The 72,089-nt window shown below is 36.0% G+C and overlaps 1 protein-coding gene across 1 annotated transcript; it reads right to left on the reverse strand.

The window, feature by feature from the left end:
* Positions 1 to 7,272: 7,272 nt before the first annotated feature.
* On the reverse strand, positions 7,273 to 31,271 carry CYLC2 (cylicin 2). The gene is made up of 6 exons (XM_023545324.2): positions 31,195 to 31,271; positions 15,063 to 15,103; positions 14,018 to 14,053; positions 13,705 to 13,830; positions 12,558 to 12,562; positions 7,273 to 9,564 (listed from the first exon to the last, which is right to left on the reverse strand). The coding sequence occupies exons 1-6, from the start codon at positions 31,269 to 31,271 to the stop codon at positions 8,515 to 8,517; spliced, it is 1,335 nt and encodes a 444-aa protein (XP_023401092.2). The 3' UTR covers positions 7,273 to 8,514.
* Positions 31,272 to 72,089: the final 40,818 nt, after the last annotated feature.

Below are 72,089 nucleotides of genomic sequence, written 5' to 3' on the forward strand. Positions count from 1 at the left end.
GCCTTCAGTTAGGAATCAGAGCTCAAAAGCTACATCTGTATCTTTTTCCTGGATATTGGAGGAGATAAAATCCTTAATCACTCTTATGTAATGGGGAATAATATGGTTCTACCTACTTATGGCAGTCTAAAAATAAATAGGCAAGGTATGAAGTTAGGCAACATAACTTCAAAGTTGATCTTATCATTTGGGAAGGAATATAGTTACACAAGAGCAACTTTGCCAAATGATACTGGGCCATAGTCTTGTTAGCTAAATAGCAGTTGCAGAATTAGAATACTACAGCTAATATATTAGACTCTGTGAGGTTTATTTCTCTTCAAATGTTAGGGGAATAATTCTTGTTTCCGGGCATACAAGGAAACAATTTGAGAGAATCTTAACAAGGCATTGAAGTTCAGGAGGAAACCCAATTTTATGTTCTTCCACTAAAGTTCTCTAGTCAAATAAATGTTTTTCATTTTAATTTGACCAAGAAATTTACTTCTGTTATGAATACATAGAATTGTATTTACATAATGAGTCTAATTTGGAATTCACTAACAGCAAACAGAGCAGTGGCGGTAACAATATTAACTAGGAAAAATGAAACTATTAAAATAAATATAAGTTACTGTATCAGATGATAAACTCTGGTGATATGTACATAATGCTGTAAACAAGAAATGACATCATAGGTTGTCTTGGTAACTGTTCAAATAAACCTGTAAACTTATAAACCTGTAAGCTCATATGAGGCATTTTTCATGATCCAGGTATCTTATCATAAGTTTGTAGACTTATTTGGATGTTCTCAGTCAGTGACTCTGAATAAGTAGCCATTCAAGTCTTCCAATGGCCAATTTAATGGAATGTGGAGTCATAGTCGTGGATAAATAGTAAATGAATAATTTATCCCTACTTACTTAAGCTTTAATAACTGTTTGTAATGATGTTTTAGAGACTGCTCTTTGTTGTCCCCTTAATATCCACTTTCCCTTTAATAATAGAACCCTTGTGTTTCCATAGGCCACATGGACAAACAATGAAATACTCCTTTTTCCATTTTACTTTGGACCTAAGTGTGTAAAGTATACTAAAATGTGTTGTTTGTGGTAAACAAAAGTGTTTTCTGTTGGCTCCATTTGACTGTTCTTGCTATACTCCACTTAAAGCAAAGATATCCCCACCTCCAATGGCACCAAATATATACACCAGATAAGGAAAACTGTAAGTCCTGGTGTCTTGTTAATGTTAGTCTAGGCCCTTAAAAAATACTGGTACTGGGCTTTTTTTCATCAGGCCTAGTGAGATGACTTCAATATTCACAAATGTTCTTATTCAGCAAATTCAAGCAATTGGAGCATTTTAAAAACATCATGTCAGCAGATTGCAGGCAGAATTTAAAAATATGTATATATATATATACACATATCACAAACCACAACAATACCTTGTTCAAATATCTGAAAACATTTAGAAATTTGTGTTAGCAAAAGTGATGCAGAGAAATAACTCTCTCCTTAGTGGGGAAGAATTCTGTAACAGAATCATTTGCTCTTTCAATTTCATCTTTTTCTGTTGCATTCTGTTTGAATACTCTGAAAGATGTGGTAGAGGCACACATTCTTCTCAATCACTCTTTTTCTATTTCTGGTCTTCTATATCACCTGGACCCTGGTAGCGTAGTGGTTAAGTGTTACAGCTGCTAATCAAAGGGTCGGCAGTTCAAAACCACCAGGTGCTCCTTGGAAACTCTATGGGGCAGTTCTACTCTGTCCTATAGGGTTGCTATGAGTTGGAACCGACTCGATGGCAATGGGTTTGGTTTTTGGTTATATCACCTACTGGTTTTCCATAGAAAACCTTTAAATACCTCTGGTAAACTACTCATGGTAAACTACTCATTCTTATTATTCTGTAGGCCCACCAGCTCCAATTTTACATCATCTAGTTCAATATCTCTTTCTAGAGATGAAGGGATATTTACCTGACTTTATGGTAAAGGGGCACTTTTTGTTCTCTCTCCTACCTCCCCCTAAAAAAAAAAAGGCAAGTCAAATATTTTCAATAAAGGGTTCTCTACAATTCAACAGTATGACAAGTGGTCCCAAAAATTGGAGAACTTACTTAAAAAGAGAGAGAGAGAGATTTATGAACTGTTAGTGAGCACAAGAAATGATGCTCAAAATCATTTGTACTCAGGTTAAAAAAGGCTCTAGAGCTCTTATTTAATTTACTTTAATTAGGCATGTTAATTTGCATGCTTTAATCAGTAACTTGTTGTTTGAAATGACTTCCAGTTTTATAAATCCATTTTATACTTTTCTTGCTAAAGAACAGCAAAAGGGTTAATTTTCTTTGTGGGAGAGCTGGGTTACTTGGCTTGCCTTTATTTATTTATTTACTTTTATTTATTCTTAGTATAGGTTAAGTTTCACTCCTTAATCATCTCTCTGTTGAGCATAGTGCTGCGCTATCTCTGGATCTACAGTAAAGATAAAATTTAACCATGTCTACACGATGTCAAAAATATTTAGGAAGAAAATTAAAGATATAGTCAATGAACTTGTATTTGGGAAAGGATGCCAATTAAATGTTTTGGTATATATATATATATATATATATATATTATTATTTTTTTTTACACATCTGATTTTTTTTTTTTAATTAATTGAATGTATTGGCTATTTTTTTTTTTTTTTAGGTCATTATGTGAATTAAGTAACAAGTTGCCAGCATCATTGCTTGGAGGTTAGGAACAGAATTTTTATGAAACCAAATAAAACCAGTGTGTTAGATAGGCAGATATCATAAAAAAAAAAAAATCATAGCTATTATAATAATAGCTATGACAGCTATTGGTTTTAAATATTTACTGTGTGCTTAATGAAGTACTTTATATACATGATCTCATTTAATTTTAAAAACAACAGTAAGAGTTAGAAACTATTATTGTCCTCATTTTAAATGTAACAGGTCTGAGACTCACTTGTCCAAAGGCACATAGGTAATAGGTAGAGCAAGGATTAAAACCAGGCAGAGTAATGGTAAAGCTTTGGGCTTTAATCATTATTTTATATCTCTCTTCATTTTTTTCATTTTTAAAATAGTTTATTAAAAAAATTCTTGGAACAGATATTAGCAACTATCTTATTTCTTTTAAATAAAACCTTTATTATGAAAATGTGTGGAGAATGATTTTCTATTGATATTTTCTTAATGGAGTCTAGGCAGAGAAACATTGACTATTTGCTTTAAACTCCGTTTAGTATCATCACTTTGTGGGGAAGATTTTCTTATACAAGACTGGAAATTCAGAAACCATAAAATAAAAGAGAGACTCATTTAGCTCAATAGAAAAGAAGAAATATGTGAATAGGTAATTCGCAGAAGAACAAATTAAAACGATCAACCAAACCAAACCCCGCTGTCCTCGAGTCTATTCGGACTCATAGCGATCCTATAGAACAGAGTACAACTGCCCCATAGGGTTTCCAAGGAGTGGCTGGTGGATTCGAACTGCCTACCTTTTGGTTAGAAATAGCTCACCGTAACTTTTAACCACGGTATCACCAGGCGCAGACGTAGCAAATTAGGTTCCTATGAGTTATTGTTTCATGTTTATAAGACTGGCAAAATATAAAAAGAGTGAAAGAAACTGTTGCCTGAGGTGTAGAGAAAAGGATATTCTAATGTATTGCTAGAAGAAATGTTGAATTCTTACTCCTTAGAAAGTGATCTAGCAATCTCTATTACAATTAAAAATGCAACTAAAAAAAAGGCAATTTAAAATTTAAAATACCATTGGTAGAGCAATTGTAGGTTAGGATTCTATCTCACAGAATTAAAAGCACATAGGAAATATACTGAAGGTTTTATGTATTTATAGTGGCAAAAACTTAGAAGAAAAATTAATGCTCATCGATAGGGAAATGACTAAAATTATTAGGACATTTCCATAACATGTGAAATATAGTAATTCAACAAAAATAATGAATTAGATTTATATCTATTGGCTCGGAGGAATTGTCACAATATTTAAAGTGATAATTAAAATGCAGAGAATTATATCCTACTTTTGAATGTTGTCAATGACAACTCTCCCTTAAATTTATAAATAGTTGTCATGAGTGTGGAGAAACACAAGTAATAATACACATATGTTGTAAAATGGGTTATTTGCAGTGGAATGGGATAGGGAATTACACTGGGGGAGGAGAAAGAAGCAAAAGTAAAAAGACAAAAAACTATTTAAAATTATTTGATAGGCTATGTTTTATGCTTAAAACTTTGTATAGACATGGTATGCATGAAAAAAATAAGAAAAATAAAAATTTACTTAGGGCTGTAGCTGCAGACTTTAGAGATCTCTGTAATAGACTGTCAAACGAAAAAGTAACTTATGAAATACTGTGTAAGAACACCAGACTCTTAACTTTGGTAATTTCAGGAAGTGAGAGTGGGAAAAAAAATGAAAATGGGCCTCTTCCTTGTGCATTTCTGTATTTTTCACATGCTATAACATGCACAGTTACTTTCATAATTTGAAAAAGTAAAATGAAGCACTGATTTAAAGAAAACAAAACAATATAACATATAGAACTTTGTTTTCTCACTTTAATAAAGAACATGATTAAATTTTTGTTTCACGATTGAGAATTTTGCAATGTTCAGTGGTCATCACATATTCAGGGAAAAGCAAAAGAAACAAAAAAAAAAGATTGAAGGTGGGAGAAAAAAAAAATCTGCCAGTGGATATAGAAACAACCTTAGATTCACATACATAGTTTGTAAATTTCCCATGTTATCACACTAAAATGACAGAACATTCTAGTCTTCTTTTCAAATGACTGCTATCAAAATTTCCTTCTTTAGAACTTTCCATTTTCTGGAAAGACTCTGCTAATCATTTAGTTTGACTTTGCCAGGACTAGCATGTTTAGGTTTGGGAGTTTTGGAAAGTCTATCAGAAGTAAACCATTATTTCCACTAGAGACCCCTAACTGTGTTGATTCACTTGACATATTTAATGAGTGTGTCATTTGTCTGAGACAGTTCTATGCACTGAAGATATAGCAATAAAGAAGTTACATAATTTCACTTCCCTTGTATTCTTGTGGAGGAGACAGGCAATAATAGATAAAAAATATTGGTTAGATAGGTGGATAGATGGATAAACAGGTAGATAGATAAGAGACAGATGCACATACATGGAACAATAAAGGAAGTTAGGGGATAGAGGAGCTGTGTCATAGGGAAGTGAGTAACAAGAGGAAAGGTATGTAGTGAAAACTTGTCTGGAAAGGTAAAATTTAAACTGAAGCAGAACGAATAACTTGAAGGAGTCAGAGATGTGAAGTTCTAATAATGTTCAAGGCAAAAGGTACATGTATGAAGGTTTGATAATGGAATGTTATCTCAGTATGGTTAAATATAAAACATATTGCAGTGTGACAAGAACATTGTAGACAAGGATGAAGTGGTATACGTGAGGGCAGAGGAGTTGTCAGCAGCCAGATCATTTAAGGCTTTATAAACCACAGTAAGAGAAAGGCTGATGCTAAATGTGGTAGTGATACACTAGAAGGTTTTGATCAATGGAGGAACATGATGGCTGCTGTGTAGAGAATGGAATGTGGGGTGGTAGTGGTGAGAGATGAAGTAGGGAGAACATTTAGGAGGCTTTTGTAGTTTTCCAAGTGAAATACAATGCTTGATCACACTTCGAGTGTGGAAGCAGTAGACATGGAGTGAAGTTGATCAATTCAAATATTTTGGAGGCAGACAAGGCAGGATTTACTAATAAATAGGGTAAAGGGTAAATAAAGAGAAATAATCATAGATGACCCACCAGATTAGGATTGAGCCACAGGTTAGATGTCATCACCATTTACTAAGCTGGGAAGACTTGAGGAGAAACCAGTTTAGGTGGCAAGGTCTCAAGAGTTCTCTTTGGGGGCACATTAACTTTGAGATGCCTGAAAGACATTCAAGTACATATGAATTTGGAATTCAGTGGAGATCAGTACCAGATTTAAAATGTAGTGTAAAAAAAAGCATACAAATAGTATATTAAGCCACGGGAACAGATGAGATATCTTATAGAAATAATATAGACCGAAAAAAGAATAGGGACTACTAGGATGAAGAAATACTGCGATTAGATTTGGCTGCATGTAGGTTTTTGGTGGTTTTGGTGCCTTTCCGTAGAATGACAGAGACAGGAGCTCTTTTGTACTTTCAGTATTTATTATCAAGAGTTGATAAAAGACCTTTAACATGGTATTTAGCAAAACCAGCACATATATTGAAAGCTGCTTTTTCCAACTATATTAATCTTTGACTTCAGCTTCCAACTTATCCTTCTGAAATGTAACACTCGTACACAAGAGCTATGTTTGGAAAGGTTGTGTTAATAAAAATAAGTTCTTTTGTTATTTGCGTTAATTAAATAATACTTATTGGAATATTCTCCAATTAATATTCTTTCTGTGTAAACCCTTCCACACTGAAGGCTCCCTGTTTAATCAACCATTTTGAGGTTTCAAGAGGGGGGCAGACACCATGTAGAAAAAGAATCATTTAAAGCTTTGAGTCTAAAACCTGACTTTTTTAATCCCGCGGAAGAAATAATTTTAAGGGTCTTTTAAAAAAAGAGAATAAAAGTATTTTAAGAGATTCCCTAAATACTTACAGTGATACTGACATTTCCAGAGAAGTATGAAAAACTGAACATAGATTTTTACTATAAGCCAAAAAGGAAGAAAGAAAGTAAGTAGGTACTTGGCGGGAAGAAGTGACATGATTTGAATCTTTTTGGTGTTATAGCTGAACCAGATCACCAACATGGGGACCATCGGGGGGAACATGTGTTATAATTGCCTTTGATCCTAAGTAGTATATAACGTGGGAAAAAGGGCCAATGCTTAAAGAGCAGGCAAGACATTACATTCTTGTGGGGGAGACAGGCAATAATAAACAATGTAATAAACAATGTCAGATAGGTGGATAGGTGAATAGATGGTTAGGTGGGTAGACAGAGAAAGACGCACATGCTACAAGGAAAGATAAAACAAGTTAGGGGATAGAAGTAGCTAGGCAATGGTATTTGCCTCACTGTTCACAGGGAGCTAAGCCATATTGGGAAGGGTAAAGGAGCGAGAAATCACTTAGCAAGCTCTACAACACCACTGAGTTTACCTGAAAGAGAATGCTTTTCAATCAGAAGACAATGAATTGCCACTAATTGGCAAGGGCAAGGAATTACTTTGCTTTGCTTTATACTGTTTTTTGTTTTTACTCATATTAACAGGGCTTGTGGCTGGCAAGAGAGTTTAATATAATTATAAAAAATAAAAAGTTAATTATATTCACATCTAAATAATATTATTTAGATTTCCTTACTCTGTCACTCTCTGTTACATTCTGTTAAGTTAAATTCCTGTAAGCATTTTGCAATTTAGCAGGGAGCCCTTCATATGTTTCATTTAAATTGCTTTTCTTGATAATTTGGATAATTTTTATTTTCATCTTTCCCCAAATAGAGAAGTTAGTCACTATTTTCTGAATTAAAAAAAAAAAAAAAAAACTTTTGATAACTAATTGTTAAAATTTTCTTAAATCAAAAGCCAGTCTCCCCCCTCTCACACTAAATAATTCTATTTCCCTTAAATTTTCCTCATGGGCACTTTTTAAAGTTTCAGTTATTTAGAGATCTCACCAAGTTGTTTAAGTATTTTTTACCATAAGAAATCCCAAACTTGATAAAGCTTAATTAAAAACCTATTCAGTAAGTTACAAAAATACTATAGGGAAGATCATTATCAACTCAAACACTTAACTTGGTTCAATTATTTCTTTATCCACATTTGGCTTAGAATAAAACAAACTCACTTACCAGATGTTTCTAGCTTGGCTTGGAGGTGGAACATTCAACATCCATCAACAGGGCTGCAGTTGTTTGAACTTGGAAGTTGGTGGGTTAGGCTTACAAGGAGGCAATGTTATTTGCTTATTCTTTTCTTCTCTCTCTCTCATTGAGTAATGCTACCTTTAGTTTGTATTTACTCAAAAGTAGAAATTTGAAAAATTATTTGACTTCCTTTCATGACTCTTTTATTTAAATCTGTGGAGGGAGCTTTGGAAATTTTGAATCTGTGGATTTAATATTTGCCTCTTTGGATTTTTTTGAAACCTTTTTTTTTTTGTATCAACAGATTCATTGCCTTTGCCTTCTACATCCGTAATTGAACCTTCTTCTTTACATCTGTCTTTGCATCTTTCATCGAATCCTTCGTATCCTCAAATTTAGCGTATTAAACAGAGCCTCAATCTTCAATTTTTCTTAAGATCTTTCTTATATTTTTATCAATCTTTTGAGTGCTTCTTTGTATTCTTTTACTGTTTTTAAATATTGTTTGATTAATTCTTTGATTCCTCTTTTTCACTCATAGATTCAGCTTCACACTACTAAAATTGTTTCATCAACTATGCCTTTGAACTATTATTTCCATTTGAATTATTATCCAAGGCCTACTTGCCCTTCTTTGCACCCTTAGCATCACTCTTCTTTGCATCCTTCTTTGAACCCTTCTTTGAATCTGCAGATTCTGTGTCAGTATCTTTCTTGGCATCTTTCTTAGCATCTTTCTTGGCATCTTTTACTGAAGCTTTCTTGGAGTCAACCTTCGATTCACTGTCTGTGGCACTGGGTTTCTTTTCAGCTTTCTTATCTTTTTTACTATCTTTCTTATTTGAATCCTTCTTTGCGTCTTTCTTGTCACTGTCCTTTGATTGGTCATCTTTCTCATCAGTCTTTTTTGCGTCTTTTTTATCCTTTTTACTGCCCTTATCCTTCTTTGCATCTCCTTTTCCAGTTTCAGGTGTTGTAGCTGGATCCGTGCCCTTTGAATCTTTTTTGTCTTTCTGGGGATCTTTCTTTACACCTTCCTTTTCAGTTGGAGCTGGTGTAGGTGACTCTTTGCCCTTCTTTGAATCTTTCTTATCTTTTTTGGCATCTTTCTTTGCATCTCCTTTTTCACTTTCAGTGTCTGTACTTGAACCCTTGCCCTTCTTTGAATCTTTCTTGCCTTTTTTGGCATCTTTCTTTGCATCTCCTTTTTCACTTTCAGTGTCTGTACTTGAACCCTTGCCCTTCTTTGAAACTTTCTTATCTTTTTTTACACCTCCTTTCTCACTTTCAGTATCTGTATCTGTCCCTTTACCCTTCTTTGAAGCCTTTTTACTTTTTCTGGTATCTGTTCTTGTAATACCTTTTTCATCTCCAGATCCTTTCTTTAAATCTTTTTTACCCTTTTTTGACCCCTTTAAATCTGTGGATTCTGCTTCTGAGTCTGATTTGTCCTTTTTGTCTGCTTTCTTGTCTTCTTTACCTTTCTTACCTATTTCTGGAGGTAAATGTTTCTCTGCATCTGCTTCTTTCGAAGACTTCTTGGGGGTAGAAGTTGGTTTGGATACGGGCCGCCTCCTGGCAGCTAAATAAACAGATGGTCTCTCGGAAATACTCATTAAAGAACGGTGCATCCATAATGGTCGCCTTTTTCCTTCCTTTGGCTTTTCTTCCTCATGTTTCTGAAATATTGTTTAAAATAATGATGAACAACCTGTGTGTGATTTATACACTCTTTATTGTCACATACCAAATACAATGAGATAATTTAGATTTTGATAAACAGTAGTTAAATTGTAGATTTTACAGTTTATTCTGCTTTTTTCAATTTTCTTATTTTGACTTACAGTCATACCTCAATATGGGCACAGTTTCAGTTTAGGGGATCTTCATAATTCTCTCAAGATTTTACATTAGAATTAGTGTGGACCTATAATGAATCGTGACATATCAAAGCTTCTTTTCAAAATCAGGAGATATTTTTGTTTTGTTTTGAGATGCTGTATTCTTGAGAACTCTTGAAATATCTTTCCCACCACTCTCCAGCCCTAGGTTAGCTCAGAAACTTATTGTTCTCTAATATTTAACATCCCAAAATCTATCCTGAAGTATAAAGCTGTCAGTGACAGGATAATATCCATACACCTACAAGGAAGACCAGTTAATAGGACAAAATTATTTGAATTTATGCACCAACCACCAACACCTAAGATGATGAAATTGAAGATTTTTACCAACTTCTGCAGTCTGTAATTGATCAAACATGCAATCAAGTTGCATTGATAATTACTGGTGATTGGGATACAAAAGTTGGAAACAAAGAAGGAGCAGTAGTTGGAAAATATGGCCTTGGTGATAGAAATGACACCAGAAATTGCATGACAGTATTTTGCAAGACCAACGACTTCTTCATTGTGAATACCTTTTTACAACAACATAAATGGTGACTATACACTTGGACCTCATAGGCTGAAAAAAGCAGGAATCAAATCAAGTACATCTGTGGAAAGAGACAATGGAGAACTCCACATCATCAGTCAGAACAAGGCCAGAGGCCGACTATGGGACAGATCATCAATTGCTCATATGCAAGTTCAAGTTGAAGCTTAAGAAAATTAAAACAAGTCCATGAGCACCAAACTACAACCTTGAGTATATCCCATCTGAATTTGGAGACCATCTAAAGAATACATTGGACACAATGAACACTAGTGGCCAAAGACCAGGTGAGTTGTGGAATGACGTCAAAGACATCATATAAGAAAAAAAGTAAAAGGTCATTAAAAAAGTAAGGAGAGACCAAAATGGATGTCAGAAGAGACTCTGAAACTTGCTCTTGAATCTACAGTAGCTAAAGTGAATGGAAGAAATGATGAAGTAAAAGAGCTGAACCAAAGTTTTCAAGGGTGTTCAAAAAGACAAAGTATTATAATGAAATGTGCAAAGACCTGGAGATAGAAAACCAAAAGGGAAGAACTCACTCAGCATTTCTCAAGTTGAAAGAACTGAAGAAAAAAATCAAACCTCGAGTTTCTGTATTAAAGGATCTATAGGTAAAATGTTGAATGATGCCAGGAGCATCAAAAGAAGTTGGAAGGAATATACAGAATCACTGTACCAGAAAGAATTGGTTGACTTTCAACCATTTCAGGAGGCAGTATATGATCAAGAACCACTGGTAGCAAAGGAAGAAGTCCAAGAGTACTGAAGGCACTGGTGAAAAACAAGGCTCCAGGAATTGATGGAATACCAATTGAGATATTTCAACAAATGGATGTAGCACTGGAGGTGTTCACTCATCTATATCACGAAATTTGGAAGAAAACTATCTGACCAACCAACTAGAAGAGATCCATATTTGTGACCATTCCAGAGAAAGGTGATCCAAGAGGAAGTAGAAATTATCTAACAATATCTTTAATATCACACACAAAATTTTGCTGAAGATCGTTCAAAAGTGGTTGCAGCAGTGCATTGACAGGGAACTGCAAGAAGTTCAATCAGACTCAGAAGAGGACATGGAATGAGGGGAATCATTGTTGATGTCAGACGGACTTTGGCTGAAAACAGAGGATACCAGGAAGATATTTACCTGTTTTTTATTGACTATGCAGAAGGATTCAACTGTGTGGATCATAACAAATTATGGATAACATTGGGAAGAATAGGAATTCCAGAACACTTAATTGTATTTGTGAAGAACCTCCACATAGACCAAGAGGCAGCCATTTGAACAGAACAAGGGGATACTACATGATTTAAGGTCAGGAAAGATGTGTGCCAGGGTTGTATTCTTTCACCGGACTTATTCAATGTGTATGCTGAGCAAATAATCTGAGAAGCTGGACTATATGTAGAAGAACATGACATCAGGATTGGAGGAAGAGGCATTAACAACCTGTGTTATGCAGTTGACACAACCTTGCTTGCTCAAAGTGAAGAGTACTCTGAACACTTACTGATGAAGATCAAAGGCTACAGCCTTCAGTATGGATTATACCTCAACGTAAGGTAAACAAAAATCTTGACAATTGGATATATAAACAACATCATGATAAAGGGAAAAAATGTTGAGTGTGTCAAGGATTTCATTTTACTTGGATCCACCATCAACACCCATGGGAGCAACTGTCAGGCAATTAAATGACATACTGCATTGGGCAAATCTGCTGCAAAAGACCTCATTAAAGTGTTAAAAAACAAAGATGTCCTCTTGAGGACTAAGGTGCTCCTGACCCAAGCCATGCTATTTTCAATTGCCTCATATGCATGTGAAAGCTGGACAATGAATAAGGAAGACTAAAGGAGAATTGATACCTTTGAATTATGGTTTTGCTGAAGAATATTGGATATGCCGTGGACTGCTAGAAGAATGAACAAATCTGTCTTGGAGGAAGTACAGCCAAAATACTTCTTAGAAACAAAGATGGAGAGACTTCATCTTATGTATTTTGGACATGTTTTCTGGAGAGACCAGTCCCTGGAGAAGGACAGCATGCTTGGTAAAGTGTAGGGTCAGCAAAAAAGAGGAAGACACTTAATGAAATGGATTGACACAGTGGCTACAACAATGGGCTCAAGTATAACAATTGTGAGGATGTCATAGGACCTGCCAGTGTTTTGTTCTGTTGTACGTAGGGTTGCTGTCTATCTGAACTGACTTGACATCAACTAACAACAGCGACAACACAATATTAACAAGTTTCAGGCTTTAGGTATATCTTGGTTTCTATTTTCACTTTCATGATCTCTGAAAGTTAGAAAGCTACACATGTTTAGAGGTAAAAGCCTGAAATTCCACATTCTTGGCAAAATACAAATTGAGTATTATCAGATAAAGAAAAAAAAATTATCAGATAAGTGAAAATCAATAATATTTAGTGACATTAATTTTTGCAGAATGGTGCTTTTTGTTCTCAACTTCTAACCAAATGAATGCCAAAACTTAATGGCAAAAATAAATAATTTTGATAAGAATGTTAACATTCAATGAACATATAAATTGAACAAAGAAAGAAAGGAAAAGATACAAGAAACCTGGAAACTACCGATAGGATAAATGTTCCTATAATAAACAAGAGTTTATGATACATTTATCAGGAGATACTTTTCTTTGAATATTTTCCTCTCCCATGGGTGACTCCAGATTGCTGTTATTCTTGTTCATTGATAGGATTCACACCATGGTGGAGAAGTAATGGAAAATACTTATTTTCCAGTACTCAAATCCCGAACTCTGTATTATAGGATATAAGAAAGCATCAACTTCATGTATAATGTATAATAATATGTAGCAAGGTATACTGTAACTCCATGATTCTAATGAGGGGACTTCTCCAACTGGGGACTATTTCCTGATTGCTTATGCTAACTGTAGCATTTGTTTGTCCAGCTCTCTGTGCTTGTTCCTTAAATAAGTTCTGTAATATGGGGGATACTGAACAATTAGTTAAAGGGAAATTTTTGTACAGTAAAAACTACATAAAATATATCTACTTTCTCCCAAATAGTAGAATTTGAATTATCTTTAACTGTGCTGCCCAACGTGGTATTCAATAGCCACATGTGACTATTTAAACTTAATTAAAATTAAATAATACATAAAGTCCAGTTTCTCAACTGCACCGGCCTCATTTCAAGTGTTCAAAAGCCACATTGGACTGCAAAGATATAAGCTATTTCTGTCATTGCAGAAAGTCCTCATGTATATATGTATGTGTGTATATGCGTGTGCGTGTGCCTGTGGCTCTGTGTATGTGTGTGAATGATTTTTCAAGTTTATTACTAGTAAAATTATATGATGTTTTTAATACTTACACTATCTGCATTTGCTTGCAGTTTGGAAGGCATTGATCTCCTTTTCCTTCCTGGCCGGGGTGGTTTTGGAAATACCAGGGCAAAGTGTTGCTGATTCCATGATTTTTTGCTTAATTCACTGACTGAAATAAGAAAGAACAAAACAAACTCTTTGAAGTAAATGGTTAAAATTTCATCAGAACTTAAATTTTAGTAAGTAAAATATATATATAAATGAATAAAAAATGATTCACATTATGGTTTAATTTATTTGCTGTGCTATCTGTGTGAGAAAATAAAACACGATGTTTCTATTTTGGCCAGTTTTACGAATAACTGTATAGTCACTGAGCAAACTGACATAGCCTGTAATAGAAAAGGAAAGAAACAAATTTTTACTGATTCTGTTTAAATTTTTCCATCTCTTCCAGCTTAGATTTTTTTTTTTTTTTTTTGCTTTATGCTCTTTTGATTAGAATGTAATTACATTGAGAGCACAAAATATGTTAACTACTTTGTAGCCATCAAAATACTTGGCACATTGCCAGGCATAAAATATTAATAAATATGTGTTTGAATCTAAGTGCTAATATTTAAGATCCTCTTAGCTATTAGTTTTTTTTCCCGGATGCAAATGTTACACATCCAAGAACTGCGTTGTCATGGGTGACATATTTAATGAAGAAAATCGACAAATAAAGAGTATCCACAGAACGGTGAGTAGGAGGATGAAGCTTCCTGAAATTATAACAGAAATGATTGAAAACATTTAGGCTACCAATAAGACCAATGAGAGAAATGACTGTATATAAATATTTGGCATATTATTGTTTCCAAGAAGAAAGGGCTTGTCCTGTGAATCTCTAAAGGACAGAATCAGGATCAATGGCAAGAATTTAGAAGAGGACAACAGACTTTAAGTTCGAATATGAGGAAAACACCTAATATTTAAGCCATTAAACATCAAATTGACTTGCCTTGTGGAGTAGTGAAACTTTTGGCCAAGTATAAACTAGGTACAATCTATCAGGAATATAGTAGAAGAGATTCCTGAAGTAGATGGAAAGTTGTTTCTCCAATTTTACATTGCTTTTCAGTTGTAAAATGATCTGATTTTGTGATTTCTAGCACGTCAATGTGCTCAGCTTCATGCTGATGAATATATATGCTTAATCTTCCTTGGATTTAAAAATTAAAATACGTAAAGTGTTACCTTGAGCCCATGAGAAAGGTGCCTTGGGAAATAAAAAGTTGATTTTTAATAATATCCCTGGCAGATTTTGTTTTATTGCTTTGAATGAAAGGTAATAATCATCCCTAAAATTAATCACATATTTTTAAAATAAATATTGAATATTTAAGTCACAAGTCTTACCTGGAATGTAATTGTCATATGTTCCAAAGTTTATTTTTTGGCTATAAAAAAGCAAAAGGGAGTGGTTTTAATGATTTTATACAAAATGAATGTATTTAATGATTATTTTTTTATTAATATTTGCCACCAATAACTTCAGAAATATTGCCATTATTATGTAAGAATGCTTCATCCCTAAAAGAGTAGAGATAAGAAAATGTGTGTTTTTAACACAGACTTGAACAAAACTAAACCGTGGTGGGCGAAAATATAAACATACACACAAACACACACACATACATCAACTTTCCCCATCTGGAATATATAATACATTTTTAAAAATTGTAAAATCATGATTGACTAATTTTCTTCATTGCATGCTCAAAATTCTCCTGCAGTTTAAATTGAACAAAGACATAATTGTTGAAAACATCATGCAAAACCCTATCCTCAAATATTTTAAGAACTTAGCCAAACGCAGATCATTACATGGCATATATGTGCATATGTGAGTGTGTGTGTGTATGTAAGTAAGTCAGCATGCACCATAAGTAATGACATAGAATTTGAGTTTTATATTCTTTATGGAAACCCGGGTGGAGCAGTGGTTAAGTGCTACGGCTGCTAACCAAGAGGTTGGCCGTTCAGATCTGCCAGGCGTTCCTTAGATACTCTGTCGGGCAGTTCTACTCTGTCCTATAGGGTTGCTATGAGTCCGAATAAACTCAACAGCAGTAGGTTTGGTTTTGGTTTTATAGAAAAATTCAAGAAATAAATTTTTATTGCAAAGTGTTTTCTAATTTAGAAGTTTATATTTGTGTTAGTACTATCTGAACATGTTTATCCCTACAAAGGAGACTGTTATAATCTAACTTTTATTTATCTGTAATGGAGACAAATAGTAAGATCTGGTAGAGTAAGATTACACTACACTGCACGTTACGTTATCAACAAAGAGCTATAGGTGATCATAAGTGAGTTGCGCATACTTACGTACTGACACAATGTGTTACTTATTTCGATAGACCAGAATCATTAAGTATGAAAAGCAAGCAAACAAACAAAGCCAAATAAAAGTATCTTGACATCTTGATTATAACTCTATTTCCCATCACAAAATCTGGCATTGTTTTCATTCTAAAATCCTGGATTAACTAACTGACAAAAACTTGGAATATGTTATCTGATCTAGTGTTTTCTTAACTGAGGATGTGCACCAAAACTACTTGCCCCACTATATTTGAGTTCCTAGGTTTGGATCCAGTCAACGCATATTCATACACTGCTAAAGAAATTTTGATGCTTGTCCATGGTTATGCAGTGCTTTGTGCTAAATTCTGAAAGAGGAAATATTTTGGGTACATGAAAAACATTAATAAACCAGATTTTCCAAATGGTAGTTACAGACCTGATCAATCAATTCCTGATATAACCTTTAGGCTATATTCTCTGGTCACAACACAGTAAATTAGAAATCAATAAGAAAATTGCCTAGAAAATACTCAAATATTTGAAAAATATTTTAATAGACTTTATTTTGAGGCCAGTTTTTGGTTTATAGAGAAGTTGCGCAGGAAGGGAAAAGAATTATCACATATCCCCTCTATTCCCTACATTCATGTGGTAATGTTTTCTAAACAAAATGAACGATAAGAATAGCATACAAAAATTGTAAAACATGGCTAACAGTGCAGAGAGGACAATTTATTGCATTAAGCACTTATATTAGAAAAGAAAAAGTTTAAAATCAGTTTTCAAAGTTTCCACCTTAAAAATTAAAACCCATGGCCACTGAGTTACTTCCAACTCATAGCAACCCTATAGGACAGAGCAGAACTGCCCCATAAGGTTTCCAAGGAGCTGCTGGTAGGTTCGAATTGCAGAGTTTTGGGGGTTAGCAGCCGAACACTTAAACACATAGGGAACTATTAATAAACTAGAAGTAAAAGAAAGAAAATGTAATGCCATGAGCCAAAAATTAGTAAAATATAAAACAAAAAAATTAGAGGTAAATTAAAAAATCTGAAAGTTGATTCTTCATAAAGAAGAAAAAGAACAAGAGGATATCTATGTTGGTGTTTTTCGGTGCCATTGAGATGGTTCCACTCGTAGCGACCACATGTGCAACAAAACGAAACATTGCCCGGACCTGTGCCATCCTCACAATCTTTGTTATAATTGAGCCCATTATTAAGGGCACTGTGTCAGTCCATCTCATTGAGGGTCTTCCTCTTTTTTGCTGACCTTCTACTTTGCCAAACGTGATGTCCTATTCCAGGGATTGGTCCCTCCTAACATGTCCAAATTAAGTGAGACAGAGTTTTGCCATCTTCACTTTTATGGAGCATTCTGAAAGTACTTCTTCCAAGACAGATTGGTTTCTTCTTCTGGGAGTCCATGGTATATTCAATATTCTTTGCCAACACCATAATGCAAATGCATCAATTCTTCAGTCTTCCTTATTCACTGTTCAGCTTTAACATGCATATGAGACGATTGAAAACACCATGGCTTGGGTCAAGCGCACCTTAGTCCTTAAAGTGATATCTTTGCTTTTTAACGTTTTAAAGAGATCTTTTGCAGCAGATTTGCTTAATGCAATGTGTCATTTGATTTCTTGACTGCTGCTTCCATGAGACTTGATTGTGGATCCAAGTAAAATGAAATCCCTGACAGCTTCAGTCTTTTCTGTGTTTATCATGACGTTGCTTACTGGTCCAGTTGTGAGGATTCTTGTTTTCTTTATGTTGAGGTATAATCCATACTGAAGTCTTTGGTGTCTGATCTTCATCAGTAAGTGCTTCAAGTCTTCTTCAGTCTGAGCAAGCAAGGTTGTGTCATCTGCATAACACAGGTTGTTAATACGTCTTCCTCCAAACCTGATGGTATTTTTTTTTAATACAGTCAAGCTTCTCAGATTATTTGCTCAGCATACAGATTGAATAAGTATGGTGAAAGGATACACCCATGAAGCACATTTTTCTTGACCTCAAACCATGCAGTTTCCCCTTGTTCCATTCGAAAAACTGCCTTATAGTTTAAGTACAGGCTCCTCATGAACACAATTAAGTGTTCTGGAATTCCCATTCTTCTCAATGTTATTCATAGTTTATTATCATCTGCACAGTCGAGTGCCTTTGCATAGTCGATAAAACACAGGTAAACATCTTTCTGGTATTCTCTGCTCTCAGCTATGATCCATCTGACAGTAGCAATGATAGCCCTTGTTCCAGGTCCTCTTCTGAATCCAGCTTAAACTTCTGGCAGTTCCCTATCTGTGTATTGCTGCAACCGCTTTTGAATGACCTTCAGCAAAACCTTACTTTTGTGTAATATTAATGATGTTGTTCGATAATTTCCACACTCTATTGGATGACCATTCTGTGAAATGGATACAAATGTAGATCCTTTCCAATCTGTTGGCCATGAAGCTGTCTTCCAAGTTTCTTGGCATAGACCAATGTGTACTTCCTGTGTTGCATCTGTTTGTTGAAACATCTCAATTGGTATCTGATCATTTCTGGAGCCTTGTTTTTCATCAGTGCTTTCAGTGCAGCTTGGACCTCCCCTTTCAGCACCATCAGATCTTGATCATATGCTATCTTCTGAAATGGTTTAACATTGACCAGTTTTTTTTGGTACAGTGACCCTGTATATTCCTTCCATCTTCTTTTGGTGCTTCCTGTGTCACTTAATATTTTCCATGTAGAATTCTTCAATATTGCAACTTAAGGCTTGCACTTTTTTTTTTCAGTTTTTCAGCTTGAGAAATGCTGAGCATGTTCTTCCCTTTTGATTTTCTATCTCCAGGTCTTTGCACATTTCATTATAATACTTAATTTTGTCTTCTTGCACCTTTTGAAATCTTCTATTTAGCTCTTTTACTTTATCATTTCTTCCATTTGCTTTAACTACTCCAGGTTCAAGAACAACTTTCAGAGTCTCTTCTGACATCCATTTTGTTTTGCTTTGTTTTTTCTTTACTGTCTTTTAATGACCTCTTGCTTTCTTCATGTATGATGTCCTTGATGTCATTTCACAGCTCCTCTGGTCTTCGGTCATAAGCGTTCAATGCATCAAATTTATTCTTGAGATAGTCTCCAAATACAGGTGGGATATATTCAAAGTCATACTTTAATGTTCATGAACTTGTTCTAATTTTCTTCAGCTGCAACTTGAACTTGCATATGAGCAATTAGTGGTCTTTTCCACAATCAGCCTCTAGCCTTTTTCTGACTGATGATATTGAGCTTTTCTGTTGTCTCTTTCCACAGATGTAGTCAAATTGATTTCTGTGTATTCCATCTGGTGAAGTCCAAGTGTATAGTCACTGTTTATGTTGGTGAAAAAAAGTATTTGCAATCATTGGTCTTGCAAAATTCTATTATGCAATCTCCAGTGTAGTTTCTATCACTAAGGTCATATTTTCCAACTTCCAACCCTTCTTTGTTTCCAACTTTCACATTCCTATTGCCTGTAATTATCAATGCATTTTGATTGCATGTATGATCAATTTCAGACTGCAGAAGTTCTTAAATATCTTCAATTTCTTCATCTTTGGCCTTAGTGGCTTTTGCATAAATTTGGATAATAGTCATATTAACTGATCTTCCTTGTATGTGCATGGTTATTATCTTATTACCGACAGTGTTATACTTCAGGATTGATCTTGAAATGTTCTTCTTGACTATGAACACTATGTCATTCCTCTTAATTTGTCATTCCCAGCATAGTAGACCATATGATTGCCTGATTCAAAATGGCCAGTACTCATCCATTTCAGCTCACTAATGACAGGATATCAATCTTTATGCATTCCATTTCATTTTTGACAACTTATAATATTCACAGATTCATACTTTGTACATTCCACATTCTAATTGTTAATGTATGTTTGTAGCTGTTTCTTCTCGTTTTGAGTCATGCCACATCAGCGAATGAAGGTCTCAAAACCTTGACTCCATCTACGTCATTAAGGTCAGCTCTACTTTGAGGAAGCAGCTCTTCCTAGTTGTATTTGGAGTGCCTGAAGGGCTCATCTTCTAGCACTATACTGGACAATATTCCACTGCTATTCATCAGGTTTTCATTGACCGCTTTTTTCAGAAGTAGACCACCAGGTCCTTATTCCTAGTCTGTCTTAGTCTGGAAGCTCCACTGAAACCTGTCCACCAAGAGTGATCCTGCTAGTATTTGAAGTCCTGGTGGCAAAGCTTCCAACAGCCCAGCAACACACAAGCCACCCAGTGTGACAACCTCCCAGGCAAGTGGTGGAGGAAAATAATACAAGAACAAAAAGTCAAAATAAATAAACAGAGACCATACAAAAACAGCAACAAGAAATCCAAAAGATAAACAAGAAAATTTAGGTAATGGATAACTCGATAGAAGTTTTTAGGAAGTTTGAAATAATGGAAAACAAATCAGTGACATTGAAGACAAGTCCATGGGTGCCATTATTTGAGAAAAAATCAGGGTAAAGAATGAAGAAAAATGTGGGACACAAGAGCAAAAATTTGTGTATGATTGGAGTTTCAGAACAGAGGGAGAAAATGGAAAACACAAGGAACATTTTTGAAGATTTGCTGTCAGAAAACTTTCCAAATATCATGAAAGACAAAAAAAAAAAAAAAAAGACCATCCAAGAAGTTCCATGAACCCCATATAGCATAGACCCCAAAAGAATTAACCAAGACATATTGTAATCGCTCTTTCCAAAACCAAAGACAAAGAAAGAACCCTGAAAGTGCCTTGAGAAAAACAATAAGTCGCTTACAAAGGGGAAACAATAAGACTAACTTTTGATTACATGGCATAAACTATGCAGGCAAGATAGCAGTGGGATAACATGTATAAAACCTTGAAAGAAAAAAAAAAAAACTGCCAACTGAGAATAATATATACTACAAAACTCTCCCTCACATATGATGGCAAAATTAAGATATTTTTGATACATAGAAATTAAGGGAATTTGTAAAAACCAAACCAAATTTACAAGAAATGCTGAAGGGAGTTGTTTGGTTAGGCAGCCAACAAAATCACACAACAGAGTGTAGGACACAGGACAGCATCAGTCAGAAGTCAACCTAGTAAAGGAGTCTCAATAATAAAATGAAGCTAGAAGACTTAAAAGAGCAAAACAGAAACATCAATCTGTAAATGATGTCAGCATCAAAACAATAAAAGAGGGAATAAATGGTGTTGGTTTAGAGCTTTCAGATGGAGAAGAAGTCAAGGAGATATCAAGTAATAAAAGACTGGTTAAAACTTAGGGAGATAAGGGTAAATTTCAATGTAACAACAAAGAAAGTGAAAAAACCTACTCATCAGAGTAAAGAAGAGAAATATAAATTTTCAGTAAACATTAAGTTGGTAATAACAAAATAAAAAGAAATTCCACAAACTAAAGGAGCTCAGTACAGGAAAGTAAGAGAAACAAGTAAAATGTCAGCACCACAAGGGGGGAAAAAAAGCACAAGAGTATGACAGCAATAAACTTGTATCAATCAATGATCACATTGACTGTAAATGGCTTAAATGGACCTGTAAAGAGACAGAATGATGGAATGGATAAAAAAAAGCAGGACCGATCAATATGCTGTCTGTAAGAGACATATTTTAGGCATAAAGACAAATATATTAAAAGTCAAAGGATGGAAAAATATATATAAGCAGTCACCAAAAAAGGGCAGTAGTGGGAATACTAATCTTGGATACAATAGACTTTAAACCAAAATCAACCATATAAGACAAGGAAGGACATTATAAAATGATTAAAAGGACAATCCATCAAGAAGACATAATCTTAAAAAATATCTATGCACCAAACAACAGGGCTCCAAAATAAATAAAACAAACTCTAATAGCACTGAAAAGAGAAATTGACAGTTCCACAATAATAGGAGGAGACTTTAACAAGCCACTCTCAGCAACGGACAGAACATTTAGAAAAAAACTCCACAAAGATAAAGATCTAAAGGACAAATCAACTGTCTCAACCTCATAGACATATATATCACACTCCATCCAACAGCAGCAACCCATACATTGTTTTCCAACGCACGTGGAACATTCTCCAGGATAGACCACATTTTAGGCCACAAGGAAAGCATCGATAAAATCCCAAACATCAAAATAATATAAAGCATTCTCTCTGATCACAATGCAGTACATTAGAATCAGTAACAGAAATGGTAAGGGAAAAAAAATCTAATATATGGAAAGTGAGTAACACCTTGCTTAAAAACAACTGAGTTATAGAAGAAATCAAAGAGGGAGTAAAAAAATATTCCTAGAATTAAATGCAAAAACACATCATACCAAAGCCTTTGGAACACCACGAAGGCAGTGCTCAGGGGTCATTTTATAGCAATATCAAAAAATAGCACACATCAAAAAAGAACAGAGCAAAACCAAAACATTACCCTACAACTTGAACAAATAGAAAGAGAACAACAAAAGAAACCCATAGGCACCAGACAAAGGAAATAATAAAGATTAGAGCAGAAATAAATGAAATAGAGAACAGAAAAATAATACAAAGAATCAGTAAGACCAAATGCTTTTTTTTTTAGAAAAGAGCAAGAAAATTGACAAACCACTGGCCAAACTGATTAAAAAAAAAAAAAAGAAGAGAGGAAGAAAATAACTTAAATAAGAAATGACATGGGAGACATTACAAAAGATCCAGCTGAAATAAAAAGGATCATAACACAATTCTATGAAAAATTGAACTCCAACAAATTAAAAAACCTAGAGGAAATGGACAAATTTCTAGAAACACATTACCTACCTAAACTACCACAAGCTGAGATAGAAAATCTGAACAGATCCATAACATGAGAAGAGATTGAAGAGGTGATAAAAAAGAAAATACTTCCAACAAAAAAGAAGCCCTAGCCGAGACTACTTCAATGAACAATTCTACCAATCAGAGACGAACTCATACTAGCACTACTCAACCTTTTTCAGAGTCTAGAAAAGAAAGAATATGCCAAAAAGAAGAGATTCTTTTTTTAAAAAATTAATTTTTCTTGTGCTTCAAGTGAAAGTTTACAAATCAGGTCAGTCCCTCATATAAAAATTTACATACACCTTGCTAAACACTCCTAATTGTTCTCCCCCTAATGAGATAGCACAGCCCTTCCCTCTACTCTCTCTCCTAGTGTCCACTTGGGCAGTTTCTGGCCCCCTCTACCCTCTCAACTCCCCTCCAGACAGGAGATGCCAACATAGTCTCATGTGGTTACTTGATCCAAGAAGCTCATTCTTCACCAGTATCATTTTCATCACATATTCCAGTCCAATCCCTGTCTGAAGAGTTGGCTTTGGGAATGGTTCCAGTCTTGGCCTAACTGAAGGTCTGGGGACCATGGTCTCTGGGGTCCTTCTAGTCCCAGTCTGACTATTAAGTCTGGTCTTTTTACAAGAATTTGGGGCCTGCATCCCACTGCTTCCCTGCTACATCAGGGGTTTTCTGTTGTGTTCCCTGTCAGAGCAGTCATCGGTTGTGGCCGGGCACCATCTAGTTCTTCTGGTCTCAGGCTGATGTAGTCTCTGGTTTATGCGGTCCTTTCTGTCTATTAGGCTCATAATTACCTTGTGTCTTTGGAGTTCTTCATTAAGAAGAGATTCTTTAAAGAGATGGAAAAACTAATCACCAATTTATATGGAACAGAACATGGCCCCAGATAAACAAAGCATTATTGAAGAGAAAGAACATAGTAGGAAGCATCACACTACCTGATCTCAGAACCTGTTATATAGCCACCATAGTTGAAACAGCAAAAATTCTCAACAAAATTCTAGCCAATACTATTCAGCATCATACCAAAAAAATAATACACCACAACCAAGGATTGTTCAACATTAGAAAAGCAATCAACAACTAAATCCACAATTAAAAAAAAAAACAAACTTTTTTTTTAAATAGAAAAGAAAAAAATTGCAAGATCATCTCAGTTGATGCAAAAAAAGGTATTTGATAAAGTCCAATATCCATTCCTGATAAAAATTCATAATAAAATAGGAATAGGAGGGAAATTCCTCAACATAATAAAGGGCATCTATACAAAACCAACATTTTCAATGGTGAGAGGCTGAAAAGCATTCCCCCTGAGAATGGAAACAAGACAAATGCCCTTTATCACCATTCCTATATGACATTGTACTGGGTGTTTTAGCTAGAGCAATAAAGCAACAAAAGGGTATAAAGTGCATCCAAATTGGAAAGTAAGAAGTAAAACTACCCCTATTTGCATATGATATGACCCTATACATAGCAAACCCCAGAGATTCCCTAAGAAAACTACTGGAATTAATAGAAAGATTCAGCAGAGTAGCAGGATACAAGATCAACATACAAAAATCATTTGGATTCCTATACACCAAGAAAGAGAACTTTGAAAAGGAAATCAGGAAAACAATACCATTTGTAATAGCCCCCAAAAGATAAATTACTTAGGAGTAAATCTAACCAGGGATGTAAAAGGACTACACAAAGAAAATAAAACACTCTTGCAAGAAACCAAAAGAGACCTACATAAATGGAACAACATACGTGGTCATGGATAGGAAAACTCAACACTGAGAAAATGTCAATCCTACCCAAAGGTAGCTAGAGATATAATGCAATCCCAATCCGAATACCAACAACATTCTTTAAAAAAAAAAAAAAAGAGATGGAAAAACTAACCATCAACTTTATATGGAAAGGAAAGTAGCCCGGATAAGCAAAGCATTACTGAAGAGAAGGAACATAGTAGGAAGTCTCATACTACCCGGTCTCAGAACCTATTGTATAGCCACCATAGTCAAAACAGCCTGGTACTGGTACAATGACAGACACATAGACCAATGCGACAGAATCAAGATGTAAATCCATCCACCTATGAGTAGGTAATCTTTGACAAAAGACCAAAGTCCATAAAATATTGTGGAAAAGAGAGTCTTTTTAACAAATGGTGCTGGCAAATCTGATTGTCCATCTGCAAGAAAAAATGAAGCAGGAGCCATACCTCCCACCGTACACAAAAACTAACTCAAAATGGATAAAAGACCTAAATATAAAACCTAAAACCATAAAAATCATGAAAGAAAAAATAGGGATAGCACTAGGGGCCCTAATACATGGCACAAAGAGAATACAAACCATAGCTAACAATGCACAAACACAAGAAGATAAAATAGATAATGGGAGCTCCTAAAAATTAAACACTCATGCACATCAGAAGACTTCACCAAAAGTGTAAAAAGAGAAACTACAGACTGGTAAAATATTTCCAGCTGTGACATATCCAACAAGGGCCTAATCTCTAAAATCTATAGAATACTTCAACACCTCAACAACAAAAAGACAAATAATCCAAATAAAAAATGGGCAAACGATATGAACAGACACTTCACCAAAGAAGACATTAAGGCAGATAACAGGCACATGAGGAAATACTCAAGATCATCAGCCATTTGAAAAATGCAAATCAAAACTACCATATTATTTCACACTGACATTACTGGCAGTAAAAAAAAAAAAAAGCAGATAATGACAATTGTTAGAGAGGTTGTGGGGGGATTGGAACTCTTACGCACTGCTGGTAAGAATGTAAAATTGTACGACCACTATGGAAAATGATATGAAGCCTCCTTATAAAGCTAGAAATATCATACAACCCAGCAGTACCACTCTTAGGAATATATCCTAGAGAAATAACAGCCATCACACGAATAGACATATAAGCACACATGTTCATTGCTGAATTTTTCACAACAGCAAAAAGATGGAAACAACCTAAGTGCCCATCAACAGATGAGTGGATAAATTATGGTACCTACACACAGTGGAATACTATGCAATGATAAAGAAAAGTGATGAATCCTCGAAACTTCTCACAACATGGATGATACTGGAGGGCGTTATGCTGAGTGGAATAAGGCACTCGCAAAAGGACAAATATTGTATGAGACCACTATTATAAAAACCCAAGAAAAGGTTTACACACATAAAAAACAACCTTTGTGGAGACACTGGGAGGAGAAATCACTGACTACATAGTAGACAATTGTCAACTTTGGTAAAGGGAAAGACAATACACAATATAGAGGAATTCTGCACAAAAGTAAAGTCTCAGAAGCTTCCTAGACACATCCAAACAGCTTGAGGGACAGAATTACTGGGGTTAAGGGCTGGGGACCATGGTCTAAGGGAATATCTAGATCAATTGGCATAACATAGTTCGTAAAGAAAATGTTCTACATCCTACTTTGGTGAGTAGCCTCTGGAGTCTTAAAAGCTTAAGAGTGACCACCTAAGATATATCTATTGGTCCTATCACATTCAGCGCAAAGCAGAATGAAGAAAACTAAAGACAAGGAAAATATTTGTCTGAAGGACTAATGGACAACATGAACCACAGACTCCACCAGCCTGAGCCCAGAAGAACTAGGTGGTGCCCTACTATCACCACCGACTGCTATGACAGGGATCACAAAAGAGTCCCAGACAGAGCAGGAGAAAAATGTAGAACAAAATTGAAATTCACAAAAAAAGACCAGACGTATTGGTCTGACAATGACTGGAGGAATTCCTGAGATTATGGCCCCCCGGACACACTGCTAACTCAGAAGTGAAGCCATTCCCGCAGTCTACCTTTTTCAGCCAAAGATTAGACAGGCCTATAAAACAAAAAATAACACATGTGACAAACATGCTTCTTAGTGTGATAAAGTATATAAGACGAAACAAGCAACATCTGCCCAAAAGCAAAGATGAGAAGGCAAGAAGGGACAGGAAAACTGGACTAATGGATATGGAGAACCCAGGGTGAAAAGGGAAAGGGGGAGAGTGTTGACACAATGCAGAGATTGCAACTAACGTCACAAAACAATATGTGTTTAAAATTTTTTAATGAAAGATTAATTTGCACTGTAAACTTTCACTGAAAACACAATAAATTAAAAAAATACAGACTAAAATTATCTGCTCATCAAAATGTACCATTAAGAATATTAATAGGCAAGTAACAGAGTAGACTAAATACATATATTGTATGTCTCACAAACATATCTCTCTGTAAGAACAATGACTTATTCATTGGAAATGCCTCTTTTTCAACAACATAAATCGCAACTATACACATGAACTTCAGCAGATGGGATATACAGGAATCAAATCGACCACATCTGTGGAAAGAGATGTGGAGAAGCTCAATATCATCAGTTAAAAAAAGGCTAGGGGCCAACTATGGAACTGACCGTCAGTTGCTCACATGCAAGTTGAAGTTGAAGCTGAAGAAAATTAAATAAGTCCACGATACCCAAAGTACGACCTTAAGTATATCCCACCTAAATTTAGAGACCATTTCAAGAGTGAATTTGATGTACTGAACGCTAATGACTGAAGACAAGAAGAGTTGTGGGATGACATCAAGGACATCACACATGAAGACAGCAAAAGATCATTAAAAAGACAGAAGAAAAAAAAAAAGACCAAAATGGATGTCAGAAGAGACTCTGAAACCTGCTCTTCAACGTAGAGGGACTAAGGTGAAAGGAAGAAATGACGAAGTAAAAGAGCTGAACAGATTTCAAGAGTGGCTCAAGAAGACAATGTAAAATATTAGAATGAAATGTGCAAAGACCTGGAGTTAAAAATCAAAAGGGAAGAACACTCTAGGCATTCGTCAGTCTGAAAGAACTGAAGAAAAATGTCAAGCCTTGAGTTGCAATTCTGAAGGATTCTATGGGCAAAATATTGAATGATTCAGGAACAGACAAAAGAAGATGGAAGGAATACACAGAGTCACTGTAAAAAAATGGAATTGGTTGATGTTCAACCATTTCGGGAGGTAGCATATGATCAAGAACCTATGGTACTGAAGGAAGAAGTCCCAGCTGCACTGAAGGAATTGGTGAAAAACTAGGCTTCAGGAATTGCCAGAATACCAAATAAGATGTTTCATCAAACAGATGCAACCTGGAATTGCTCAATGGTCTATGCCAAGAAATTTGGAAGACAGCTCCTGGCTGACAGGAAGATATCCATATACATGCCTATTCCAAAGGAAGTTGATACAACAGAATGTGGAAATAATATCGTTAATATCACATGCAGATAAAACTATGCTGAAGATAATTCAAAAAATGGTTGCAGGAGTACACTGACAGAAAAAAAATGCCAGAAATTCAAACTGGATTCAGAAGAGGACATGGAATGAGTGATATCATTGCTGGTGTCATATGGACGTTAGCTGAAAACAGAATACTAGAAAGATGTTTATCTGTGTTTTGTTGACTGTGCAAAGGTTTTGACTGTGTGGATCATAACAAATTATGGATAACATTACAACAAATGGAAATTCCAGAACACATAATTGTGCTCATGTGGAACCTGTAAATTGATTAATAAGCAGTTGTTTGATCAGAACAAAGAAATACTGCATGGTTTAAAATCAAGAAAGGTGTGTGTCTGTATGCCGAGCAAATAAGCTGAAAAACTGGACTATTTGAAGAAGAATGTGATACGCAGATGACACAACCTTGCTTGCTGAAAGTGAAAGGACTCGAAGCACTTATTGATGAAGATCAAAGACTACAGCCTTCAATATGGCTTATATCTCAACATAAAGAAAACAAAAATCCTCACAAATAGACCAATAAGCAACATCATGATAAGTAGAGAAAATACTGAAATTGTCAAGGATTTCTTTTGACTTGGATCCATAATTAATGCCCATGGAAGAAGCAGTCAAGAAATCAAACTATATATTGCATTGGGCTATCTGCTGTAAAAGAGTTCTTTAAAGTGTTAAAAAGCAAAGATGTCACCTCGAGGAATAAGGCGCTCCTGACTCAGGCCATGGTATTTTCAATTGGTTCATATGCCTGTGAAAGGTGGACAATGAATAAGGAAGACTGAAGAGGAAATGATTTATTTGAATTCCAGTGTTTGCAAAGAATATTGAATATACCATGGACTACCAGAAGAATGAGCAAATCTATCTTGGAAGAAGTACAGCCAGAATACTCCTTAGAAGCAAGGATGGTGAGACTTCATCTCACATACTTTGGACATGTTATCAGGAGGGAACAGTCCCTGGAGAAGGACATCGTGCTTGGCAAAGTAGAGGGTCAGGAGAAAAGGGGAAAACCCTCAACAAAATGGATTAACACAGTGGCTGCAAAAATGGGCTGAAACATAGCAACGATTGGGAGGATAGTGCAGGACTGGGCAGTGTTGCTTTCTGCGGTGCACGTGGTCACTGTTAGTCGGAACTGACTTGAAGTCAACTAACAACAACAACATATTTCATAACTTGTATCTATAATGTTAAAAATAAAAGCTCCCAAACTTAAAAGCTAAATTGCAAGTGACCTATTGTATTGAAAAATAGGGCAGAAGCTTGACAGATACTTCATGAAGGAAGATATAAAAATGTTAAAGAAAATAATTTGAAAATAACCAAAGCATCATTGTCATCAGAGAAATGTTCATTAAAGTTACAAATTGATACCACTTTATATCCACTAGAACAGTTAAAATTAAAGATTAATAACACCAAAAGCCAGCAAGACTATAGAGCAATTGATTTGTTCAGCATCAGTGGTGGGTATTTAAATGACACAATCATTTTGGAATGCAGTTTGGTGTTTTTTAAATAAAGTTGAACAAATACATGCTCAATGTATTATTCAGCATTTTTACTAGTAGATGTTTACCCAAAAGAAATTCATGGAAAACTTGTAGAAAATGTATAAAGCAACTTTATTCATAAACCCAAAACTAAAAGCAACATAAACTTCTGTCAACAGGAGAATAGATAAACTAAGTATGCTATATTTACATGGTAGACTACTAATTAGAAATTTAAAGGAATGAATTACTAATACATATGAATAGCAACATGGATGAATCTCAAAAACATTATACAGAGAGAAAAAAAATCAAGATACTTAAGAGCATATACTGTAGGATTCATTCCATGAATCTCAAGAATAGGCAAGATATGGTAACTGAACTGTCATGGAAGGTCAGAGTAGATTGTCTAGAAATTGGTAAAATATAGTTTTCTGACACAAGGTTTCTATAGGTGAACCAACGATCATCAGGAGGGACCAGTCCCTGGAGAACGACGTCATACTTGGTAAAGAGGGTCAGAGAAAAAGAGGAAGACCTTCAATGAGATGGATTGACACAGTGGCTGCAACAATGGGATCAAACATAGCAAGGATTGTGAGGATGGCACAGGACTGGGCAATGTTTTGTTCTGTTGTATGTAGGGTAGCTATGAGTGAGAATTAACTTTACGGCACCTAACAACAACAACAACAACAATTTTTTTGGCATGTTAGGAAATTTCTATTGCTTAGGGTTGGTTAGGTTAGGGTTAATGACTAGCACAATTCAATAAATTTAGATCACTTACATTGTTACTAAGGAGAGTTTATAGGACTCCCAAGTAACATGAACTAAATATCCTAGTCCCCGTTTTATGTAAATTTGCATGTCAGCCATGAGCAATCAAATATTTTGGGACTATATAGTATTGTCTCACTTTTTTCTCCCAGTTGGGTTCTGCTGATGAGAGGATCTCTCTCCTTGCTTCACTGGGCAGTCAAGAAATCCTCTAGACAAGTTTCATTTAGATTGAATTTTTTAAGTTTCTCATAAAAAAAGGAAAAGTAAATTAAAAAACACCTGTTAGTGTTTCTTTTATTCTTTTATTTTTGCTTTTAAAACAATTGTTTCTGTGAGTGAAAATTTATTTCTATCCTTTTTAATTAAGTTCCCAAGATTTTGAAGAAGAGCTACTCTAATGACTTATTCTAAGGAAAAAAAAAAAAATAGAACAACTAAGTCAACAAAGTTTTTCTTTCTCAATATGAATTAAGTTTTCTGGACATATATAAGAAACTATCCAAAAATGAAAACCCAGTGCCATCGAGTTGATTCCGACTCATAGCAACCCTACAGGACAGAGTAGAACTGCCCCATAGAGTTTCCAAAGAGTGCCTGGAGGATTCGAACTGCTGACCCTTTGGTTAGCAGCCATAGCACTTAACCACTACGCCACCAGGGTTTCCATAAGGAAATATAACAATTAATAATTCATCTTAACTAAGATAAAATGGAATACAGAAGCCACAAGTCTTTCTTTACTTCAGGTCCAAACATCCAATCATTTCAAAATCAGTCTCAGTATTTGCAAGCTTTTTGTTGTCAAGATGTTTCCCCATTGTCGGCAATGTGGAAGGTTATGTGTTTGTGACTTATAGAGAGGGAAGCTAGCTATAGGTTTTCCTAAATGAAGAGCTGAGATATCACTGTATAGGAGAGTTTGATGACTTAATTTTTTTAGAAGAAAAATTTGTTTCTATATTACAACCACAAAAGTTTTAAGTGGTCAACATGTAATGATTTTTGTATTTCTAATTTATTTTTTCCTTTTAATCCAAAGTGACTTTAAATACAAAGTACACCTGCCTCTACTCTTGCTTTTGATAGTACAGTATATCTGCCTGTATGAGTTTTAAAAATATATAATAAATTCAAAGTCAAGTGCTTTAAATAATGTGATACCTCCCCCAGTGTCATGTGAATTGTCCATAGACATCCTGTTTGTGTGACTGTCCTCAGATAGTCTACTTGAAGACTTTGCATTCCACATCATCCGCAGGACAAAGAAGGTCATAAAGGATTTAGTATAAAGCTTTCCAGGGATCGTCTGGGGCCTCCTCCAGTCACTCTTCTTGTATTTACTAAAGGGTTTGCCCTGAGTGCGAATTGACTCAACAGCAATTAGTTTTTTTTCCTCCTGCGGGAAGGCAAAGACCAACTTTCTCATGGTTATGATGTTGTTGAGGGATCTATGTGTGAGATTTTCTGCCTTTCACTAATATTTTCTAAAGCAGCGGTCCTCTACCTGTGTTTATGTTGACCGTCTCCTTCAGGAGACATCTGGCAATGTCTGAAAACATTTTTGGTTATCACAACTTGTGTGTGTGGGGGGGGGGTACTGATATCTAGTGTTCACTAGGGATGCTGCTAAGTACAGTGTAATGCACAAGAACCTCCACCCCACCCCAACAATGAGTCATCCAGCCTAAAAAGTCTAGTGCCAAGATTGAGAACCTTGTTCTAGATCAGAATAATAATGAAGGACCTTATTAAGGAAACTCAAGATAGAGAAAGACAGTAAGATTTACAGAGGATATGAGATCAGAAAGTTAATCTTGAAAATTTAAAAGTTCAGAATTATGGTTATCTTATTTGATACCAAATATTGGTGCGAACCATTCCCACTTCCTTCGGGAGTATTTATTCCCATTCAACAGTAGAAATGGAAGGACTAAGCTGACTCATGTAACCTGAGTTGCAATCCAATGGCAAGAAGAGGTGAAATTCGTGAGTGAGATTGCTGAGGTTTGGATGGAACAAAGATATTAAGGAGGACTAAGTGGGAAGGAAGAAAAACTAAGCTCAAAGAGGAAAATTGTTGTTATCAACTGTAAGTAGCCATGGGCACAGGAATATAAGTCTAACTCTAAGGTCCTGTTATTACTAGAAGAACTCTGAGAAAAGACAAAGAGTGGAGAATTATTTTCCACATCTCAGACTATGCTAAATGGATTGCAAGTTGCCACTCGAACCCAAGTAAATATGCTTATTTATTGTTACAGATTATTTGTGTGTGCTTCACTGATATATAGTGAGGTCATTTAGTTATGAAATCTGCCATACTTTTCTTCTTCAATAACAGAAAATACGAAGGAATTTTACTAGAATAACACCATAAAAAATGATGATAAAACCAAAAATACATTTTTGACTATTGCGGTAAGGTTATTTTTGGAAATTAGGCAATGCTCATAAGACGGCACTGGGTTTGGGTTTTGGGTCATAATAATGATAAAGTCATGAATATTTAATGATGCTTAAGAAATCTTAAATTCAAAGTAATAAAGATATGCTATAAGGAGCGTGGGTGGTGCAAGAGGGTTGCAATCAGCGGCTAACCTAAAGGTTGGTAGTACAAACACATCCAGTAATTCCGTGGAAGAAAGGCCTGGTGAACTGCTTCTGTAAAGATTACAGCCAAGAAAACACTATGGAGCAGTTCTACTTGAAACACGTGGGATCGCCATGAGTCAAGGGCCAACTCAACAGCAGCTAACAATAGTAACAACAAGATAAGCGTATAACTCTCACACATTAGATTATTTTTCTAGAATCAGAACATTTTCCATGTTATGATTTCTGTCAGAACTCTTCCTTGTCCCCAATATGTTGTTTCTGGTCCCCACAAACTCTTCCAATGATCCTTGTGATTTTTTTTTTTTCTCTCAGTAAGAGTCCTTTTGGTCAAATCCTCAAATTTAAAGAAGAAAAGATATTGCAATTTTCATGTCTTTATTTAGTGAGCATAAACAAATGAATAGCCATCTTTCATTGTGGTAGTAAAGGAGAAAGAAAATAATCTAAACAAACAAACAATTATAATATCCAATATCTGGTAGTTATGTGTGTTTTGTGAAAAAAATAAAGACTTCCAATACAGAGTTTAATAATGGGTCTTATTTTGAGTGGAAAACTCTCTGTAGAGGAGACATTTTATCAGAAAGAAAGAAATTGAAATATATATAGATATATAGATCGTTTTTTATCCTTTGTAGTTTCTATTCTGAATTATTGCTTTATTATTATTTTTCAGTTAATATCTATGTTCAAAAAGAGGAAAATAGAAAGTAAGAGGGTGGAAAAATTACTAAAGGTAAAATTAATATTTTGATATATGTTTAATTATTACTGTAGTTGACTATCTTTTTCACTTAAATAATTATTGTGAGCATTCTACTTTTGTATTGACTTTATAGTAATTTTGTAGTGTTTATAACAATGTAATTATTCAATATAATGTCATATGTTACATGTTGTTGTTGTTAGGTGCCATCAAGTCAGTTCCAACTCATAGTTACCCTGAGTACAACAGAATGAAACACTGCTGGTCATGCCCCATCCTCACAATCGCTGCCATATCTGAGCTCATTGTTGGAGCCACTGTGTCAATCCACCACATTGAGGGACTTTCTCTTTTTCACTGACCTTCTACTTAACCAAGCATGATGCCCTTCTCCAGTGACTGCTCCTTCCTGATAACATGTCCAAAGTACTTAAGATGAATTCTAACTATCCTCGCTTCTGAGGAACATTCTGGCTGTACTTCTTCCAAGATGGATTTGTTCGTTCTGCTGGCAGTCCATTGTATATTCAATATTCTTTGCCAACACCACAATTCAAAGACATCAATTTTTCTTCTGTCTTCCTTATTCATTGTTCAGCTTTCACGTGCATATGAAGTGATTGAAAATACCATGATTTGGGTCAGGCACACCTTAGTCCTCAAAGTGACACTTTGCTTTTTAACACTTGGAAGGGATCTTCTGCAGCAAATTTGCCTGATGCAATGCGTCTTTTGATTTCTTGACTGCTCCTTCCATGGACATTAAATGTGGATCCAAGTAAAATGAAACTCTTGACAAATTCAGTATTTTCTCCATTTATCCTGATGTTGCTTATTAGGCCAACTGTGAGAATTATTGTTTTCTTTATGTTGATATGCAATCCATACTGAAGGCTGTAGTCTTTGATCATTAGTAACTGCTTCGTGAATTATTTGCTCAGCATACATGCTGAATAAGTATGGTAAAAGGATACAACTCTGACACACACCTTTCCTGATTTTAAACCATGAAGAATCCCCTTATCTTGTTCAAACAACTGCCTCTTGGCCTATGCACAGGTTCCTCATGAGCACAATTAACTGTTCTGGAATTCCCATTCTTCACAATATTATCCATAATTTGTTATGACCCCCACAGTCAGATGCCTTTACGTAGTCAATAAAGCACAGGTAAACATTTTTCTGGTATTCTCTGCTTTCAACCAATATTCACCCATCTGACGTCGGCAATGATGTTTCTTGTTCCACATTCTTTTCTGAACCTGGCTTGGCTTTCTGGCAGTTCCCTGTTGATGTACTGCTGCAACTGTTCTTTAATTATCTTCAGCAAAATTTTATTTGCAGGTGATATTAATGATATTATAGTGCTAATTACAATATTATAATTATTCAATAAAATGTTATATGTCATATATTGTAGGTTATGTTGTTACTCGTATGTTAAATACCATAAAAAAAAAAAATAACACATTTAAATAACCATCTCCAGTTGCTGTCAAGTTGATTCTGACTCATAGCAGCCCTGGGTATGTATGAATACAACTGTGTTCCATAGGATTTTTAATGGCTGAGTTTTTGGAAATAGATCACCAGGCTTTTCTTCCCAGGTGCCTCTAGGTAGACTGGAAAACCCAACCTTTTGGTTAATAGCGAGTTAACTGCACCACCCAGGAACTCCATAATAACCATAATCACATATTATATGTTATTATGCAAAATAGTATTATACTATATAATAGTGAATGTATCTTCTATATAATGCAACACGTGATGTATATCATATACTACTTTGTTCTATTATTAAATTATATGTTTAGAATAGTGTCTGGCACAAAGTAAGTGCTATACATTTGTTATGGTTATTATTCTTGTGGACAAACACATTCAATCCTTTTAATGAAGACTATCCTTTAAATGGAAACCCTGGTGGCGTAGTGGTTAAGTGCTACAGCTGCCAACCAAAGGGTCAGCAGTTTGAATCCACCAGGCGCTCCTTGGAAACTCTATGGGGGAGGTTCTACTCTGTCCTACAGGGTCGCTATGAGTCGGAATCGACTCGACAGCACTGGGTTTGGTTTTGTTTTGGTTTTTGTCCTTTAAATAATGGTAAAGTTATAATGAAATAGGCACCAGTGACTATGAAAAGTCTAGTTTTTCTTTCAAGATTAATATTTTATCTTTCCTTTATTTTATATTGCAGAATGACATGACTTCACTCAATTGATTTTACATAATAGGAAGGTTTTCTTTTTTTTTTTTTGACACAAAATAAATTAAACAAAAGGAAACATGTAATAAAATTTACTCTTTATGTCTAGATGATGTATTTTAGATGTCAACATGCTTTCCCATACTCAATGTTTCTCAGTGAGAATATGATTAGCATTTTAAGTGGTCTTCTTTGTGTAGGGCTGCCTCACTTATTTAAAAAAAAGAAAATTTAGCCCACCTGGCCCATGCCCTCTAAATGTCAGTATCAGTCTTCAGTCACTGTGACACACACACACAAACAGACACACTCACACATACACACACACCCACAACATTTCTGTAAATTTTCAAAATCACCTCTAGGGAGGTGATACATTCCCTGAATGAAAACCAAGAATTTTTCAATTTTGTATTTCTCCAAACACAATATCATGAGACATAAAGTAAGAATTATATTTAAAAAGACTAACTCAAAACCATGTAGCTAGTTTGCTGAAGTGGAAGAATTAGCAAAGTCTGGGTTTAAAACAAATATAAAATTGCTTGAGAATGTGTGCTAAATACGTTCTCTCTTTTTGTCAATGACATAATACTATAATAAACATCTATGTATGCTAAAGAGCATAAATATTAAAGCTAACTAGAGTATTTCAGTTATTTTAAAGCAAAATTTAAAAAGCGGACTTACAATCTTGGTACAGACATTTCCCCCACCTAGGATTTGCCAGGACTCAAGCATTGTGTGTTCAGACCAGTGATGTTGACAGGTGACATCATAAAGAGATCAGAGCACTGGGAGTTAAAGGGGAAACACAAGCTGTGCCAGTTTTACTTGTGTTTTATAGTCTCTAAAATTCAATCCAAGGTTGGTATCTACTTTCACTCATTATTACTGACTAAATTCAGCTGGTAGTTTTAAAAACAGACAATTGCTTTTACATCATTAAAAAAATATTTGTTTTGGTTTTGCGTGTGGTTATAATTTATCATCTGGTATGGAAAAAAAAAAGATGAATCTAAACATTTATCTGTGAAGATCAATTGTAATCCTAATTTCCCTTACAGCCATGCATTTTTCTTTAAATCCTTGCATACCTTTACATTGCCTGTCCCATCTTAACCTGATGGCTTGTATTTAAAATTAGAGAATACCTGATATTCTTTTAGAAACCACTTGCTCCTCGTTCATAGGGATTAACGGAAGTGCTAGAGGTGGGCCTCTCTGTAGCCCTCAAGAATTTCTTCTCTTTTAGTTGATGTCCCTGTTCAGGAAGCATCAGGAGGCATCTGTTTCTTGCCTAGTCCCTGGCATAAAATAAGTTCCTGATAAAAATTTGTTGAATAAATAAGAAATCAAATGAATGAATAAGAAATTGAAAAACAATTCCAAGGCCTTCAAAATTTTTGACTAACTGGAGTAAATATATAAAAGATCTAACTATTCTTGCCCACAATTTTATCTATAAATATAGAGAACTTTGATTAGCTCCAAGAACTTTAAATCTTTATATCAGGGGTTTAATGTGCTCCATTTAACTCTGCTATTAACCTACATCTACTCTTATTCGATTCTGTTATTAAAATGCATCTTTCTACCTGTTTGGGGATAGTTCCTTAGAATACATATAAATCACCTGGAGGACTTACTAAACCACTAATTGACGTGGTCCAAACACTGTTTTCTGATTTAATGAGTCTTGAGTCAAGTTTAGGGGGGCCCTGGTTCACAGTGGTTAAACACTCAGCAGCTAACCGGAAGGTTGTTGGATCAAATCCACCTTCATATCATAGGAGAAAGGTGTGGCAGTCTGCTTCCATAAAAATTATAGCCTTGGAGACCTTATGGGCCAGTTCTACTCTGTCCTATAGGAGCACTATGAGTCAGAATCTGCTTGAGGGCAACAAATTTGGTTTCATTTTGGTAGGTGACCCAAAAAACCCATTGCCATTGAGTTGATTTCAACTCATAGCGACATTGTAGGACAGAACAGAACTGTCCCATAGAGTTTTCAAGGAGCACCTGGTGGATTTGAACTGCTGATCTTTTGGTTAGCAGCTGTAGCACTTAACTGCTATGGCACCGGGGTTTCCTTTGGTAGGTAGGGCTTATGAATTTGCATTTCTAACAAGTTCCCAGGTGATTCTGGGATCACACTTAGAAAAACTGTTGCTTTAATCATATTGCTATGGTTTGATAAAGTTTAAAATGATTGTTTGATCTTGTTATAAGAGATTGTGGCAGTAGGGAGATCTTTATCGCTATATGCAAATATGTATAAGTAATGAATCACAGAGTTTTTTTGTTTTTGTTTTTCACTGATAAAATGGTTTTCTTCTCCCACATTAGAATAAAAATCTGCATTCAAAACTCGCGGATAATTTTGGAATACTATTTCATAGGAGTGATACAGGAAAATTAAAAACATGAATAAGGATTTTTAGTTCATTTATAATACATTTGATATTATTTATTTCTGTTATAATCAAGAGAATGATACAGCTAGCTATAAGATAGTTTATCATCAATGACATTTTTCCCATAAGTTAGCAATTTCTCACCTGATTTAGCTTGGAAAATCATCTAAGCTGTGTATCTAGAATGTTGCTTTTCTTCCTTGTGCTTATCTGCAAACGTAATTAGCTTCTATATCTTTTTATCTCCTTTCAAAATTTTTCTGCTTACTTAAGCGACAGTAATTAAACTCTCAATTAAAGAAAATTTTAGAACACAAACAAGAATATAGCAAATGTGCAAGTTTTGGTTATGTTGCTGTGCCAAGTTTGAAAAAACTGTGATACAGATGACAGTGATAGAATAAAATACATTTCCTTGAGGGGAAATGATTTTAGCTAGTGCCTGCAAAATCTTGTTTTCCAGCAACTCCATTCAACTCTGATATTAATATACACATTTTATTGGTTTGGTGATTTTTCGCTGAGTACAAATATCTGTCAAGCCCGAATAACCTGTACTATGAGTGTCAAAACAATGTATTTCTGAATATGGGATTCTGCAGAAACCACTTCTGGTTAGATAATTTGTCATAGAATTATAGGTATCCAGTTCATTTATTTACTTATACAACACTTAGCAAATTTATATTTTATATCAAGAACTGTACTATTTATGGTATATGAAAGCGTGAAAATTATGTTAGAAATTTCTTCGAATATCTTAATATAGATAAACATGGAATCAAATGTTTTCAATCTAACTTAAAAATTATAATAATACAAATAAAAGTCCTTAAACACATTTTTTTCTATTAATCCACACTATTATTGTCCCTATTATTACTTCAATTTCCCAAGGGCAACCTGTAATTAGATTGCAGATTCAGGAGTAGTACACACACAGCAGGACTCCAGAATCAGCCCTCTTAACCACTGTTTTTACTAGTCTTTCTATTGGCAGGAGCAAGTCCAAGGGGTTATGTGATCACAGAAAAGCAACCATGCCTAGACAAGGCAGAGAATGTTTGTTTCATAGAAGAGATGCTATTTAACCTTGTTTTCATGGGACAAAAAATATCTGCAGAGTAAAGTGGTCAGCATGTATAATGCCCCAGAGGTATAAAAAATCAAGGGAGAGAGGAGAAACAGAAGTTGTTTCAAGTGGAACAATTGGGAGAAAGGAAAGAGGTCCAAAGATGATGTTGGAAATTTAGATAAGTATAAATTCCAAAGAGGGTTTTTATGAAAAGAAAAGATGCTTAGATGATATAGTAGAGGATGAAGCAGATGCATGGTTTAGAAATACAATACAAGACAAAATAGTGACAAGGAAAGAAAATATTGGGGTGGGAGACAGGAGTTGTAGATTCCCAGCCAGTCAGTATTTCTAACACACTGCATGAGTCATAGACAAGGTTCATTGTCCTCAACTGGTAAAGAAAATTATTGAGCTTACTTTTTTTTCAGAGCCATTTCTATTGGATCAACATTCTATTGAGGCAAAAAAATCATGGCTGGACATGGTTTTCTGTACAGATCTTTATGGGTAAAGGGTATGTGTGTAAAGGGTAACTGAAGCTAAGTAATCAATGTCAAAGCTTCACACACACACAAAAAATGCCACAAATAGGTTAGATTCTCCATCTCTTATCAGTATTTTCAGAAATTTTTGAAATAATATATTCTTCTTTGGTTAATGTTATTAGCGGTCATCAAATTTTGAAATCAGTTTAACATAGAACAGGAGAGATTTCTGATGCAATTCTCCAATGGTTCACCAAGATGCATGGAAGAATTTTTAAGTAGAAGTGTGATTTGACTTATGAATTGTGTATTTATATGAATTGTGTATTTATATCTAATATGTAAATTCTGCAGCTAACACTTTTTAAAATGAATGTAATGAGACAAAGAGTATACAGCAGATGTCTAATTGTTCCAAGGTCATGTTTTTCTACTTCAGATTCGTAAAATGAATTAACTTTTGCCAAAACTACTGGATTCTCCACTTCATATGTAAAATTTAAAATAGTGTGTGAATAGGATGTACATGACATAATTATTAGCATGAGAACTTTTTCTGGAGATGAAAGAACTAATTTTTCATTTATTTCCAACTTAATTAGATGCTTCTGAAGGAGGTATTATTGAAAGATGCAGACAATCCTGAGTGTGACATGAATTTTTTTTTTAATTTACAGATCCAAATATTAATAGGATATTTGAGGATCCACGAAGAGGGTTAAATTCATTCACAAATAACTTATTTTTTGAAAATCATATACTTGACAATACAATCTTGAGGATGTGTGATTTGAACAGTTTTGTTTTTCGTTCTTATTTTAGCAATTTTTTTGCTGTTGTTCATCTAGACTTTTCTATATATATATTTTTTTCTTCTGTCAGATAGATAAGTAATTACACTGTCTTTTCTCCAAAGTATTATTTGTACTGCATTAGTATTCTCTCTGTTTTTTAACCTAATTTTCAATCTTGTTTGGTAAGAATGAAACTTGATTCAGGAAGATCTTTTAATGTGATGCTTAATACAAAACTGTTACTTTAATCATATCAGTTTTTTTTTTTTTAATTTTCTTATCTATGTGTTAACCCATTGCTGTTGAGCCAATCCTGACTCCTAGCTACCCTATAGCACAATAAAACTGTCCCATATGGTTTCCAAGGATCAGCTGGTGGATTCGAACTGCCAGCCATTTGGCTAGCAGCCAAACTCTACACCACTACGCTACCAGGGCTCCAATCTATGTCTTAAGTGTCTATAAATAAACTATACCCCAACCTCTTTTCCTCTAATTCTTGTTAAAGATACCAAATTCATTTAAGCTCCTTCCGATTCATGGTAGTATAATTACCAAATCCATTTTACTGTAATTTTGATGCCTCCCTCACCAGCACTCAGCTACAAAATGAGCTTCCACACACTTTCCCCCAGAGCCCAATAGAATACAAGATCCAGGAGAGGAGGGTTTTAATGTTTTGTTTCTTGCTGTATCCCTAGTGCCTATTTTGTACTTGGCATATAGTACATGTCCAAAATATAACTGTTGAATAAACGAAGGTCATTGGCCTGCTCACCAACCTACAATGACCCTGAGTTCATAGCCCTTTGCTACTCAGTTCTAATCTGTAAATGCTCTTTATTCAAGTTCATTTCATCCTCTGAAAGTTAATAAAAGTGCATGTTCCTTTTTAAAAAATGTATTTAAACTGGTATTTGAGCAAAATACATGGTCCATAAAAGTGAATGAATGTTGTTTCTGTTTTAGGATTTATCCGTCCTATCTATAAGGATGATGCGTATAACCATACAGTTAAAAAAGGTTTTCTGGAGTCAGGATTTAGGGGAAGTAGATCACTGATTAACAGTAAGATTACACCTTGTAGAAATGGCTGATTCCAGGTTTGCATAGTGAAAATGCAGGTGGTCCTGAGACATCTTGATGCCCCAGAAAATAAGTTCCGAAAGGTCAATACGGCTTGTCAAAAGATGCTGAAAGTAGCTTGAATGGGTGTCTGCTGGTTAAAACAGGGCAAATTGAGAATCAAGAAAAATAACTGTAATTGATTTTAACATAACTAAATAAAAATTTAAAAAAATTAAAACTCTGGAGGTATTATATCAATTCCTTACTCTGAAAATTGGTGTTGAATGAAAAAATAAATCAAATATGTATGCAGCCTTTTTATAGAATTACAAAAACTGTAATCCCTACCCCGTTGCTGAGGGACATCTCTTCCTTGAAAATAAAATAATAGAACTATAAAATAACCATTTTCATCCATGATTAAAACAATATATATATTAATATCTGAAGAGGGGCATCTTAGCTTCAAGGGACTTACTAAGGACATTTTGTGTCAATTTACTAAGATTAGAAATGGGTTTACTTATATGTTCCCAGAATTAGTCAATACAATATCTTCACAGTAAAATGGGCATTTTTTCTAAAGACATAGGAAAACAAATGTTATTCTCAGAATATATTAAATGAAAGATAAATTATTTCATATAGTTCTTAGCAGAGGCTCTCAAATGTGGACATATATCTAAAAAAAATTATAGTAATTATTAAATGGTTTTCCACAGTGTTTTCAACTTTATTCCCAAGTAGTAATTTCATGTCATGTCTCTCTATGGGTTATCCATAACTCAGAGCCCACAACTAGACCTGTTAAAGAATGCACTGTGGTCCTCATTAAATTCTGCTCACAGGATCTTTCAAGTGCTGTTAATTATCTTGCCTTTGGAATAATATTTGTTAAGACAGGGAAAATACTCTCTCAAAGCCCAGCATTGTGATTTAATTAAAAATAAACTGGATGTATTTCAAACTAGTGTTTATAGAGTACCTGTTGCTCCTTCAAGATCATGCTAAAAAAGTCAAGTCTTAAAATAGCTATAGGCTGAGAGTGATATCCCTTCAGTGAAAAACTTCCGCCATCGTCCCTCTACTGACTTGGTGCTACCAAAAAGAAAGTCAATCATTGCCTCTTGGTGTATTATCTCACCGTAGTTCACTCCTTGATGTATTGGCATGCCTTAATTAGTTCATGATGCCGGATTTCTCTCTGTAAACAACCAAGAAGGTGATATGTTATATTGCAAAAACAATGTGATATAATAGTATAGTAAAAATTCCATGAAGTGTAGGTCTTTTCTAACTGGATGAAATTTAGGAATCCCTTAGTCCGTAGTTCATCGCTATGGGGCTCCAGGGGCACAGTGGTTAAACGCTTGGTAAAGTCAGTGATTGGAACCTACCAGCTGCTCCATGAGAAAAAGGGGTGGCAGTCTGCTTCCATAAAGATTACAGCCTTGAAAATCCTATGGGGCTGTTCTACTCTGTCCTATCGGGTCGCTGTGAGTAGGAATTGATGTGATGGTAATTGTTTTTTTTTTTTTTTTTTTTAATGCAACAAGGGGAAGGTTGAGCAGAAGAATTTCTCATATTCTGTTCCCATTTCAACTTGAAAACTATAGTTTTATCTCTTTTAGTTAATATTGTTTTATTTCCATTTTAAAAATTGGCTGATTGGTCTCTCAAACAGAGAGCTGTGAACAAAATTTGCACATCTTAACACTGCCTTCTTCTGCATCAGTACCCACCCTCCAGGTTCCTCGTATTATTTCTCAACTCAGCTAATTTTTCTTCTCCCCATTTAAATCAACCTAATCCCATCTCATCTCAGCTGTATTTTCAGTGTCTTTTCCTCCTTTATTTCACGATCATCAATGGTTTTTATCTGACATCTATCTCTTATTTAGGCATATTTCATAACTTCAAAAAACATCATTAGGATACTTAAAGCTAGAAAAACAATTGGACAACATAGAGTCTATAGTTTCTTGATCTGGATTTCTCAGTCCAATAAGGGATTAATTCAAGAAAGAACTTGAGGTGAACATAAATTAATTGATATGGAAAACGTATGTGCATAAATTCATCTGATTCTCAAAAGAATCTGTCTTCACAAAAGCCAATGATTAAGTACAGTAATTTGCAAAATCTTGATCATGACCCACAATAAATACAGTTTTTTTCATCATGACCCAGTACACACGTTGCTGTTGTTAGGTGTTATCTAGTCATTTTCAGCTCATAGAGACCCCATGTCACAGAGTAGAACTGCCCCATAGAGTTTTTTTGAGTGTAATCTTTATGGAAGCAGTTCTCCGGGCCTTCTTCCTGCGGAGCCATTGGGTGAGTTCAAACCCTCAACCTTTCAATTAGCAGCCAAGTGCTTAGCCATTTATGCCCCCAGGGCTGTTTCCAGTATACGTGTATATATATGTACATTGTATATATGATATATAACAAAATATTAAAAATTATATATAATATACATGATATATATTTTTTAATGTTCACAAAACTCTTACTATACATGAACCATTATTATATTCCCTATTCTGTTCCATTCCATTCTGTTACATTTAGCTTATTACTTAAAATATTGGTCATAGATTACTAACTAGCTTCTGTATCCCAGAGGCAAATTATGAACTAAAATTTGAAAAGCACTAATGCAGTACAACCTCCTCATTTAGAAATAAGGAATGAGGCACCAAGACAATTGAATAAGATTAATTAATAATGATGATTTAGCAAATTCCTAATCTCGGCTAAAACTGATCTAAAATCCTTTTGTAAGGGGATGATGTTTAGTCTTAAAGAATGTTTATCATAATATAGGTACCTGAATAAATATTTACTTTTTAAAAACTTTATGAAGAATTATAATGTCAAATAACTCTGATTATAATGCCAAGTACCATTAACACCTCTATTGTAGGATTTCTTAGTAGATAGAAATAATCTGTTCAACATTGAAAATACCTGGGCAAGTATTTGAGTGTATTTATTTCTTTCTTCCCAAAGGATGATAATAAAATCTTTGTAATTAACACATGACTCCCTAGAAAATGGAAATTTTTCTTCTTCTTTTGTAGCATTTTAATCACACAAAGTGAGTAATTTGTCTATAAATCAAAGTCAAGCTTTTGGAAAAGTACATGTGAATATAGATCTCTACGATTGCTATTCTGACTGTATCTTAATGCTTAAGGGAATAAGAGTCATACTTATGATGTTCCCAGGTGCTGATATTTACAGCATAATCTGTATTTTCTTGCTTATATACATGTGAAAATATACGAAGCCAGATATCTGTTTATAACTTGCTCCATATCTGAGGAATTATACACGTGAGTTTTTTCCGTATAACTATACAATTTAAGGAAATCCTGGTGATGTAGCGGTTAACTGCTATGGCTGCTAACCAAAAAGATAAGCAGTTGGAATGCACCAGGCGCTCCTTGGAAACTCTATGGGGTAGTTCTACTCCGTCCTATAGGTTCACCCTGAGTCGGAATCGGCTCAACGCAATGGGTTGCTTTTTTTTTTTTTTAATGCAATTTAAAACTTTCTTATGTCTATGATCATAACTTTAAAAAATTGTTAAATAATTATATCTACTGCACATGGGTTGTGGGAATTGAATGCAATTTTATGTAAAGAGTCCACCTAGCCTAGTATTTAATGTACAGTAAATGTTTAAGGATTATATTTTGCTTTCCCTTTATGTTTGGCAATCTGGAAAAAAAATGTAAAACAATTTTTCATAAGAAAACTCACTTCCCAACTTGTCCACAGAGGACAAACTTGGAAAATTATTAAGGACGATTGTGTATCTTTTAACTTTATAGGCTTAAACAGAAAATGGGCATTTCCTAGATTGACTGGATTAATAGAAAAGTAATCCAAAATGATAAAATTCCAAAAGAAATCAGAATAGCATGCTCAACAGAAGCATATAAAAGAGAAATAAAATAAAATAAATTCTGCACACAGATATGCATTTATTCAACCAGTTTTTTTTTTTTTTTAACCATGGTCCATGGATTAGTATCTTTCCAATTTCAAGGACTTCAAGAATGAATAAGATATTATTTCTGTTCTTAATAACTATAGTCTGCTCTGGTGGCCCAGTGGTTAAGAGCTTGGCTGCTAACTAGGAAGTTGGCAGTCTGAATCTAGCAGCTGCTCCTTGGAAACCCTGTGAGGGAGTTCTACTCTGTTCTGTAGGGTTGCTATGAGTCAGAATTGACTCAGTGGCAATGGGTTTGTTTTTGCCTGCTTGTTTGTTTTGTTTTAATAGAAGGTGATGTTTAAGAGAACAGACAATGACAATATATTGTAATACTGGTGTAAAAAGTTTATTGAATGGCCTGAACAGGTAAGTTATAGCTTTCTTTTGCTGTCATCATTGCCTTCAAACAGGCTATTTCAAATTTCATTTTTCCAGCTTTTAGGACATCTCAAGTACATCCAAGAATATAGAATTGTCTAGTTGGATAATGAGATGCCATATCCCCCTTAAATGTAGGCATTTCAAAAATTACAGACACAGTTATCTTGGAGATATTCTTCCTGGCTGGGAAAGGATGGAGCAATAACAGACACACTTTATGTATCAGTAGTCAATGAGGGTATCGGCAAAAGTGACAATGTTAATGAAGGGTCTATTCAGAGACCTAGCATGTCATCCTCAAACTACGCCAGCTTGGCCCTTTTCAAAGCCTTGGTGTGCTATGAGATGCTATTGTTAACCTTGTTTTAGATTTCTAAATCATGCCTAGATCATTACTGAATGATGAACCCCTGACTAAGGTTTTGTGCATATGTTGAGAAACAGGAAAGCTGTGTTTGCCCAGAGCCTCAGTAACTACCATGCACATGTTTTAATACTGCAGTAGTAACCCATCCCCAAATTGGCAGGTACACCCCTACTTGATGAGATTCATACCTAAAGTTCCCTTAATTCAATGTATTTGTTGACTAGATCTTCCACAGCTTGTAGATTGAGGGAACAGGAGTTGTCTCTGTGACAAAGATTTATCTCTGAGTTTAGATTCATCCAATATGGAATCAACATCCTCGAGATAGGTGAGTTCCCATTAATGCATGAACGTGAAACAGAGATTTTTAGAAAAACCAAAGGAAACACTTGCTCTAGCCCCTGATTTACCTGCAAAAGGGATGGATTTGATAAACTGTCAGAATACATGGTGCTGCAAGACCTAGACCACTCAGTTTCCCAGAGATAATTTATTTAAGTGACAAGAGAAGAGATGGAAAGTATGAGGTGTTCTGCCTGATATTTCTTTATATCTTAATTTTAGTGCTGAGAAATTATGCTCTGTGTGTGTGTGTGTGTGTGTGTGTGTGTGTGGAGAGAGAGAGAAAGCTCAAAAAATTTAGCTATCCTAAAAAGAATAGTTTTCAATGTCAATCACTTCAACTATAAAGGAGAGAATTGCATCACCTTGCTCCTTAGATGTAGAGAAGAGGTCATGTCCACAGAGCCTCACAATGGATGAATTGCTCTTTTTCAGCCATTCCTAAGTATGGGTCAAAGTCTTTACTCTTGGGATTTTAAAGAAAAAGAAAGAAACTTTCAGGACTAATGATTAAGGAAAAAGTGAAAGGACTTTCTATTGCTTAGATAAAAAATAAAACAAGCTTTTAGAAAAACCCTTTTGGTGTATGACAGTCTCTTAGAGTGTTAATTTTGTACTTGCATAAAAGTAGAAACAGCTAATCAATGTAAATGTGCAATGGTTATCTCTCCAGAACTCTGGTCACCAGTTTCCCAAAATAGAAAAATGAGTAATAAATAATAACACTTAATCTAATAATGCTTTGAAATCAAAAGTTTAATATTAAAAAGATAGAAGAAAAACACAAATCCACCACCATCAAAACAAAAAGAACTAGAATAGTAAAAATTTGACAACGTTTGACATAACACCAACTGGTTACAGTGGATTATATTAAGAAAGGAACACTCCTGTCCCATGTTATATTGGCAGAATAATAGTAAGAACCAGAAATATGAGCCTGCCAATGGCTCCAATTAACTAGGCAGTACTGTAGGATCTCTTGGAGAGAGATGCTTTGAGGTGAGGTAGCATAGGTAAAATGAAGGATGGAAGGCTTTGTCTAAACGTGTGAACTATGGCCCATATCCTTGAGAAATTTACTGGATTGCACTGGTTTAATGTTTCTTCTACTAACAGATTCATTATCAGTGTAAATTAAAGGAATGTAAGAAAATTCATATTATCTCACATCATCTAACTGCAACTACTCCACAGAAGGCTGCTTGGACTGGAGAGAGTAGAGATCATTACTTTAGCAGAGTGTTTGTATTAGATTGCTGACTCAACTACTCTCCCTTCTATCTGAAGAGGGTTGAGAGGGAGTGATCAACCCTTGGATAACCAGGAATACTAAGAAGATGTGGTAGGAAGTTTTTGTAATGTTTCTCAATGATCCGTACCTCACAGTATTCACATCTTGACACAGAGAAGCTGTGGTTTCAGTTTCCCACCAACCATTTCTACAGGGGAAGTGCCAAAGGTGAGCATTTCACAGCAACAAGGAACACACAAGTTCCAATACCTTGACTTTGTAAATTCCAAAAAAAGAGGACCACAGGGTTATTTCCTCAAGTAGGCCTGGATCAGTCCAGGCCAGATGTTAACCCTTTATTTGATTATAGCAAACTTAAAATGTGTTGCTAACCAAAAAAAAAAAAAAAATCCATTGCTGTGGAATCAATTCTGACTCATAGTGACCCTATTGGACAGAGTGGAACTGCCCCATAGGGTTTCCAAGGAGATGCTGATGGATTTGAGCTGCCAACCTTTTGGTTAGCAGCCAAGCTCGTAAACCCACTTCTAGGTATATATACTACAGGAATTTTTTATACATATGCTCAAAGCAGACATGGACAAAACATTTTTTGTAATAGCAGAATATTCCAAATGACCTAATTTTCTACTTTGAAGAAACAAATAAATCACTTATGATTTATTCATCAGTTAAAATGAGTTATTTACATTTCCTACCATGGACAAATATCAAAGTCTTCAGACTGAATGAAAAAATAGGCTGAAAAAGAATGTGTGCAATGTGATACTTTCAAAGCTGGAGAAAAATGATAAAATATCACAGTTTCCTTATCTATAAAATGGAGAACATTACAATAATTCTTGCATAGGGTAGTCAGGATATTTAAATAAGTTTATATATATAAGTCATTTATCACAGTATCTGACCGATGGTAATGCTGTTGTTGTTCTTGTTGTTAGGCCTTGTCGAGACAGTTCCGACTCATAGTGACCCTGTGTACCACAGAACGAAACGCTGCTGAGTCCTGGGCCATCCTTACAATCACTGCTGTGCTTGAGCCTATTGTTGCAGGCACTGCGTCAATCCCCATCTCCTTGAGGGTCTTCCTCTTTTCCGCTGACCCTGTACTCTGCCAAGCATGATGTCCTTCTCCAGGGACTGATCCCTCCTGACAACATGTCCAAAGTACGTAAGACCCAGTCTCGCCATCCTTGCTTCTAAGGAGCATTCTGGTTGTACTTCCTCCAAGATGGATTTGTGCGATCTTTTGGCAGTCCATGGTATATTTAATATTCTTCACCAACACCACAATTCAAAGGCGTCACTTCTTCTATCTTCCTTATTTATTGTCCAGCTTTCACATGCATGTGATGCCATTGAAAATACCATGGCTTGGGTCAGGTGCACCTTAGTCTTCAAGGTGACATATTTGCTTTTCAACACTTCAAAGAGGTCCTTTGCAGCAGACTTGCCCAATGCAATGTGTCTTCTGATTTCTTGACTGTTGCTTCCATGGGTGTTGATTGTGGATCCAAGTAAAATGAAATCCTTGGCAACTTCAGTCTTTTCTCCATTTATCATGATGTTGTTCATTGGTCCAGTTGTGGGGATTTTTGTTTCTTTATGTTGACGTGTAATCCATACTGAAGGCGGTGGTCTTTAATCTTCATCAGTCAGTTCTTCAAGTCCTCTTCACTTTCAGCAAGCAAGGTTGTGTCATCTGCATAACTCAGGCTGTTAATGAGTCTTCCTCTGATCCTGATGCCCCATTCATTTTTATATAGCCCAGCTTCTCGAATTATTTGCTCAGCATAGAGATTGAATAGGTAAGGCGAAAGGATACAACTCTGACACACAGCTTTCCTGACATTAAACCAGTTAATATCCCCTTCTTCTGTCCAAACAACTGTCTCTTGATCTATGCACAGGTTCCTCATGAGCACAATTAAGTGTTCTGGAGCTCCCATTCTTCGCAATGTTATCCATAATTTGTTATAATTTGCACAGTCAAATGCCTTTGCATACTCAATAAAATACAGGTAAACATCCTTCTCATATTCTCTGCTTTCAGCCAGGATCCATCTGACATCAGCAATGATATCCCTGGTTCCACGTCCTCTTCTGAATCTGGCCTTAATTTTTGACAGTTCCCTGGATCTCCTTTCTTTGGAATTGGCATGTACCTGGATCTCTTCCAGTCAGTTGGCCAGGTAGCTGTCTTCCAAATTTCTTGGCATAGACAAGTGAGCACTTCCAGTGCTGCATCCATTTGTTGAAACATCTCAATTGGTATTCTGCCAATTCCTGAAGCCTTGTTTTTCACCAATGCCTTCAGTGCAGCTTGGACTTCTTCCTTCAGTACCTTCAGTTCCTGATCATGTGCTACCTCTTGAAATGGTTGAACATTGACTAATTCTTTTTGGTATAATGACTCCATGTATTCTTTCCACCTGCTTTTGATGCTTCCTGCGTTGTTTACTATTTCCCCCATAAAAACTTTCACTATTGCAACTTGAGGCTTGAATTTTTTCTTCATTTCTTTCAGCTTGAGAAATGCTGAGTGTGTTCTTCCCTTTTGGTTTTCTATCTCCAGCTCTTTGCACACGCCATTATAATGCTTTACTTTGTCTTCTCGAGCTGTCCTTTAAAATCTTCTATTCAGTCCTTTTACTTCATCATTTCTTCCTTTTACTTTAGCTGCTTGATGTCCTACAGCAAGTTTCAGACTCTCCTCTGACATCCATCTTGTTTTTTTCTTTCTTTTCTGTCTTTTCAATGGCTTCTTGCTTTCTTCATGTGTGATGTCCTTGATGTCATTCCACAGATCTTCTGGTCTTTGGTCACTAGTGTTCAATATGTCAAATCTATTCTTGAGATGGTCTCTAACTTCAGGTGGGATAAACTCAAGGTCATATTTTGGCTTTCGTGGACTTGCTCTGATTCATGGTAAATGCTCAATAAAAATTAAATATTATTATATCTATGCAGAAACATGTAGTAAAAGTATTAAAATGCAGAGAAGTTGTAAGCATCACCTTCAGTATAATAGCTCTCTTCAGGTAAAGAGAGGCAAATATTGATAAATAGGTTGGGATATCAACTGTCCTTTAAATTTTATTTTCTTTAACAAAAACAGTATGGAGCAAATGGCCCCATACAGATGTAGATGTTAGATCCAAGTGTGAGAGATAGTTCTTTTTACTGTCTTCTGCTCTTTTTCATATACTTATGATATTTCATAAATACACATTTTAAAAGAAAAACAGAATAACAAATGTTTCAAGGTAGGTGAGATTTTTGTAGTGAGAAAACGGAGTTCTAGGCCTATATATGAATAGAGGTAAAAGTTAGAGGATAAGGTAGTTTTGTTCTGGTAGTATTGAATAAGGAGAGCTAACATGAAACTTACATTTAAATGAGGAATGAAGATGACATTTTATTGAGTACACTTGTGTCTTCAAAGATTCATTGTTTTCTCTATTGATTAAATTAACAGTTATTAATCTATCCACCTATGGAGAGCTAATTTTTGACAAAAGTTTGAAGCCCATTCAATGGGGAAGAGAAAGTCTCTTTATCAAATGGTGGTGACAAAACTGGATACCCATCTGCAGAAAAATGAAATAGGATCCATACCTCACACCACACACAAAAACTAACTCAAAATAGAATACAGATCTAAATGTAAAACCTAAAACTATAAAGATCATAGCAGAAAAAATAGGAACAATGCTAGCAGCCCTAATACATGGCATGAATAGAAGACAAAATGTAACTAAAAATGCAAAAATAACAGAACATAAACTAGATAACTAGGACCTCCTAAAAATTAAACACTTATGATCATCAAAAGACTTCTCCAAAAGAGTGAAAAGAGAAACTACAGTCTGTGAAAAAAAAAAAATTGGCTATGAAGTATCTATCAAGGGTCTAATCTTTAAAATGTATAAAGAACTTCAACAACTCAATAAACAAAAATAGAAACAATTCGATTGAAAAATGGGCAAAGGGCAGGAATGGACACTTCACCAAAGAAGACTTTCGGGTGGCTAACAAACACAGGAAGAGAAGTTTGCGATCATTAGCCATTAAGCAATTAGAGAGATGCAAATAAAAACTACAGTGAGATACCATCTCACTCCAGCAAGAATGGCACTGAACCAAAAATCCAAAAACAACAAATGCCAGTGAGGTTGCAGAGAGATTAGAAATTTTACACACTACTGGTGGGAATGTAAAATAGTATAACCACTATGGAAAATGGTATGGTGCTTCCTTGAAAATCTAGAAAATGAAATGCCATATGATCCAGCAATCTCCCTCCTAGGTACATATCATACAGAAAGAAGAGCCATGACAAGTTTATACATGTGCACACCCATGTTCATTGCAGCATTATTCACAATTGCAAAAAGATGAAAACAGCCTAAGTGCCCATCAACTGACAAATGGATGAACTGTGCTACAGACACACAATGGAATACTATGAAATGATAAAGAATAATGACAAATTCACAAAACACCCACAATACAGATTAATTTGGAGGACATTATGCTGAGTGAAATAAGTCAACCACAGAAGGACAAATTTCATATAAAACCACTATCGTAAAAAGTTTTGTTTTTTTTTTTTAAATGAACAATTATCATTGTTGTTACTTATTTGAAGGAGAAATAGGAATGGTTTTTTTTTTTTTGACAATAGCAGCAGACATTACGGTTGGTTCTGAATTTTCCCGTTAGAATATTTCACTCTAGGATGAAATTACAATACACAACAATATGCCTATAATTATGCTAGACATAGGATCATTCAAGAAGACCATAGCAGCTTTGAGGGACTTACAGTCTGATTACAATATCAAACAGACAAGGCATTGCCACAAAATAGAAAGAATTTATTTGTTCTTACCATATCAATCCCAATGTAAGATTATATATTGCCATTCCCTAAATCTTTTATATAAAATCTACTAAAAGAACTGAAAATCAAAAAAATGGAAACATAAAAATTGATAAAACTATGTAAGTGCATCATAAATATATACAGTATACCATAATGGATTCCGATAACTTGTAAAGGAGCAAATGCATTAGTGAATATACGTGAAATATGATATTGTAATGTGCAGTTTGGAGTTTGGACTTTTGATATATAACCAGTTGTGCATTTGCAGATATTCACACTTACAATCAAAAGTATTTTTGTCCACATGAACCTTCCTTCCAAGATGCTTCATAAAGGAGTGACAGCACTCCCTTTCCATATGCAGGTGCAATTAGTCAACAATTGAAACCTACATTCTCAGTCTTGTTAAGTCCTCAGAGAGCATTTACCTAATAGCTGCATATCATGTTGCCAAAGTCATTGCAGGGTAGAATTGTTGTTATTGTTGTTAGGTGCTGTCCACTTGGTTCTGACTCATAGGGACTCTATGTACAACAGAATGAAACACTGCCTGGTCCTGTGCCATTCTCACTATTGCTCCTATGTTCAAGCCCATTGTTGCAGCCACTGTGTCAACCCATTTGTTGAAAGTCTTCCTCTTTTTCACTGACCATCTACTTTACCAAGCATGATGTCCTTCTCCTGTAACCGATCCCTCCTGATAAAATGTCCAAAGTATGTGAGACATAGTATCACCACCATCCTTGCTTCTAAGGAGCATTCTGGTTGTGCTTCTTCCAGAGAGATTTGTTCATTCTTTTGGCAGTCCATAGTATATTCAGTATTCTCCTCCAACACCACAATTAAAGTGTCAGTTCTTCTTCGATCGTCCTTATTCATTGTCCAGCTTTCCCATGCATATGAGGCGTACGAGGCAATTGAAAACACCATGGTTTAGGTCAGGTGCGCCTTAGTTCTCAAGGTGACATCTTTGCTTTCCAACACTTTAAAGAGGTCTTTTATAGCCAGTTTGCCCAATGCAATGTGTCTTTTGATTTCTTGACTGCTGCTTCCATAGCTGTTGACTGGGGATCCAAGTAAAACAAAATCCCTGACAACCTCAATCTTTTCTACATTTGTCACATTGTTGCATATTGGTCCAGTTGTGAGGATTTTTTTTCTTTTTTTTTATGTTGAGGTATAATCACTATGTTGTTTTTTTGTTTAATCCTCAGGTGGAAAAAATAATTAAGTCTCTCTACTTTTGGGGGATTATATTTAGAGAAGGTGGCAGAAAAAAAATTCTTAATATCATGCAGAGTTTTATAGGTTTTATTTACAGATCATCTCCCTTTTAAAAAACTCATATGTGAGTTGTGAAAACTGAGGCAGAAGAAAATTTTATTAATCATCTACTTCTTTTCAAACTTCCAGATACAATGAATATAGCTTAATCTCAAGCGCCAATTCCCTGTACTGCAACAGTAATCCTAAATAAATGGAGTACATTCGAATTCAGTAAATATCTACTGATTACTTTATATTAACCTGGCACTGCACCACAAACTTCAGTTAGAGAACTGAAAAGTATATAAAAAAAAGAAATAATCCCAAGGAGAGATCTCTCTATATGATGAGAATTTACCGATCCTTTTGTTTGTTTGTTTTGACCACTAAGGCATGCTATTTGACCAAGCATGTTTGTTTAGCTATTTCTAACCATACAGTGAGCTATGTTCCAGGAGAGATCATGGCCATTTATGTAAATGGGTTCTTAGAGAGTTTATACTAGTTGTCTATAATGTATATCTGGCCATTTCCTAACCATAAAGTACATAAAACTTAAGCTCCCAAATATGAGTTAGAGTAGGCCAAAAATCATTTTTCTAAGTTCAAAAATTGCTGACAAAAAGTTTGGGATTTATTTTAAGATTGTTTTCACTTGCAGCAACTAGTCCTTTACTAGGGCCTTTCAGTGTCTTTGCATATGTTAAGCGTCTCCCTGGAGAACTGAAGTGGACATTACCCTTTGTTTTTACTTTTAGTGAGAAACTTTGGAGACAAAGATATAGCTATGGCGCTGTTGAACGCTCAACTCTATGTGCAGCAGCATGTTGGGCAGCTCTAAGAGCAGAATATTTCCCTCTTGACTCTGTACCCCTAAAGCTGAGTGTTAAGTTGGTCTTCACCCTTTTAAGTCTACTGTTTTTCATTCCTCTGACAAATATTAAATTTATTTTCCAAAGTTACCAAATTAAAAACTGTTTTACAGGTTAACAGTCCAGGTTACATTTCCCAAAGTTGTGTTCTGTTTCATACTTAATGGGATAAGAATATTAGGTTAGATTATGGCCTTAACAGAAGTCACAGACAACAGCTCCAAACTTCAGGCTGTCTCACTAATGAAGACTATAGCACTGGTAGACAATCTTTCCATTAGACATTTCTCCAGGTGATTTTAAGTGCTTGGTGCTTACTAAAGTGGTGCAGGGGGTAGAAGGACAGGAGAATTGCCTGAAATCAGCATCTACAGAGAGACAATGGAATGGCTATGACTGTAACCCAGCCCCTCCCTGTGGTTCCAGTGTTATGAGGTTACAGGGTGTGAAGAGGAAGAGAACCAGGGACATATAGGCCAGGCCTGTCTTTTCAGGCTCTTAATATATGCTTAAAAACCACTGTACCGCAGTCTCATGAAGGGCTCAGATATGCACAGTCACTAAAGATGCAGTCCCCTAAATCCAGGGCTTTGAATCAGTTCATTCTGGTTTGAACCCCTGCTCAGAATTTGCATTTCCACCTTGGATGTATTTAATCAAAATCTATAGTGCAACAAGATGCCCAGATGATTCTTATGGATAATAAATTTTGAGAACTACTGCTGTACTAGTGGGTCTCAGAATTAGTCCCTAACCAGTAGTATTAACATCACCTGGGAACTTGTTAGAAATGAGCATTCCCACCAGGGGTTTGAACCAGAACAAACCACTCTGACTCTGAAAAAAAAAAAAAAAAAAAAGAAGCACTGCCTAAATCCACATCTTCATCCATTGCTCACTCAGCTGATGATTCAGCCTCCTGGATTTCCTATTTACACTTTTTTATGTTACTATATTTTTTCTTCTGAAAGATGCTATTAAGAAAATACACATGCTGTCAGGTCTAGCTTTTAACAGTGCATTATCTAATATAATAACAAAGCACAAACAACAAAAGACAAAATAAATAAATGGAACCTCACAAAAATTAAAAACTTTTGTTCATTGAAAGCTTTCCCAAAAAAGTGAAAAGACAACTACCAACTAGGAGAATATCTACAGAAACTATATATCAGACAAGAATCTAATAACCAAAAATATATATAAAAGTTTGACAACTCAACAACAAAAAGTCAAATAACCCAATCATAAAATGGGCAAATGACTTTAATAGACATTTCATCAAAGAGGACATTCAAATGGCCACCAAACACATGAAAAGATGTTCATCATTATTAGCCGTCAGAGAGCTGCAAGTTAAAACCACAATGAGATACCTTTTCACTCCCACGAGGATGGCTAGGAGACCCTGGTGTCATAGTGGCTAAATGCTACGGCCGCTAACCAAAAGGTTGGTGGTTCAAATCTACCAAGTGCTCCTTGGAAACTCTGTGGGGTAGCTCTACTCCACGCTGTAGGGTCACTATGAGTCAGAATTGACTCAACAGCAATGAATTTGGTTTGGTTTAGGATTGCTAAGATAAAAAACAGAAAATAACAAATGTTCGAGGATGTGGGGAAATCAGAACCATTACTCAATGCTATGGGAATGCAAAATGTATAGTTGTGGAAAATAGTGTGGTGGCTACTCAAAAAACTAAAAACAGAACTACCATATGACCCAGAAGTTCCACTCCTAGGTATATACCCAAAAAACTTGAGAGCAGAGACTCAAACAGAGACTTGTACATAAATGTGCATTGCAGCACTATTCAAAATACCCAAAAGGTGGAAACAACCTAAATATTCATCAACAACGAATGGACAAACAGAATGTGGTACATTCATACATTGAAATACTACTCAACCAGTAGGAAAAATGGAGTCTTGATACATGGAAGGAGCTGGAAGAAATTATGTTGAGTGAAATAAGTCAATAACAAAAGGACAAATATTGTATGACCTCACTTATATAAAAAGACCAGAAAAGGCAAGTACTTAGAGACTACAGTTTATTAGTGGTTACCAGGGGTGGTAGGGAGGGGGAAAGGGAGAGTTAATTAGTGATGGAAATATTGCACTAATTAACGGTAAGTTGTACAGCTTATTATGTAATTGTTATCAGTAAGTTGTACACCTCTAAAAACTTAAATTGGCAAAAGTTATGTGACAGATACATTTACAAAAATAACAAAAGAGTAGCTTCCTGGGGGACATCTAGTCAGCTGGCATAATATAGTTCCTAAAGACAAAGTTTTAAACCCTACTCTGGTGAGTAGCATCTGAGGTCTTAAAAACAACTACACAAGACACAAAAGTTGGTCTCTAGTCGCCTGGAACAACAGAGGAAGGAGGAGAGCTAGGAATAGGAAGATGATATGGAATGTGTGGCTAACTGCTTACATGAACAGCTGCCTCCTTTTCCATGAGACCAGAAGAACTGGATGGTGCCTGGCTACCTTTACTAAACATTTCAATCAAGGATCCCATAGAAGAATCCTGATCAAAAGGGGAAAAATGGAGAATGGAATTTCAAATTCTCATGGCCTCCAGACTTTGTGGAGGCATGAAGGTTGGAAAAATCCCTGAAACTACTGCCCTGAGATAAGCTTTAAACCTTAAATCAAAAATGTCCCCTAAATTCTTCTTAAAACCAAATAATAGTTTAGCTTAGCTAGTAAAAAACGTCTACCTTGAGCATTATGCTCTTTTAAGAACAATCTATATTGGATCAAATTGACAATAGCAACTGTAAAGATTAGATAGAAACCTGAAGGGGTAGTGAATTTATGTTAGTAGGGGAGGAATAACTCAGAGAAGGCGGGTGAGATAGGTTACACAACTTGAAGAATGGGTTCAATGTCATTAAATGGTACATGTAGAAACTGTTGAATTGGTGTATGTTTTGTTGCCTATATTCTCAACAACAACAAAATAAATAAAATTACATAAAAAAAGAAAATATAAGTAATATTCAGGCCACACCAGGACACCTCTGTGTAGAAATAATTGAATTATTGGTTCAAATGGCTCAATGAAATCCCTGTTTGTAATGTTTAAGGAAGCTCCAAATTGGGAGGTTTAGAGTATAAACAAAAACACACTCAAAGTGTATTTAGTGCAGAAAATACTTACATTGCTGCCCACGTGCATGGCTGTCAAGGACTAAAATCTTTGATACAAAATTCCAGGGTCTGCATATAGACACAAAATGACTTACTGATCATATTAATTATAAATCTGTTAACATTGGGTGTGCTGGACAAAAAGCATAAACAATTCCAGGCTATATTCTAAGTGTTTTTAAGGTGTGAGTTTATGAAAGTGTCTGGGCCACTTAGATAAAAATGTTTTAAAAAAGTTGCTGAATGATGAGATGAATGGAGAAGTAAGAAAAATACCTACGTTTGATACTGCAGAAGTCTAAAACAGCTCAGATATTCAGAATACAATGAAATGCAATGGAACTGATATTTCTGAATGTCTACTATTTCCAGGCACTGTGCTTGGCATTTAACATGGTTAGGCCTTTTAATATTCATAATAATTTTTTTTATAACTTTTATTAAGCTTCAAGTGAACGTTTACAAATCCAATCAGTCTGTCGCATATAAGTTTACATACATCTCACTCCCTACTCCCACTTGCTCTCCCCCTCTTGAGTCAACCCTTTCAGTCTCTCCTTTCTTGACAATTTTGCCGGCTTCCCTCTCTCTCTATCCTCCCATCCCCCCTCCAGACAAGAGTTGCCAACACAATCTCAAGTGTCCACCTGATATAATTAGCTCACTCTTCATCAGCGTCTCTCTCCCTCCCGCTGACCAGTCCCTTTCATGTCTGATGAGTTGTATTCGGGGATGGTTCCTGTCCTGTGCCAACAGAAGGTCTGGGGAGCATGGCCGCCGGGATTCCTCTAGTCTCAGTCAGACCATTAAATTTGGTCTTTTTATGAGAATTTGGGGTCTGTATCCCACTGATCTCCTGCTCCCTCAGGGGTCCTCTGCTGTGCTCCCTGTCAGGGCAGTCATCAGTTGTGGCCGGGCACCAACTAGTTCTTCTGGTCTCAGGATGATGTAGGTCTCTGGTTCATGTGGCCCTTTCTGTCTCTTGGGCTCTTAGTTGTCGTGTGGCCTTGGTGTTCTTCATTTTCCTTTGCTCCAGGTGGGTTGAGACCAATTGATGCATCTTAGATGGCCGCTTGTTAGCATTTAAGACCCCAGACGCCACATTTCAAAGTGGGATGCAGAATGATTTCATAATAGAATTATTTTGCCAATTGACTTAGAAGTCCCCGCAAACCATGTTCCCCAGACCCCCGTGCTTGCTCCGCTGACCTTTGAAGCGTTCATTTTATCCCGGAAACTTCTTTGCTTTTGGTCCAGTCCAATTGAGCTGACCTTCCATGTATTGAGTGTTGTCTTTCCCTTCACCTAAAGCAGTTCTTATCTACTGATTAATCAATAAAAAACCCTCTCCCACCCTCCCTCCCACCCCCCCCTCGTAACCGCAAAAGTATGTGTTCTTCTCAGGTTTACTATTTCTCAAGATTTTATAATAGTGGTCTTATACAATATTTGTCCTTTTGCCTCTGACTCATTTCGCTCAGCATAAGGCCTTCCAGGTTCCTCCATGTTATGAAATGTTTCAGAGATTCGTCACTGTTCTTTATCGATGCGTAGTATTCCATTGTGTGAATATACCACAATTTATTTAACCATTCATCCGTTGATGGACACCTTGGTTGCTTCCGACTTTTTGCTATTGTAAACAGAGCAGCAATAAACATGGGTGTGCATATATCTGTTTGTATGAAGGCTCTTGTATCTCTAGGGTGTATTCCGAGGAGTGGGATTTCTGGGTTGTATGGTAGTTCTAACTGTTTAAGATAACGCCAGATAGATTTCCAAAGTGGTTGTACCATTTTACATTCCCACCAGCAGTGTATAAGAGTTCCAATCTCTCCGCAGCCTCTCCAACATTTACTATTTTGTGTTTTTTAGATTAATGCCAGCCTTGCTGGTGTGAGATGAAATCTCATCGTAGTTTTGATTTGCATTTCTCTAATGGCTAATGATCGAGAGCATTTTCTCCTGTATCTGTTGGTTGCCTGAATATCTTCTTTAGTGAAGTGTGTGTTCATATCCTTTGCCCACTTCTTGATTGGGTTGTTTGTCTTTTTGTGGTTGAGTTTTGACAGAATCATGTAGATTTTAGAGATCAGGTGCTGGTCGGAGATGTCATAGCTGAAAATTCGTTCCCAATCTGTAGGTGGTCTTTTTACTCTTTTGGAGAAGTCTTTAGATGAGCATAGGTGTTTGATTTTTAGGAGCTCCCAGTTATCTGGTTTCTCTTCATCATTTTTGGTAATGTTTTGTATTCTGTTTATACCTTGTATTAGGGCTCCTAGGGTTGTCCCAATTTTTTCTTCCATGATCTTTATCGTTTTAGTCTTTATGTTTAGGTCTTTGATCCACTTGGAGTTAGTTTTTGTGCATGGTGTGAGGTATGGGTCCTGTTTCATTCTTTTGCAAATGGATATCCAGTTATGCCAGCACCATTTGTTAAAAAGGCTATCTTTTCCCCAATTAATTGACACTGGTCCTTTGTCAAATATCAGCTGCTCATACGTGGATGGATCTATGTCTGGGTTCTCAATTCTGTTCCATTGGTCTATGTGCCTGTTGTTGTACCAGTACCAGGCTGTTTTGACTACTGTGGCTGTATAATAGATTCTGAAGTCAGGTAAGGTGAGGCCTCCCACTTTCTTCTTCTTTTTCAGTAGTGCTTTGCTTATCCGGGGCTTCTTTCCCTTCCATATGAAATTGGTGATTTGTTTCTCTATCCCCTTAAAATATGACATTGGAATTTGGATCGGAAGTGCGTTAAATGTATAGATAGCTTTTGGTAGAATAGACATTTTTACTATGTTAAGTCTTCCTATCCATGAGCAGGGTATGTTTTTCCACTTAAGTATGTCCTTTTGAATTTCTTGTAGTAGAGCTTTGTAGTTTTCTTTGTACAGGTCTTTTACATCCTTGGTAAGATTTATTCCTAAGTATCTTATCTTCTTGGGGGCTACTCTGAATGGTATTGATTTGGTTATTTCCTCTTCGGTGTTCTTTTTGTTGATGTAGAGGAATCCAAGTGATTTTTGTATGTTTATTTTATAACCTGAGACTCTGCCAAACTCTTCTATTAGTTTCAGTAGTTTTCTGGAGGATTCCTTAGGGTTTTCTGTGTATATAATCATGTCATCTGCAAATAGTGATAACTTTACTTCTTCCTTGCCAATCCGGATACCTTTTATTTCTTTGTCTAGCCTAATTGCCCTGGCTAGGACTTCCAGCACGATGTTGAATAAGAGCGGTGATAAAGGGCATCCTTGTCTTGTTCCCGTTCTCAAGGGAAATGCTTTCAGGTTCTCTCCATTTAGAGTGATATTGGCTGTTGGCTTTGCATTGATGCCCTTTATTATGTTGAGGAATTTTCCTTCAATTCCTATTTTGGTAAGAGTTTTTATCAGAAATGGGTGTTGGACTTTGTCAAATGCCTTTTCTGCATCAATTGATAAGATCATGTGGTTTTTGTCTTTTGTTTTATTTATGTGATGGATTACATTAATGGTTTTTCTGATATTAAACCAGCCTTGCATACCTGGTATAAATCCCACTTGATCAGGGTGAATTATTTTTTTGATGTGTTGTTGGATTCTATTGGCTAGAATTTTGTTGAGGATTTTTGCATCAATGTTCATGAGGGATATAGGTCTATAATTTTCTTTTTTTGTAATGTCTTTACCTGGTTTTGGTATCAGGGAGATGGTGGCTTCATAGAATGAGTTGGGTAGTATTCCGTCATTTTCTATGCTTTGGAATACCTTCAGAAGTAGTGGTGTTAACTCTTCTCTGAAAGTTTGGTAGAACTCTGCTGTGAAGCCGTCTGGGCCAGGGGTTTTTTTTGTTGGGAGTTTTTTGATTACCGTTTCAATCTCTTTTTTTGTTATGGGTCTATTTAGTTGTTCTACTTCTGAATGTGTTAGTTTAGGTAGGTAGTGTTTTTCCAGGAATTCATCCATTTCTCCTAGGTTTTCAAATTTGTTAGAGTACAATTTTTCATAATAATCTGAAACGATTCTTTTAATTTCATTTGGTTCTGTTGTGATGTGGTCCTTCTCATTTCTTATTTGGGTTATTTGTTTCCTTTCCTGTATTTCTTTAGTCAGTCTAGCCAATGGTTTATCAATTTTGTTAATTTTTTCAAAGAACCAGCTTTTGGCTTTGTTTATTCTTTCAATTGTTTTTCTGTTCTCTAATTCATTTAGTTCAGCTCTAATTTTTATTATTTGTTTTCTTCTGGAGCCTGATTGATTCTTTTGTTGCTCAATTTCTATTTGTTCAAGTCGTAAGGACAGTTCTCTGATTTTGGCTCTTTCTTCTTTTTGTATGTGTGCATTTATCGATATAAATTGGCCTCTGAGCACTGCTTTTGCTGTGTCCCAGAGGTTTTGATAGGAAGTATTTTCATTCTCGTTGCTTTCTATGAATTTCCTTATTCCCTCCTTGATGTCTTCTATAACCCAGTCTTTTTTCAGGAGGGTATTGTTCATTTTCCAAGTATTTGATTTCTTTTCCCTAGTTTTTCTGTTATTGATCTCTAGTTTTATTGCCTTGTGGTCTGAGAAGATGCTTTGTAATATTTCGATGTTTTGGACTCTGCAAAAGTTTGTTTTATGACCTAATATGTGGTCTATTCTAGAGAATGTTCCATGTGCGCTAGAAAAAAAAGTATACTTTCCAGCAGTTGGGTGGAGAGTTCTGTATAAGTCAATGAGGTCAAGTTGGTTGATTGTTGTAATTAGATCTTCCGTGTCTCTATTGAGCTTCTTACTGGATGTCCTGTCCTTCTCCGAAAGTGGTGTGTTGAAGTCTCCTACTATAATTGTGGAGGTATCTATCTCACTTTTCAATTCTGTTAAAATTTGATTTCTGTATCTTGCAGCCCTGTCATTGGGTGCATAAATATTTAATATGGTTATGTCTTCCTGATCAATTGTCCCTTTTTGTCATTATATAGTGTCCTTCTTTATCCTTTGTGGTGGATTTAAGTCTAAAGTCTATTTTGTCAGAAATTAACATTGCTACTCCTCTTCTTTTTTGCTTATTGTTTGCTTGATATACTTTTTTCCATCCGTTGAGTTTTAGTTTGTTTGTGTCTCTAAGTCTAAGGTGTGTCTCTTGTAGGCAGCATATAGATGGATCGTGTTTCTTTATCCAGTCTGTGACTCTCTGTCTCTTTATTGATGCATTTAGTCCATTTACATTCAGGGTAATTATGGATAAATAAGTTTTTAGTGCTGTCATTTTGATGCCTTTTTATGTGTGTTGTTGACAATTTCATTTTTCCACATACTTTTTTGTGCTGAGGCGTTTTTCCTAGTAAATTGTGAGATCCTCATTTTCATAGTGTTTGACTTTATGTTAGTTGAATCGTTACGTTTTTCTTGGCTTTTATCTTGAGTTATAGAGTTGTTATACCTTTTTGTGGTTACCTTATTATTTACCCCTATTTTTCTAAGTAAAAACCTAACTTGTATTGTTCTATATCGCCTTTTATCACTCTCCATCTGGCAGTTCAATGCCTCCTGTATTTAGTCCCCCTTTTTGATTATTGTGATCTTTTACCTATTGACTTCCATGATTCCCTGTTATGTGTATTTTTTTTTAATTAATCTTAATTTGTTTGTTTTTGTGATTTCCCTATTTGAGTTGATATCAGGACGTTCTGTTTTGTGACCTTGTGTTGTGCTGATATCTGATATTATTGGTTCTCTGACCAAACAATATCCTTTAGTATTTCTTGTAGCTTTGGTTTGGTTTTTGCAAATTCTCTAAACTTGTGTTTGTCTGTAAATATCTTAATTTCGCCTTCATATTTCAGAGAGAGTTTTGCTGGATATATGATCCTTGGCTGGCAGTTTTTCTCCTTCAGTGTTCTGTATATGTCGTCCCATTCCCTTCTTGCCTGCATGGTTTCTGCTGAGTAGTCTGAACTTATTCTTATTGATTCTCCCTTGAAGGAAACCTTTCTTTTCTCCCTGGCTGCTTTTAAAATTTTCTGTTTATCTTTGGTTTTGGTGAGTTTGATGATAATATGTCTTGGTGTTTTTCTTTTTGGATCAATCTTAAATGGGGTTCGATGAGCATCTTGGATAGATACCCTTTCGTTTTTCATGATGTCAGGGAAGTTTTCTGTCAGGAGTTCTTCAACTATTTTCTCTGTGTTTTCTGTCCTCCCTCCCTGTTCTGGGACTCCAATCACCCACAGGTTATCCTTCTTGATAGAGTCCCACATAATTCTTAGGGTTTCTTCATTTTTTTTAATTCTTTTATCTGATTTTTTTTCAGCTATGTTGGTGTTGATTCCCTGGTCCTCCAGATGTCCCAGTCTGCATTCTAATTGCTCGAGTCTGCTCCTCTGACTTCCTATTGCGTTGTCAAATTCTGTAATTTTATTGTTAATCTTTTGGATTTCTACATGTTGTCTCTCTATGGATTCTTGCAACTTATTAATTTTTCCACTATGTTCTTGAATAATTTTTTTGAGTTCTTCAACAGTTTTATCGGTGTGTTCCTTGGCTTTTTCTGCAGTTTGCCTTATTTCATTTGTGATATCATTAAGCATTCTGTAAATTAGTTTTTTATATTCTGTATCTGATAATTCCAGGATTGTATCTTCATTTGGGAAAGATTTTGATTCTTTTGTTTGGGGGGTTGGAGAAGCTGTCATGGTCTGCTTCTTTAAGTGGTTTGATATGGATTGTTGTCTCAGAGCCATCACTGGGAAACTAGTTTTTCCAGAAAATCCACTAAAAAAAAAAATGCAGTCAGATCCCTATAAGAGTTCTCTCTCTAGCTCAGGCTATTCGGATGTTAATGAATCCGCCTGGGGAGGGAACAGAGAGATAGGAGAGTAGCACCTCAGAATATAGCCAGAGTTGCTTGTCTTGCTTGGAATGACTATTATATCTCAGATTCCCGTGGGCGCATCGCCTATGTGTGCTGGCTGTGTGGAGATTGCCCCCGGGGGGTCTGGCCCGCTGGAGTCACAGTCAGATCCTCCGCTTCCAGCCCTACGCCCAGCGTCAAGGCTCCCCTACTGGGATGGTGCACTCTCGACTCCAAAATCAGTCGCTGCCTCCTGGGGACTTCTCGTCCCTCCAGCCGCGTGGCCGTGCCGCCTCCGAAAACCAGTTGGGCCTCCTCCCGGGGTTAGTTCAGATGGGTGGAGCAGCTCCCCGTGCTTGTGCCGCGACCGAGTGTCCAGGCTGGGATGCTGTTCTCCCCGCTCCAATACCAGTCGCTGCCTCCCGGGGACTTCTCCTACCGGCTGCGTTCCACGCCGCCCACGCGACCTGGCTGGGCCCCTTCCCGGGGTTAGTTCAGGGGAGTGGAGCAGCTCTCCATGTTTATGCCATACCTGAGTCCAGTCCAAATCCCGGCGGGATGGTTCTCCGTCTGGGACGCTGCTCTTCCTGCTCCAAGACCAGTCACTGCCTCCCAGGGACTTCTCCTACCGGCTGCGTCCCACGCCACCCGCGTGACCCAACTGGGCCCCCTCCCGGGGTTAGTTCAGGGAGGTGGAGCAGCTCTCCGTGTTTATGCCGTACCTGCGTCCAGTCCACATCCCGGCGGGATGGTTCCCTGGCTGGGACACTGCTCTCCCCGTTCCAAGAGCAGTCACTGCCCCCCGCGGACTTCTCCTACCGGCTGCGTCCCACGCCGCCCACGGAACCGGCTGGTCCCCCTCCCGGGGTTAGTTCAGGGCGGTGGAGCAGCTCTCTGTGCTTGTGCCGTACCTGACTGGTACGCTGGCTCCCGGCTCTGGAAACAATCGCTACTTCCCCGTATTAGTTTGTTCTCCGTCTCTAAATCTGTGTTTGTTGTTCAGGGTTCGTAGATTGCTATGTATGTGATCGATTCACTTGTTTTCCCGTGTCTTTGTTGTAAGAGGGATCCGAGGTAGCGTCTGCCTAGTCCGCCATCTTGGCTCCGCCTCCAATATTCATAATAATTTTTAAAACAGATACTTGTATTGAAGCTTTGGGATTGAGGTATATTAAGACTCAGATAGGAGCCCCTGCGTGACATAAATGCCTAACTGCTCAACTACTAGTTGAAAGGTTGATGGTTTGGTCTCACCCAGAGGCTTCTCAGAAGACATGCCTAAGATTCTGCTTCCAAAAAGTCACAGCCTTGAGAACCCTAGGTAGCAGTTCTACTCTGCACACATGGGGTATCCATGAATCAAAATTGACTCAATGGCAACTAACAACGATAACAACAAGATTCAGAAAATTTAAGTATCTGTTTAGGTATCAGATTGTTAATGAAAAAATGAGATCAGAACATGAACCCAGCTGGCTTGATTCCGTGTTCCAGGCTATTTCCTACAAGCCATGAATCTTACTCCAGTTACATGCAAGCTTACTCATGCAGTTCATCTAGGTCTCTGCTCAGATGTCACGTTTACCGAAGTGGTCTCTCTAAACTACCTCTTTGCCTTTATTTAGCTGTTATCTATCTTTCCCTTAACATCAGGAAGTAATTTCCATAAAGAGAAGGTCGTTACCTGACAGTAAATTCTCTCTCTGTCTGTGTGCTTCTTTTTTTCTCTTCTCCATTCTGTTTTCTGCAATACGAAAAAAAAAAAAATACGAAAGAGCATATTAAATTTTTTAAAAATTCCACTGAGACTTTTTTTAATGTAAAATAACTAACTTGCAAAAACAAATATAACAAGCAAAGGAACTGAAATACAGAAAATGCCTGCTATTTATGTATAGGCATGTAAAACCAAAACCACTTGCCACTGATAAAGAAATATAAAAGAAGCTATTAGACTTACGAGTCTCCAAGACCTGACTACTTACGTAAGCAAAACAAATCTTCAGGCTAACCAATCAGATACTGTCAATTCAGCTAACCTTACAAAACTTAGTGCCCAAGATCAGATAAAGTGAAATACTGAATTCCAACCAATCAAGTGTTAGTTTGTTTTATTTTTGCATTTACCTGGTAAAGGAAATCCTCTCTTGTTCCTTGAGGGAGCTCTTAGCCACATTTGCTTTGGGTTACTTTCTGATTCATGAATTGTTTTGTGCTCAAATAAAATCACCAAAAATTTTACTGAAGACTGATTTTTTTCTTTTACAGTTCTGGCATCAGAAGTGGGATCTGAAAAAGCTTCCTATCAAAACCCAGGAACAGCAGTCAACCAAGCAAAGGTACCCACTGAGCCCGTTGTGCTCCCTGTTTCCTTTTAGACATTGTGGGTAAGTCCTTCTTGGATCTGAGCTCCACCGCCTTGCATTAGAGTTCTCCATTTTTATTTGAGTATTTTACCTGGACTAGGTCCAGATGTCCCAGTCTGCATTCTAATTGCTCGAGTCTGCTCCTCTGACTTCCTATTGCGTTGACTAGGTTAATAAAAAAAAAAAAAAAATTCTGACAAAGGCCTCAGGTAGGTTCAATAATGGTTTCATCTGCATCTAAAGGGTTTGCGACCCTTTCATCTGGGATTCCAGCAGTCTATAAGTTCAACAGCTATAGGCCCAGAACCTGTTTTTTTGTTTTGGTTTGTTTGTTGGAGAAATGGTCTAATCTGACTAAAGACAATTTAAAATTACAGTGGCCACATTGCAGAACTTTTATTTGATGCCTGGGGTTTTTTTGTTTTTTAGGTTTTTTTTTTTTAGTTCCCATTTGCTTTGTCCCTTTTTTAATCTTTGTTTTCTCTCTTCTGTGTTATTGTTTTGGGTTGCGCTGTCTAAAAGTGTTGTTTTTCATAAAAATGAGAATCATAGGGTAGAACACGGGCATAGGCCTTATAAGCCTGTTGTTCGAGCTGGCCTCACAGACCAACGAGTTTACGGTTTTCACTGGACCAGTGTCCACTTGGAAAAACTTTACTGTGCATCATCTATAAAACGAGATGAGGTTCTCCTTCCATCTTGTTTTGCTCTGAGATCTTGGCTTTGATCCAGAGAGAGCGGTCTCTCTGGTGTTTCACCTGCTAGGGAACAAAGATTGTTGGGTCTGCATTCAGAGGTAGATAACTGTCAGTTTGGGGGCCGAGATGCTAGGTGTGTAAGTAAATATTACTTGCCCAGCTCTCAAGATATCATTTAAGTTTCAATCCTCTTGCAAAAAAAAAAAAAAAATTCTGCTTCTTGCGTCTTCCCTCATTACTAATACTAATAATTGTCTATTTCTAAATGGTGTAAATTCACCAAGGATAATTTGGGCCTTCTGTGACCATTTTGAAAAACTTTTGATATAAATTGGTTCATTTGAAAAGTGCACTTGAAAAAAAGGGGATCACTCACTCCGCAAAAAGGATAGGGTGCTTATTTGATTTGTCTAATGCGGCTTCAAAAAGACAAAATGATTCTAAAATTGTTTCTTTAAAAGATTTTTAAAGTGTGCAGAAGACAGGGTTAAATCCCCGATTTCAGGGGAACAACTGTTTGTCCTTCAGCTCCCCTGTTTGTATGTCTTTGTCTATATGCATATGTTATGTATGTATATATAATAATTTCCTACCTCTGATGACATTACCAATTAGAATATGATATCCCTTCAAAGAGCTTTATTTTGATGGTTTAGAGGTAAATAAGTGCTTATATACATTTATTAGTCCTAATAGTGGCATAGTGGTTAAGTGCTACAGCTGCTAACCAAAAGGTCAGCAGTTCGAATCCACCAGGCGCTCCTTGGAAATTCTATGGGGCAGTTCTACTCTGTCCTATAGGGTCGCTATGAGTCGGAATCCACTCGACGGCAGTGGGTTGTGGGTAATAGTTCCAGAAATTAATGAAAGTGTATTTGTTCTGACAAAAGTTTTATGTTTTGTAGTATATCAGCTTAAAGACAGTTTCCAAGATCTTTTTGGTATCTTAGAATATTGGACTTAGGCTAGATTGACCATAGAAGGTGTGTAGGATATGTTTTGTTAAGGAAAAAAGAGTAATTTTGTCCTCAAGAGAAAAGGCTGGGTATTCCAGAATGAGAAAGCAGAAAGTGTAGGACAAAATCTAAATGTATATGAAAAGCTGTAGAAAGTTTGTGGAAAATGCATTTTGTTGTAATCAAGTTGGCTAAGATTCAATGGTTTTATTTATTAAGATCATTAAGGAGCTACAGTATAATAGTATGCAAAGCTAAAATTTGGTTTTCTTTTTGTTAAAATGACAAAATTTTCTTTAATTACTTCATTACTCCTATTAAAAGGTTATAAGAGACTATATTTAGATTCTGGCCAGTCCAGACTAGAGCCTGTAAGCTAGATTCTGGTACTGTGCTAAGTTTAAATCCTAGCTGTCTGAAGTACAGCCTCCAGCCTGGAGCATTTCCAAAAGGCGAAATTATGTTAAAATTACAAATAAGGAAGAAGGTTAAATGATTCCCAAGAGAATATGAAAAAAGACAAAGGAAAGAGTTAAGGGACTCCTTTCAACAGAGTGGAAATCTTTGGATGGTTATGGAGAAATGAAGTGAACAAGGCCAATGCTGATGGGGTTGAAACAAAGGTCTTAATACAGAATTGTCAGAGTTTGGGTAGATCAGTAGGAGCCCCTGCTGATCCTCCAACTTTAAAGAGCCATAAGCAAGTGTTCTCTATTCAGGCCTGTGGAGGAATTTTAAAAAGCTAGAAAGCAAAGGTCACAATGAGAAGCCCCTCCTGGAGTTACCTGGGGTTATGATGTAGCAGATTATTCAAGAAAAGGATTAGCAAAGAGGGCAAGGTTCTCAGTCTGACCCCCAGCCAGAGAATCAAGTCCATATGCATATGAATGGAGTGGAGAAGAGAATTTTGTGATTCCAAAACTAGTTGCTGAAATCTTAACAGGGGCTAAAATTAGTTAGACAGGAGGGACACGGGCAGGCAAGAGTTGATGGGATTAAGGTGAAAGTCTGGATGAAAATTGGAATGTTTAAGATCAGAGCCCTGATGGTGCCAGTGGTTAAGAGCTACAGCTGCTAACCAAAATGTCGGTAGTTCGGGTCCACTAGTCGCTCCTTGGAAACCCTATGGGCCAGTTCTACTCTGTCCTATAGGGCTGGTATGAGTTGGAATCAACTTGATGGCAATGGGTTTTGATTTGGTTATGTAAAATGGTTGTACTTTGGACTGAGATATAAAATAATCTTGAAAGATGAAATTCCCATAATATCTTCGGTAATATTGGAAAAATACTCTAATAGGGAGGATGATGCCCAGAAGAGTTCCTTAACAAAATTTAAGTGGTTTAACATGCTACTGAGGGAATGCAAAGAGATATTCAGTAATACGGAGCCTCTTTTCCCTAAGAGTGACCTTCGAAAAATCTCAAATAATTTGTTTTCTCCTACTTTGTAAAAAGAAAAATAATAGAAATAATTGGATTTATTTGATATGAGTTGCATGAGAAGTGTTATCAAATCAAAAGAAGTGCCTAATTTTCTTCAAGTTAAATTTCATTGGGTAGAATGTTTTAATACATTTCAGAAATTGTGTAAAATTCTTATGAATTTTTTAGTGCCCTCACTGTCTGTGATATATCTTGGTGCTGCTTTACCTGATATTAGACTACAGTTTAGTGTTATCAGTCCTAATTTCAGCTTTTTTTAAAAAATTGTTGCATACCACAGAAAGAAACAGATTTCCATGTCAATTGCATTACTTTTGTTATGAATTCTCATCGGGTCTTTCATTGTTAAAAATTGTCAGTAATAAGTTAAACATGGTCATTTTAAGTTTTGTTGTCTACAGACGACTGTAGTCACCAGGGCTCCAATTGACTCCTTTTGGTTTAAACCCTGTTGAGAATTTGCTTTTCCACTCCATATATACTGAATTAGAATCTACATTTTAACAAGATCCCCTGGGGATTCTGATTCAGTATACCAGGGATGGAAATGCAAATTCTCAGCAGGGGTTCAAAGCATAATGAACCCGTTAGAAGCCCTGATGGTCACCAGAAAGGCTTATTAAAATAAAGCTTATTCTGAGCAATTGTTGGAGTTAAATAAATGAATCAATTAATTGCCTCATGCACTGCAGTGGTAACATAGTTTCAAAAAGAGTCCGTTGCTGGAGCACCTGGATGTGCCTGCCACCTCATTGGAATGGATACATCCACAGATCAGTGGTTTTCAAAGTGTGGTACTAGGACCGCCAGCATCACCTGGGAACTTGTTAGAAACGCAAATTATCAGGAGACCTAGTGAGTGAGAATCACTGGAGTCAGGGGTCACAAATCTGCCTTTCAACAAGTCACTTAAGTGATCCTGGTAAATGCTGATGTTAACACGTTTAACAGGTTTAGTGGGAGTAAGAACGAGATTTCTCCTAGTCAGCGAGACTCAAGGTAAATCAATCTGTCCTCTAACTTATTTTGCATGTGTTAATTTTATAATGTAAATCCCAAGTGATGATAATTGTCTTTGATACTCATAAATTATCATCCTTGATTATTTTACCATGTAAATCATTGCATATTAGGATTCAATGATTCCAAATAGTCATTTTATGGTTATAAATCATGTTTTGGTTGCTTTAATTAATTAATTATATATACACATATATACACAGTTTTTCAGTAGTAAGTACATATACATATATATATGTACACAGATTTCTTTAATGTGAAAACATTTCAATTCTCTTTCACCTATAATACATTTTTGGTCAATTCAAAAGGATTTTGCTCATCTATGAAAAGGAAAAGAAAGTAAAAAAAGCAAACAACAATTCCAGCCCTAACAAGTATCTGTGCTAGATTCAAAATGGAATTAGTGGGGAGG

The sequence above is a fragment of the Loxodonta africana genome, chromosome 9 (assembly GCF_030014295.1).
Source record: "Loxodonta africana isolate mLoxAfr1 chromosome 9, mLoxAfr1.hap2, whole genome shotgun sequence".
NCBI classification, from domain to species: domain Eukaryota; kingdom Metazoa; phylum Chordata; class Mammalia; order Proboscidea; family Elephantidae; genus Loxodonta; species Loxodonta africana.

Bases quoted from the DNA above. Each gene is read 5' to 3' on its own strand.
- CYLC2 (XM_023545324.2), bottom strand. From the start codon at position 31,271: ATGGGGAAACATCTTGACAACAAAAAGCTTGCAAATACTGAGACTGAT. The intron at 15,104-31,194 runs GTAAAGAAAGAC...GCTTTTTTATAG, and splicing joins ATTGGATGTTTGGACCTGAA to CCAAAAAATAAACTTTGGAA. The intron at 13,831-14,017 runs GTAAAACTGGCC...TTCTTATTTCAG, and splicing joins CAGTGACTATACAGTTATTC to TCAGTGAATTAAGCAAAAAA.